The sequence below is a fragment of the Dendrobates tinctorius genome, unplaced genomic scaffold (genome assembly GCF_039654945.1).
Source record: "Dendrobates tinctorius isolate UK_male_01 unplaced genomic scaffold, ASM3965494v1 ptg000059l, whole genome shotgun sequence".
Lineage (NCBI taxonomy): Eukaryota > Metazoa > Chordata > Amphibia > Anura > Dendrobatidae > Dendrobates > Dendrobates tinctorius.
In genome coordinates, this window is record NW_027361727.1 from 19,240,492 (window position 1) to 19,307,566 (window position 67,075).

At 44.9% G+C, this 67,075-nt stretch overlaps 2 protein-coding genes and 1 non-coding gene across 3 annotated transcripts; 1 reads left to right on the forward strand and 2 right to left on the reverse strand.

Annotated features, from left to right (window-relative positions):
* Positions 1-10,555: 10,555 nt before the first annotated feature.
* CUNH11orf98 (chromosome unknown C11orf98 homolog) lies at positions 10,556-25,463 on the reverse strand. The gene is made up of 4 exons (XM_073578522.1): positions 25,309-25,463; positions 23,773-23,897; positions 22,926-23,023; positions 10,556-11,324 (listed from the first exon to the last, which is right to left on the reverse strand). The coding sequence occupies exons 1-4, from the start codon at positions 25,342-25,344 to the stop codon at positions 11,185-11,187; spliced, it is 399 nt and encodes a 132-aa protein (XP_073434623.1). The 5' UTR covers positions 25,345-25,463; the 3' UTR covers positions 10,556-11,184.
* A 122-nt stretch (positions 25,464-25,585) lies between these two features.
* On the forward strand, positions 25,586-25,719 carry LOC141092466 (small nucleolar RNA SNORA57). Its single transcript, XR_012232808.1, has one exon. It is a non-coding gene; the product is annotated as a small nucleolar RNA SNORA57 (small nucleolar RNA).
* A 9,029-nt stretch (positions 25,720-34,748) lies between these two features.
* Positions 34,749-35,184, reverse strand: LOC141092397 (histone H2B 1.1-like). The gene has a single exon (XM_073578521.1). It carries the CDS (start codon positions 35,149-35,151, stop codon positions 34,774-34,776), a length of 378 nt encoding a protein of 125 aa, XP_073434622.1. The 5' UTR covers positions 35,152-35,184; the 3' UTR covers positions 34,749-34,773.
* Positions 35,185-67,075: the final 31,891 nt, after the last annotated feature.

The following is a 67,075-nucleotide window of genomic DNA, read 5'->3' on the forward strand; positions in this document are numbered from 1 at the left end:
GCTGAAATGTCTATAAGCCTCAATACAGAACTGGAATGCCAACCATTACGATATTATAGGGCAGTTACTACAGATTTAGATGATTCCTGGTGCCTTTATACTGACACTACCCGGTTGGTTTCAATAGCAATAGCTTTCCTTAATGAATTTCAGTTTGAATTACCAAAAGGAGTTTATGTAGTCTGTGGAAGTAATGCATATAGATGGATTCCTAAAGGAGCTGAAGGTGCATGTACACTAGCTAAATTAGAGCCAGCCACCTGGGTATGGAATGAGAATGACTTTCCTTATAAAAATGTTCCTGGTCACATGATAGCGAAACGCAGTGCACCCTCACCCCAGCCACCTAAGCATCTAATGCATACCCCATGGTACCTTAAGACAGGGATGGTTCTTACTGGTCCTTTGGGAGTTATGTTCGGAACTTTAAGAAATGCTCAAATGATAGAAGAATTGGGTGATATTTTTGATAATGTGACAGAGTATCTATTTGATGCCATTAATGTAGAATCTGCTTATATGAGACAGCTCATTGTTATAACTAATCAACATTCTATGGTGCTTGACTATCTTACGGCATCTCAAGGGGGATTCTGTCAGGTAGTGGGACCCGCATGCTGTCACTATATCGATCCATCTGGATTGATGAGAGTTACTCATGATATAGAACAAGCCAGGCTGATCAAGGAAGGAATACGAAAGGTTAATGCCTTAGAAGATTTGCCCTTTCCTGAATGGCTCGCATGGTTAAATCCTTTAAATCTGTTTAAGGGAATAGGTGGATGGATATCAGGAATAATTCATTTTTTAATTCAAGCAGTTTTTGTGATATTGGTTATTGCTGTAATGATAAGACTATTTGTTTTGCTCATAAAGAAAATTCTTGGTTCTAATTGTAAATGTTTTCCAGGTAAAGGTAGTGCTAAAATTGAGGCCAATTCAGGAATCAATCAGACACAAGTGATGACAACCTTTATAACCACTGTTCAGCGTAGATGTATATTCTGCAACAAGCAAACGTCAGTGGACTTGGCTGATTGTATGCATTGTGGAAAACCACTGGTTTGAACAAAGATAAAGAGAAGAACTTCAGGAAGAACTACAACGATGAAGATTACATGCATTATGGACTTCAAATGATTAAATGATTAACAATTACTAATGAATAAAGATATAAAATATACATATATACTAATATATCAAAATGTATGTTATAATGTATTACAGTAATTAACACGTTACTCACAAATAGACATAACTTCCCTCAATAAAATCTGTATTCCTCTGAGATAGGGCAATAAGTGGAACAGAGGTAGGGAAAGAAGGTCTGATTTCCAGGTATAACCTGAATGGATACGCAGCAGGACTGGTATCCCATGATATACATAGGACAAGCCGTGTATTTTGTGAAGTAGGGTTATCTTGCAGGCCTTGGATAAAGGCAAGGATAGATAGAGGTAGGTAGACAGAATGATAAAAAGAGGGGAGTTGTCAAAGAAATGGTTAATCTTAGTTTCTATAGACCAGAAAAATAACTGAAAAACAACTTGTAACCCATGACACTATTTTAATTGTTATCATCTGTCTACGTGGTTAGAAAATTCTGCCAAGTGGTCAGTTCCAAAATTCTCTCTTTTCTTAGAATAATGTCTAAAATGTCAAGGCCAAGTATTTTGGCCTGTTAGTATTACCGGATGCAGTTCCATGAATTGTTAAATTGATATCAAGGAAGTGCCATATTCCCGTCATCCCCAATTAGACACATAATATATCATTTTGTCATATCTGTTATATAACTATTGTTTTTGCCAACCATCCACCATTTCGCAATTGTAACATAATATTACGGAAATTGTCTATATTTGTCTATCTCCTCTTTTGTGATCCTATAAAAGAAGTACCCATCTTAATAAAGGGGAGAGATTAACTTGAAAGACAAGCCTCCTGTGTCTTTTTTTTTACGTCTCCATTCCTAGGATCCTAGGTAAGAGAAGCTCTAAATGAGCTTTACCCGAGGTTGGTGATTAGAGAAAAAATCCCGGCGCTGACAGACTCCATCACTGCGACCCCACCACGCCATGCCAGCCCTTCGTCCAGACACCATAGCTGCAACAAGTCCCCCCTGGCTAAGCTGCGCAGGACTCCTCACCAGCTCCATCCTTCCTCCAGGCTCTCCACTTCAAAGTGAAAGCAATCTCACAATATCACAGGCAGTGAGTGAACACCATGAGCACACCTTTATAGGGTGTCACACCTGATCCATAACTAAGTGAACATTAACCTAAACCTAAGGTGCGATACCATTCCCCACCACCGGGCAACTTAGAATGAACAACACCACGTGATAATTCTAATGGCCACCGGGGGCAATCACGAGACACTTTGGAACCAAAGGAAAAAAAGTTCACTTAATGCATTTAATACCGCCAGATCCAACACTGGATCATGACATGTTCCCTCCATTTTCGAATTCTCTAGACTGGTCTGCAATCAGGTTGGGCGCTCAGCTCCCTCAAAGGCCAGATCTCGGTCTTAACAGTTTTATTCCAGTGCAGGATTGTTTCCAAACTGCAAGTGAGGCATTTCATTCAGGGAGTCTCCCATGTCGTCACCCCTATAGAATGTCGTTAGAGGCCTGGGACCTTAACTTGGTCCTGGGTGCTCTTCATGAGACGTCTTTCGAACCGTTGCAGGACGTCTCGCTCACAGTTCTGTCTTGGTAAGTCACATTTCTTGTCGCAGTGACGTCTATCAGGCAAGTTTCGGATCTAGCCACTCTGTCCTGTCTAGCTCTTTTCCTGATTTTCCACCAGAACAAGGTGGTCCTCAGACCGTCTCCGTTCTTTTTGCCCAAGGCAGTTTTGTCTTTCCACCTTAATGACATTGTCTTTCCCTCTTTTTGTCCAGCACTAGTACACTCCCTGACAGAAGTTATGTCGCTTATCCATGTTATGTAAATAAAAGCTTAGTTATAACCTGACGTTAAATTCTTCCATTGGTTGTATAAATTATTCTTTTGAAAGCTGAAACCCTCCGAAATGTGGTTTAGGTTAAGAAAATAAATTGCCACCAATGCAGAAATATTGATCATTTAATGGACACAGAATGGTCAGATTTTGGCAAGACAAAGGTTTTGTCGGCCACAGTAAGTAATGTGATATTCAAACACATAATTAACTTAAAATACAAATATGTGTTGCATAGCATTGGTGAATGAAGTTGTGGTGCTATTAGAGTCCTATGTAATATTTTGTGTGACTTCCATGAGCTTGAAGGACTGCATCCATGCGGTTCAACAATGATTCATACAATGTATTAATGAAGTCATCAGGAATAGCAAAGAATGCAATCTTACATGCCTCCCAGAGTTCATCTTGATTCTTTGGTTTTGTCTTCCAAGCTTCCTCTTTCATCCTACCCCAAACATGCTCAAAGATGTTCATGTCTGGTGACTGGGCTGGCCAGTCCTTGAGCACCTTGATCTTTTTTGCCTGGAGGAACTTTGTTGTAGAGATGGATGTATAAGATGGAGCACCATCCTGCTGCAGAATTTGACCCCTTTTATCATTTGGAATATAAGAGGTAGCTAATACTTCTTGATATTTTAGGCTATTGATATTGACTTCCACCTTGCAAATGTAGAACCACCAAATTTAACTGTTTTCTGGGTGTATTTTGGTTCCATACAGGCTCCAGTAGGTCTCTTGCAGTATTTGCGGCAGCTGTGTAATTCTACTGAAAATTCATCAGAGAAATCCACCTTCTGCCACTTTTCCAGCATCCATCTGTTTAGCAGGCTGTGGGACTTTGCAAATGCCACACGTTTTTTTATTTGCCTTTTGTTTAGTGCTGGCTTCTGGGTACTGATTCAACCATGGAGGCCATTTCGAGACAGAATCCTACAAACTGTTCTAGTTGACACAGGGACTTGGATCTGGTCTTCAGCCTCTTGATAATCCAGGCTTTGGTTGCAGGGTGGATTTTTGGCATGTTGTCAGAGCTCAAGTTGCAGCTCAAGTGAAGGTTTGGGGTGCTGGGTTTCTTTTTATACACACCCACTAATTAAACAATCATTTACTGAGCACAGGTGAGGATGTAAACTAGGATTGGGTGCATTATATGACCAGGCGACAAAACCTTTGTCTTGCCAAAATCTGGCCATTCTGTGTCCATTAAATGATCATTATTTCTGCATTGATGCCAATTTATTTTCTTAACCTAAACCACATTTCAGAGGGTTTCAGCTTTCAAAAGAATAATTTATACAACCAATGGATGAATTTACCGTCAGGTTACAAGCTTTTATTTACATTACATGGATAAGCGACATAACTTCTGTCAGGGAGTGTACATCGGGTGGAAGGAGCTCTTCACACCCTGGATGTAGTGAGGGCTCTCAGAAGGAACATCTTGAGGACGGCGCCCTTACTTAAGGTGGAAGCCATATTCGCGCTTCCTGAGGGTCAGGAAGGGTTTAAAAAAATTATCAAAAATTGATCCAAAAAAGGTATCCAACTGTTAAATCATATATATCCCTAAAAATGATCTTTATTGATTAAAAAAAACCATATGGAATGGTTCACACCAAAAAAAAAAAAAAAAAACATGCACAAACAAAAACAACCGTGTTCCAAAATTACCAATTAAAAATGGGTAAGCTAGAAGTCCCTCTTATGTCAAATAGGCTGTCTCCTTCCTGGCTGCGGAGGTTGCCCCCCCCCAGGGGGGAACGTTGTGGCGCCCCCGCTCCACGATGGCTGACCCTGGGAGCCCTATATTCCCTGCAGCCACTTGGGGAACCCTCCTACCCGATGTCCTAAAGAAACCCCTATCAATATACATAGACGATCCTATATCTAAGAGGACCCTAGACCCCAATTGAAAACCAAAAAGAACACAATAAGCAATTGGTGACGATTGACGTAATTTCACAGCGTGGTCAAAGGATAACAATACTCCAGGGGTTTGGGCCCTTGGTTTGCTAAAATAGACTGTAGTCTCTTACCATGCAGACTAAATTTCAAAAGTTGCTACAGAAATTAGATACTGCTTACACTGCCAATTAATAGTTGGCATAGATGAAAAAATGGTGCTCAGAAAACTATTCGAACCAACTCAGATGTGGTCACTGTAGGAAAAGCCTAATGTTGGTTAAATCAGTGTTTTCTAAGCATGCAGTGTATGTTCACACTCTTTCCAATAGCAACACAAAGACCAACAATGTCACATTTCAAATGAGACAAAAAATGCTGCATGATGTTGCCCAAAAGAAGTTATAACTCCATCATTAACCACGTGTATAAAATGGAAGCGGTTTCTAAGCATGCAGACTGTGTTAAAAAAAACCTGCTGCAATAGATACTGCTTTTAAATGCCAAATGTTAGTGACACAGATGAGTACCAATGCTAAACAAACTTAAAACTACAATCAGGTCTATAACGGACCCGAGATATAACACATTCATGGCAGGAAAAAAAAAAAGCGATCATGTAGCGATGCACCAGCGATTCTGACCGGGTCGTATCGTTGTCGGGATCGCTGGTGCATCGTTTCATGTGACGGGACCCTTACTCTCGCCTGATTCTCTCAGATCTTCCTCACTACCGTCGGAATTATTGCCATCGGGGGAAACCCCCAAGGTATCTGTAGGGCATCTACTGTGAACAGATTTTCTCTTGGATCTAGCGAGCAGAACTTGCTGGAACGCTCGAGGGTTTTGGGGGGGGGAAATCTCTTTAAATCTTCTTAGCGAGTCTGAACGAGCTCAGTGTGACCGGAGCGTAAGTGCGAATGGTGGTAAATGTGTGACTTGTGATTCAGTGACTTTGGGTTCAGGGAGTTTCCAATGGAGGAATTACTAAATTGCTATTTGTATTTTATTAATACTTCGCGTTTATTTTTATTCAACTTTTCTGTCTGGTGCAATCCCCATTAGGGATGTGCTCCACTATTTCCAATGCCATCCAGTGCACGTCTTGCCACATGTATGCAATCCTTGAACAGCCGGTTGAGGGAGCATACTGTTGTGCGAGATGTGAGCACATTGTGCATTTGAAAGCCCAGATACTGGATCTAAATGTGCAGCTGGCAACACTGAGATCCATAGACAATATGGAAAGGAGTCTTCTGCTCACTGAGCAGACACTCAATGTGATAGAATAAGGGGGGAGATGCTAGGTTGGAGTTGCAGGACAGTGAGGCAGCTAGCTTTGTGACAGTTAGAAGGTGGGGTAGAGGCCAGAGCGCCATGGAGGCTAGTCCTGATCTGTCACACCCCAATAAGTTTGCTAAGTTGGCAGATGAGGGGGGTGTCAGTACAGGGGTAGCACTGCTGCAACAAGGCATGCCCTCTGAAAGCCAGAGGAGTGTCTGCTCCAGTAAGGGGGAAATAGGAGAGCAGGGCAGGCCTGGCAGGATCTGGTAGTGGGGGACTCGATTATTAGGGGAACAGATAGCGATCATCGAACGGTGTGCTGCCTACCTGGCGCTCGAGTCCGACACGTTGCTGATCAGGTTGACAGATTACTGGGAGGAGCTGGTGAAGACCCAGTGATCACAGTGCACATTGGCACAAATGACAAAGTTAGAGGTAGGTGAAAGGTCCTTAATGATTTCAGGGAATTAGACTTCAAGGTTAAAGCAAGGACCTCCAAGATGGTATTTTCTGAAATACTGCCTGTACCACGTGCCACGCCAGAGAGGCAACGGGAGATTAGGGAGGTTAATAAGTGGCTCAGGAATTGGTGTAGGAAGGAGGGGTTTGGGCTCCTGGAGAACTGGGCCAACTTCTCAATTGGCTACAGGTTCTACGCTAGGGACGGGCTGCACCTCAATGGGGAGGGTGCAGCTGTGCTGGGGAGAAAATGGCTAGAAGATTGGAGGAGTGTTTAAACTAGGGACTGGGGGGAGGATATTCATTTTATAGGAGGGGAAGACAGTGCAGATAGAGACCTAGCACAAATAATGAAATTGGGGGTGGGGTTAGAACAGTTAATAATTTAACCCCTTAACTCCCGGAGCTTTTTTTTTCAATTTTTCGTTTTCGCTCCCCTTTTTTCCAGAGCCATAACTTTTTTATTTTTCCGTCAATATGGCCATCTGAGGGCTTATTTTTTGCGGGACGAGTTGTACTTTTGAACGAGATCATTGGTTTTACCACGTAGTGTACTCTAAAATGGAAAAAAATTCCAAGTGCGGTGAAATTGCAAAAAAGTGCAATCCCACACTGGTTTTTTGTTTGGCTTTTTTGCTAGGTTCACTAGATGCTAAAACTGACATACCATTATGATTCTCCAGGTCATTACAAGTTCATAGACACCAAACATGTCTATGTCCTCTTTTATCTAAGCGGTGAAAAAAATTCCAAACTTTGCTAAAAAAAAAAAAAAAAATTTGCACAATTTTCTGTGACCCGTAGCATCTCTATTTTGACGTGATCTGGGGCTGGGTGAGGGCTTATTTTTTGCATGCCGGGCTGCCGTTTTTAATGATACCACAGTTGTGCAGATACGTTCTTTTGATCGCCTGTTATTGCATTTTAATGCAATGTCGAGGTGATCAAAAAAAGGAATTCTGGCGTTTTGAATTATTTTTCTCTCTACGCCATTTAGCGATCAGGTTAATGCTTTTTCTCCTTCGTCTCATTGGGGGACACAGATACTGTGAGTGTATGCTTCTGCTGCTAGGAGGCTGACCCTAAGTGAAAAAGAGGCTAGCTCCTCCTCCGCAGTATACACCCTCGCCCCTATTGCGGGCGGAAATCAGTTTTTTGCTTAGTGTCCTATGGAGGCACACACAGTCTGGATCTCTCCAGAATATTTTTTTCTAGTTTACTATGAAGATGAGACAGGGGCGACGGATCCTATTGAAAGGGTCCGATCTCCCCAACCAACAACGGGCGAGCAAGCGTTGAGTATCGCCTCCGCGTATCCTTTCCCGCACCGAGGGACATATCTGGGACTTTTCCCCAGACATCTATTTTTTTCTTTGTTTGTTATTTTATGAAGATAAGACAGGGGCAGCGCATCCTATTGAAAGGATCCGATTTCCCCAAACCAGCAACGGGCGACCACGTGCGAGTGTCCCTCCACGTTTGCTCTCCCGCGACGTGGGACATTATGCCAGACTTAGCCCTGTCCACCCCTAGGTATTGAAACCATGGGCTTGCACAGAGGCACAAGACTAGTCTGTGCGGCCCCCACTGCTCCACCAACGCTAGACGGCGGTGTTGCAAGGTGGCGGACGGTCCCTCTCCTCACCCCCTGAAGGGGTTAGATGGAGCTAGGGTGCCTGCACCGTCCTATTTTTTATCAAAGACCCCCTCACATACCTGCACTCAGGAGGATCATCAGTGGAGAGGGTCGGGGAGGGCTCCTGCGAAGATCTCGCGGCGTCCACTAGCCATGCAAGAGAAGGGCTGGATCCGTCAGGACAGGAACGCTGTGCCGGTCAGTAGCGCCACTTTTGGTACCGCGCCCCCCCCCCAGTCGGGTAGGGGAAAAATTGAGGCCGCGGCTTCGGCCGGAGCTAGGCCGCGGCTGGAAGTTCCGCCCTCGGGGCCGCGTGCCACTTCCGGCAGCCCGCCCCACACTTGGCGGTGGTAAAAATCGAGGCCCCGGCTTCGGAGCACGGGCTAGGCCGCAAAGTGGGAGTACCGCCCCTAGAGCGATTTTACAGGCTGGTGTGCGCCACAGATGGCGCGCGATTTAAAGGAAGCATCCAGGTCGGGGGGGCGCAGGACTGGGGTAAGTGCTGCCTGAGAGGCCACGCTATAGGGAAAAACGAGGGGCTACCTCTTCCCCATATTCCCAGCAGCGGACAGATACTTGGCGTCCGACCGCTAGCACTCCAGCGATCCCAAGCTTTGGGGCTTTGAAGATCCCTGGGTGAATGGAGCGGTTGTGCATCATGCACACTGCCACTATATTCAATCTTTGTGGGAACGCCAGAGACAGGCAATCGCTGCACTTGGCTAATTTTCGGCACTCCCATTAGAATGAATGCATCGGCAGTGTTTATGACCAATTTCCGCTTCCTACAGGTGGGGGTTCTCAGTACTGATGGGGGCCACAGTGGTTGTAAAGTTATTCCCTATTTTTTATTAAAGAGGATAACTTTCAGACTCGAGAATACCACTTGTGCATTTTATGTGTAGTGCTGGAGGTTGGTTCTCTGTTTTGCTAGTAGTAAAGTGCTCTTCATAGCCTTTATATGTGCGGTGAGGTAGAGTATGGCCAACCGAGCACCAGCTCTGAGGGAGTGGATCCTCACTGCTATAAAAACGTTCTAAGAACTTTCAACTCTATATCACTTCATACGTGTGAATAATCAGGACTCTTCATCTCTTTTTCAGATGTCAATGTGTAAGGAATTTGCTGAATAAAAAAAAAAAAAAAAAACTGTAACAATTCTGGGGTGAAGCACTGAATCAAAGGGGTTGTCCACTACGGCACAACCCATGCTTTATTAATTCAAAGTCCCATAAAGAATAAAAACTGCTAATTAAAACTTTGGTGGCGGTGTAAAGAAGTGGAGGGGTAATGTCACCATTTAAATGAAGTAGTGTATAATAGCAAAGTAAAAAATGTATTATTAGTGTTTCTCTGCAGTGTGTATTATACACATATGCTTTACAGCACACAAATTAAGTACACTCTGCAGCGCACATATACACACACACACAAGACGCCTGCATGCACTATACACACACTCAGCTCTGCTGTATAGACAAACACACAGCTCTGCTACACACATTCAACTCAGCTGCATCAATACACACCCTCCTCTCAGCTACAACACACACACTGTATACATTACAGTATTTTGAAGTTACTTCTAGGCATGTGACTGATCACGACCAGAAAAGTCCTTCAACTACTCAGTATGTGCAGAATCCATGCATGAACGATGGTGGCTTCCACTGCTGCCCTGCATCGTTCCGATAGATCAGCATCTGGCTTGAGGAAAGAAGTTCTGTCAGTGATCGGGAGAGATGCTGTGTTAGGGTATGTGCACACGCTGCGGTTCTGCTGCGGTTTTGGCCCTGCAGAACTGCAGCAGTTCCGCAGACATGGTACTTTACCATGTTAGCCTATGGGTTTTCAAAACCACAGTGCTCACGCTGCGGTTTTTTTACCTGCGGAAAAGCTGCGGGTTTTTTTCCGCAGCATGTCAATTGTTTCTGCTGCGATTTCACACCTTTAACATAGTAGAGGTGTGAAACCGCAGGGCAAAACCGCAGCAAGACCGCAGGTCACTTTACCTGTGGTTTTACCTGCGTTTCCGCGGGAAAAAACCCGCAGCAGAATCCGCAGCGTGTGCACTCACCCTTAGCATTCGCCTTGATGACAGGAAGCTTCCTCTAATACAAAACGCACAGACTTTTTAGCAAGATCCTTTCTTGCTAAAAGAGTTTCTCTTAAAAGTTAAAAAAAAATTACAGTATATTGTTTTAGGATCAATTGTAATTTCTATACAGTGTTGGCATAACACAAATCGTATGGACTCTAAACTACAAAAAGCAAGTTTATGAGTCTTTTTTTTTTCAAAAATGAATCGTGTTCAATATTGTTTAATATTATGACCCATGTATATCAGACATGTATGAGTTACTGTCTTGGATACCTGGGATCAGAAAGTCTTTATCCAAGACACATGAAAACACTCCTAAAAAGGAGAATATTTAATAAAGTATAAAGTATAACGCTGAATTCACACATCTGTGTCTCCAACGGACAGGACAAAAATAGTAGGACATGGCTTCCAGCTCTTGAAGTATTGGACTTAGGCAAGTAGCGGAGTCAAATGTGGAAAAAAAAAAATCCATCCAATCTGGAGATGAGAGACTTGTGGATTTATACTAGTGATCCATTGTTTCCTAATGGTTTACCAGAAAACGTCTCTAACAGAGGCATATGTCCAGAATAAAAGGCATGCTCAACCCCTCCCCACGTTGAGTATGACTATAGATTTGGAATGGTCTCCAGCCATGAACCCTGGATACTATGTTTCCTCATATCCAAGAGAGGAACTGATGGGGAGAGCTGCGAGAGGTCTGAACCACGGCTCCCCCGGGGATTTATTACTATGGGCTAGAATGCTGTGTTCCTATAGTCCCTATACATTAGAACTATATAGTCACTTTAAACATGGGGGAGGAAGGTCGCCTTAAGGTTGATGAAAGCCTATTTGCCCTCGTTACTGGTATCTGGAGCAACCTCCTCCATTTCCACATCCGGCTGAGGCTTCTTGGATTTTCTTTTTGTTGGGCAAAGTCCAACTTCCATGTTACGGACAGGTTTTTGAGTCTTTGACATAGTTTCCACTAGGAAATAAAAATAAATGAGTATTATTAGCAACCAATGACTTAGCCTAAAGCCCATGTTCACACGTTGAGTTTTTTTGCAGCGTTTTATTTTTTTACTGATTTTCTTAATACAAATTTTATGCTGCATTTACAGTACAAGCAAAAGCTATGAGATTTCAGACATCTCATGCACACACATTGGTTTTATTTTCCTGATTTGGATAACTGCTGGGTTTTTGAAAACTGCAGCACGTCACTTCATTCAGCGTTTTCTTTCTGCGCATTTGCAGTGTTTTTTTTACCCATAAAAAACAATGGTCACATGCAAAAACGCAGCAAAAACATAGGTATCGGTTTTTGCTGTGTTTTTGGTGCAAAAACCTTAGGAAGATAAATCAGGCTTTTTTTTTTTAGTAATTAAACTGTATCAAAATCTACAAAAGAGAACAAAAACACAGCCATAAAAATGCAGCAAAACCTGCTTTGGGTAAGCAGCTTCTTTACTGCCGAGAGAGCAGCAAAAACGCAACGTGTGAACATAGCCTTAGGGGCCCGTCACACATAGCGACGCACCAGCGATATGACCTTGTCAGGATCGCTGGTCTGTCGCTACATGATAGCTGGTGAGCTGCCAAATAGGCAGCATCACCAGCGAGACGCGGGTAACAAGCGACACAACACAAAAGGTTACAGTAAGGATAGCTAGTTGGCAACAAACAAGCAGGGTGCTGAAAAAGTGTAGAATGTCAACAAAAAAAGGCCAAGAAAGCAGCCTTGGCGTCCTTGGATTTTTTGATGAGTGAGCTTACTCCAAATGGGTTTGGCATTCTACGATGGAAGGGGCGGCCTATCTAGGAGAAAGAGGCAGCTATTACTGTAGTTGAGAAGATCAGATTTTCCATTCTCATCATTTTATTGACCCCAGAAAACGAGAAACCTGTAAAAGACTTTCCTGACTTTGCCACAGCAAAGAGTCAGGCTCAAGCTTCATTTATCAAATGTCAGAAAAATGACTATTTGCATTATTGAGCAGCTGCAGAAGCAACAATTCAGACAGTAAAGGCCCAACAAGGAGACAGTGACTTACTGGACCCCTTAAGACAACGAAAAAGAGGGGTGTAAGGCAATGATTTCAATCAAAGAAGTCCCTGCACCTTTAGCCCTACCCACTCCGGGCAAGTCCCAAACATTACCCCTAACTTTCCCTACTGTCGGTCAAACTACAACGCCGTCACTAATAACACATATCACAATACACATCATAACATGACGCTTGTCTTTAAGTGGGAATGTGGGCAGTTTGTCCCTCTCCTTACAAGGGCATCAGTCAATGACTTGAATTTGGAAAGTCTTAAAAGCCATGTTCAATTTTGGTTCTGGTAGGTCAGCATGCCCATCCACTGCACTGTTCTTACAATATTTTTTAATGGCTGAAATAATGTAACTGAGAACCTATGCCCCTTTTTTCATGATCTGTAAGGATTTTGTTACACCCGGTCGTGGTTCTGGCCTTTCACCCGGTTCTGGCGCTGCCCCCAGTTCTGGTCCCTCACCAGCTCCTGCTTTCCACGCTGCCCCTGTACCTCAGCGAGGTCCCTGCCTGGATCCTTGTGCTCTGTCAGTCTCTCAGTGTCCTGCTGTTGCTTCTCTCTCCCCCACTTCCTGGCACGCTGCCAGCAGGCCTTCAGGGAGAGTGCTTAGGGAGCGCTTCCCTCTGGTTTCTTAAAGGGAAGGTGCCGCAATTTTATATAATTTGCAAAAAAAGAGTAAGTAACAAAACATGTTGTTTCAGCAAATGTTGAACTAACTAGGATTTATGGTTTGTTTGTAATAATGTTTTAATGTAGCCACTGGGCGCTGCCATCTTGATTTGCAGATCTGTGGAGGACTTATACAGTCTGCAAATATGGCCGTCCCTGGACATAGGAGACTGCAGTCGGTTCCCGACCCCACCATGCAGCCTCATTAGCAGTGAACTGGGCACGCCCCTGTGGGCTGCACCATTCACTGCTGTAGGTGTGGCTGGGCGCCATTTTACTGTAGCCCAGTGCTATCTGCTGAGCTCCACTTTCTGCACCGTGCTTCCTGCTCCAGCTCCACTGTCCTCCTGCTCTGTCTCCACCTCCTCACTCACAGCCCCAGTGATCTCCAGTAATCTGACACCTTCCTTTTTATGAGAGCTTTTATGGCTGTCTGAGGACAGTGACATATACAGACCATAGTGTAGTGTATAATTGGGGGGGGGGGGCTGGAAGTTTCACCAGTGTGGGCATATCTGTAATACTGTCTTGTGTGATACTGCCTGCTGAGCCGTGTATCTAATCCTCTCCTGTGTGATGCTGACTGCTGAGCCGTGTATCTAATCTTCTCCTGTGTGATACTGACTGCTGAGCCGTGTATCTAATCCTATCCTGTGTGATACTGCCTGCTGAGCCGTGTATCTAATCCTCTCCTGTGTGCTGCTGACTGCTGAGCCGTGTATCTAATCCTCTCCTGTGTGATACTGACTGCTGAGCCGTGTATCTAATCCTATCCTGTGTGATACTGTCTGCTGAGCCGTGTATCTAATCCTCCCCTGTGTGATACTGACTGCAGAGCTGTGTATCTAATCCTCTCTTGTGTGATACTGTCTGCTGAGCTGTGTATCTAATCCTATCCTGTGTGATACTGTCTGCTGAGCCGTGTATCTAATCCTATCCTGTGTGATACTGCCTGCTGAGCCGTGTATCTAATCCTCTCCTGTGTGATACTGACTGCTGAGCCGTGTATCTAATCCTATCCTGTGTGATACTGTCTGCTGAGCCGTGTATCTAATCCTATCCCGTGTGATACTGCTCTCCTGAAATACTCTGTGCTGCTGTCACCCTGCTGGTTTTATGTGTGATCTACATGGTGGTGTGAACTATATGGCGGCATTATGTGTGAAGTATATGGTGGTATTATGTGAGAACACTATGGCAGTATTATCTGCTAAAAGCATTCTAGGGTGGTTCTGGCTGAGCACCTGCACACGGGTCAGGGGTAATAGGTGCAGTCAGGGGAGGGCTGGTGAGGCAGCTGAAGAGAGGAGTCTCATTTTTATCTTTACTGTATGGCTACATTTCCCCCTAGCCTGCTTCCCAGCATCACCCCGGACTGCGCCTGTCGCCTCACTGTCACACATCACCAGGACAGGATCTGAGGAGGGGAATGTGGTCTTTGCATGCAAAGTCTGGATCAGAACAGGCCATCAGTCAGCAGTAATGTTTCCTGGATTTCTGTGGTGCTGTCACCCTGCTCCTCTGCCATATATCTCCCTCTGTGCCCCCCATAGACCAGCACACTGCTCTCCTGAAATGCTCTGTGCTGCTGTCACCCTGCTCCTCCCCCATATATCTCCCTCTGTGCCCCCCATAGACCAGCACACTGCTCTCCTGAAATACTCTGTGCTGCTGTCACCCTGCTCCTCCCCCATATATCTCTCTGTGCCCCCCATAGACCAGCACACTGCTCTCCTGAAATACTGTGTGGTGCGGTCACCCTGCTCCTCCACCATATATCTCCCTCTGTGCCCCCCATAGACCAGCACACTGCTCTCCTGAAATACTCTGTGCTGCTGTCACCCTGCTCCTCCACCATATATCTCCCTCTGTGCCCCCCATAGACCAGCACACTGCTCTCCTGAAATACTCTGTGGTGCTGTCACCCTGCTCCCAGAATCCTTCCTGACTGCCATCCTCAGTGACCGAAGACACCATTCCTCTCCTCAGGTCCTGTCCTGGCGATGTGTGAAAGCGAGGCGACAGGGGCCTGATATATGGTGGAAGGAGCAGAGTGACAGCAGCACAGAGTATTTCAGGAGAGCAGTGCGCTGGTCTATGGGGGGCACCCTGTTCGGTGCCAGGGATTGTACATAGTGTGCTGTGTTTTATACACATGGATGGACCGTCTTCTTGTCTGCTCCACAGAAATCCAGGAAACATTTCTGCTGATTGATGGCCTGTTCTGATCCAGACTTCACATGCAAAGACAGTCAGTAACTTTGCAGGCCCCATCAAAATGGCAGCTCACTGTGTTCCTAGATGTCATAGGTTTTTGTGCCAGATTTCAGTAGCTGCTCCCCCTAGTGTTAACAAGTGGAAATGCCAAACTTTTTAAAATTATTTTTCAGATTTTGCAAAATTAAAAACAAATGATAATATTTTTTAAGAAAATGTAAACATTAATTCTTTACATTTTTTCAATTGCTGAAAAAAAAATTTTTGGATGGCACCTTCCCTTTAAAGGGACAGCGCACATTTTTTGAAAATAGCAATTATCCAATGGCAGCGCACTGATTACTATTTCTGGCCTCTCCTCCATAGGGAGAGTGCCGGAGCAACGAGTATCTACTCTTGCTACATCCAGTTCAGTCTCTGTTCTGTCTGCGCTGCGTTAGCAATCCGTTGGCACTTGCTCATACTGTTTGTCTCCACTGAGTATTAGTGACCAGTGTTCAACTATCTCTGGCAACGTCAGTATCCATCTATTCAAGTGGCATCCCGTTCCGCCACTCGCCATCCGAACCAGAGGACTATGTCAAGGTTGCTAGAGCCAGCTTCCTATCATCTGCCCAGAACTTGACCTTCCTCACCAGTACCGGCTTCACCTCTCATACCCGGTGTCCGCCAGTCGGCATCATCAGATCTGTTACCCGTTTGTCCTGCTGGGACAGCTGCCACGTGTCCAGGGTCTAACCGGAGATAGCACCTGTCCCCCCCAGGTATTCCATTCTGGTCCTGTTCGAGGGACTTTACTACAGATACCTGGGGCTCACTAAGTCACGCCCCCCCGGACCGTGGTCCCGAGGTTCCACTCAAAAAAAAACAAATGTGAACTTCACCATCTGTGCCTCCGCTTCCATTCCTTACAGATTTATTTTTCAATCTGTTAGAAACCTTTTTCGGGCAAAAAAGTAATATATGTCTGTCCCAAAGCCCCCTTGCCTTTATTTTAATTTCTGTGGGTCCTTTACAGCTATCCTTGTGATTAGTTATTCCTAACCTCCCAAACTTCCTACCAGCTCTTCCTTTGTGTTTCTAGACTTTTCCCAAAAGGCAAAGCTGTATCTGTCCCTCCCTCCCTCTCACAAACACTCCACCTACAAAGCACCATCCTGAGACTCCCATACAGGCTCAAGATGGGTAAATCGCTGCACACAGTTTCTCCTTTCTAAAATTCCTCCCAATTCCCCGAGCATGTGATATCCTGACAGTCTCCTGCCATCAGTAATGTTACATGTGCGGACACTGGTCCCCACACAGGCACAGGGTAATGTAGGGGAGCAAGGAGTCATAAGCTGAACACATTCAGCCAGCGAGGAACAGCCAGTATGTAAAACGCATACAAGCAATCACAGGACCATCCGCTTGCAGCAGAAATACCGGAGAATGCTGAGAACATCGCAGTCACGATTTGGCAAATGTGCAACCCCTTTAATAAACCATGTGACTGCAAAACCTTTTAAAAGTAGAAGCCTTATTCCTAATGTGAACAGAGCCTAACAAGCATGTTGAGAAAAGTTAGAGAGAAGGCAAGACAGATTTTGCAGACAGCCTGGATTATTGAAAGCCACAAATACTGTATATACTCGTGTATAAGCCGACCTGTGTATAAGCCGACCTGTGTATAAGCCGACCCCCCTAATTTTGTCACAAAAAAACTGGGAAAACTTATTGACTCGCGTATAAGCCTAGGGTGCACAGTGCGTGGCCCCAGATAATGCTGCACAGTGAGTGGCCCCAGATAATGCTGCACAGTGAGTGGCCCCAGATAATGCTGCACAGTGCGTGGCCCCAGATAATGCTGCACAGTGCGTGGCCCCAGATAATGCTGCACAGTGCGTGGCCCCAGATAATGCTGCACAGTGAGTGGCCCCAGATAATGCTGCACAGTGAGTGGCCCCAGATAATGCTGCACAGTGCGTGGCCCCAGATAATGCTGCACAGTGCGTGGCCCCAGATAATGCTGCACAGTGCGTGGCCCCAGATAATGCTGCACAGTGCGTGGCCCCAGATAATGCTGCACAGTGCGTGGCCCCAGATAATGCTGCACAGTGCGTGGCCCCAGATAATGCTGCACAGTGCGTGGCCCCAGATAATGCTGCACAGTGCGTGGCCCCAGATAATGCTGCACAGTGAGTGGCCCCAGATAATGCTGCGCTGTGCGTGGCCCCAGATAATGCTGCACAGTGAGTGGCCCCAGATACTGCTGCACAGTGAGTGGCCCCAGATAATGCTGCACAGTGAGTGGCCCCAGATAATGCTGCACAGTGAGTGGCCCCAGATAATGCTGCACAGTGAGTGGCCCCAGATAATGCTGCACAGTGAGTGGCCCCAGATAATGCTGCACAGTGAGTGGCCCCAGATAATGCTGCACAGTGAGTGGCCCCAGATACTGCTGCACAGTGAGTGGCCCCAGATAATGCTGCACAGTGAGTGGCCCCAGATAATGCTGCACAGTGAGTGGCCCCAGATAATGCTGCACAGTGAGTGGCACCAGATAATGCTGCACAGTGAGTGGCCCCAGATAATTCTGCACAGTGAGTGGCCCCAGATAATGCTACACTGTGCGTGGCCCCAGATAATGCTACACTGTGCGTGGCCCCAGATAATGCTACACTGTGCGTGGCCCCAGATAATGCTACACAGTGCGTGGCCCCAGATAATGCTGCACAGTGAGTGGCCCCAGATAATGCTGCACAGTGAGTGGCCCCAGATAATGCTGCACAGTGAGTGGCCCCAGATAATGCTGCACAGTGAGTGGCCCCAGATAATGCTGCACAGTGCGTGGCCCCAGATAATGCTGCACAGTGAGTGGCCCCAGATAATGCTACACTGTGCGTGGCCCCAGATAATGCTACACTGTGCGTGGCCCCAGATAATGCTACACTGTGCGTGGCCCCAGATAATGCTACACTGTGCGTGGCCCCAGATAATGCAGCGCAGTGCGTGGCCCCAGATAATGCTACACAGTGAGTGGCCCTAGATAATGCTACACAGTGCGTGGCCCCAGATAATGCTGCACAGTGCGTGGCCCCAGATAATGCTACACTGTGCGTGGCCCCAGATAATGCTACACTGTGCGTGGCCCCAGATAATGCTACACTGTGCGTGGCCCCAGATAATGCTACACTGTGCGTGGCCCCAGATAATGCTACACTGTGCGTGGCCCCAGATAATGCTACACAGTGCGTGGCCCCAGATAATGCTACACAGTGCGTGGCCCCAGATAATGCTGCACAGTGCGTGGCCCCAGATAATGCTGCACAGTGCGTGGCCCCAGATAATGCTGCACAGTGAGTGGCCCCAGATAATGCTGCACAGTGAGTGGCCCCAGATAATGCTGCACAGTGCGTGGCCCCAGATAATGCTGCACAGTGCGTGGCCCCAGATAATGCTGCACAGTGAGTGGCCCCAGATAATGCTGCACAGTGCGTGGCCCCAGATAATGCTGCACAGTGCGTGGCCCCAGATAATGCTGCACAGTGAGTGGCCCCAGATAATGCTGCACAGTGCGTGGCCCCAGATAATGCTGCACAGTGCGTGGCCCCAGATAATGCTGCACAGTGCGTGGCCCCAGATAATGCTGCACAGTGAGTGGCCCCAGATAATGCTGCGCTGTGCGTGGCCCCAGATAATGCTGCACAGTGAGTGGCCCCAGATACTGCTGCACAGTGAGTGGCCCCAGATACTGCTGCACAGTGAGTGGCCCCAGATAATGCTGCACAGTGAGTGGCCCCAGATAATGCTGCACAGTGAGTGGCCCCAGATAATGCTGCACAGTGAGTGGCCCCAGATAATGCTGCACAGTGAGTGGCCCCAGATAATGCTGCACAGTGAGTGGCCCCAGATAATGCTGCACAGTGAGTGGCCCCAGATACTGCTGCACAGTGAGTGGCCCCAGATAATGCTGCACAGTGAGTGGCCCCAGATAATGCTGCACAGTGAGTGGCCCCAGATAATGCTGCACAGTGAGTGGCACCAGATAATGCTGCACAGTGAGTGGCCCCAGATAATTCTGCACAGTGAGTGGCCCCAGATAATGCTACACTGTGCGTGGCCCCAGATAATGCTACACTGTGCGTGGCCCCAGATAATGCTACACTGTGCGTGGCCCCAGATAATGCTACACAGTGCGTGGCCCCAGATAATGCTGCACAGTGAGTGGCCCCAGATAATGCTGCACAGTGAGTGGCCCCAGATAATGCTGCACAGTGAGTGGCCCCAGATAATGCTGCACAGTGAGTGGCCCCAGATAATGCTGCACAGTGCGTGGCCCCAGATAATGCTGCACAGTGAGTGGCCCCAGATAATGCTACACTGTGCGTGGCCCCAGATAATGCTACACTGTGCGTGGCCCCAGATAATGCTACACTGTGCGTGGCCCCAGATAATGCTACACTGTGCGTGGCCCCAGATAATGCAGCGCAGTGCGTGGCCCCAGATAATGCTACACAGTGAGTGGCCCTAGATAATGCTACACAGTGCGTGGCCCCAGATAATGCTGCACAGTGCGTGGCCCCAGATAATGCTACACTGTGCGTGGCCCCAGATAATGCTACACTGTGCGTGGCCCCAGATAATGCTACACTGTGCGTGGCCCCAGATAATGCTACACTGTGCGTGGCCCCAGATAATGCTACACTGTGCGTGGCCCCAGATAATGCTACACAGTGCGTGGCCCCAGATAATGCTACACAGTGCGTGGCCCCAGATAATGCTGCACAGTGCGTGGCCCCAGATAATGCTGCACAGTGCGTGGCCCCAGATAATGCTGCACAGTGAGTGGCCCCAGATAATGCTGCACAGTGAGTGGCCCCAGATAATGCTGCACAGTGCGTGGCCCCAGATAATGCTGCACAGTGCGTGGCCCCAGATAATGCTGCACAGTGCGTGGCCCCAGATAATGCTGCACAGTGCGTGGCCCCAGATAATGCTGCACAGTGCGTGGCCCCAGATAATGCTGCACAGTGCGTGGCCCCAGATAATGCTGCACAGTGCGTGGCCCCAGATAATGCTGCACAGTGCGTGGCCCCAGATAATGCTGCACAGTGCGTGGCCCCAGATAATGCTGCACAGTGCGTGGCCCCAGATAATGCTGCACAGTGCGTGGCCCCAGATAATGCTGCACAGTGCGTGGCCCCAGATAATGCTGCACAGTGCGTGGCCCCAGATAATGCTGCACAGTGAGTGGCCCCAGATAATGCTGCAAAGTGAGTGGCCCCAGATAATGCTGCACAGTGAGTGGCCCCAGATAATGCTGCACAGTGAGTGGCCCCAGATAATGCTGCACAGTGAGTGGCCCCAGATAATGCTGCACAGTGAGTGGCCCCAGATAATGCTGCACAGTGAGTGGCCCCAGATAATGCTGCACAGTGAGTGGCCCCAGATAATGCTGCACAGTGAGTGGCCCCAGATAATGCTGCACAGTGAGTGGCCCCAGATAATGCTGCACAGTGAGTGGCCCCAGATAATGCTGCACAGTGAGTGGCCCCAGATAATGCTGCACAGTGAGTGGCCCCAGATAATGCTGCACAGTGAGTGGCCCCAGATAATGCTGCACAGTGAGTGGCCCCAGATAATGCTGCACAGTGTGTGGCCCCAGATAATGCTGCACAGTGAGTGGCCCCAGATAATGCTGCACAGTGCGTGGCCCCAGATAATGCTGCATAGTGCGTGGCCCCAGATAATGCTGCACAGTGAGTGGCCCCAGATAATGCTACACAGTGAGTGGCCCTAGATAATGCTGCACAGTGCGTGGCCCCAGATAATGCTGCACAGTGCGTGGCCCCAGATAATGCTGCACAGTGCGTGGCCCCAGATAATGCTGCACAGTGAGTGGCCCCAGATAATGCTGCACAGTGAGTGGCCCCAGATAATGCTGCACAGTGAGTGGCCCCAGATAATGCTGCACAGTGAGTGGCCCCAGATAATGCTGCACAGTGAGTGGCCCCAGATAATGCTGCACAGTGTGTGGCCCCAGATAATGCTTCACAGTGAGTGGCCCCAGATAATGCTGCATAGTGCGTGGCCCCAGATAATGCTGCACAGTGCGTGGCCCCAGATAATGCTGCACAGTGAGTGGCCCCAGATAATGCTACACAGTGAGTGGCCCCAGATAATGCTACACAGTGCGTGGCCCCAGATAATGCTGCACAGTGCGTGGCCCCAGATAATGCTACACTGTGCGAGGGCCCAGATAATGCTTCACAGTGAGTGGCCCCAGATAATGCTGCATAGTGCGTGGCCCCAGATAATGCTGCACAGTGCGTGGCCCCAGATAATGCTGCACAGTGAGTGGCCCCAGATAATGCTGCACAGTGAGTGGCCCCAGATAATGCTGCACAGTGAGTGGCCCCAGATAATGCTGCACAGTGAGTGGCCCCAGATAATGCTGCACAGTGAGTGGCCCCAGATAATGCTGCACAGTGAGTGGCCCCAGATAATGCTGCACAGTGAGTGGCCCCAGATAATGCTGCACAGTGAGTGGCCCCAGATAATGCTGCACAGTGAGTGGCCCCAGATAATGCTGCACAGTGAGTGGCCCCAGATAATGCTGCACAGTGAGTGGCCCCAGATAATGCTGCACAGTGAGTGGCCCCAGATAATGCTGCACAGTGAGTGGCCCCAGATAATGCTGCACAGTGAGTGGCCCCAGATAATGCTTCACAGTGAGTGGCCCCAGATAATGCTGCATAGTGCGTGGCCCCAGATAATGCTGCACAGTGCGTGGCCCCAGATAATGCTGCACAGTGAGTGGCCCCAGATAATGCTACACAGTGAGTGGCCCTAGATAATGCTGCACAGTGAGTGGCCCCAGATAATGCTGCACAGTGAGTGGCCCCAGATAATGCTGCACAGTGAGTGGCCCCAGATAATGCTGCACAGTGAGTGGCCCCAGATAATGCTGCACAGTGAGTGGCCCCAGATAATGCTACACAGTGAGTGGCCCCAGATAATGCTGCACAGTGAGTGGCCCCAGATAATGCTGCACAGTGAGTGGCCCCAGATAATGCTGCACAGTGAGTGGCCCCAGATAATGCTGCACAGTGAGTGGCCCCAGATAATGCTGCACAGTGAGTGGCCCCAGATAATGCTGCACAGTGAGTGGCCCCAGATAATGCTGCACAGTGAGTGGCCCCAGATAATGCTGCACAGTGAGTGGCCCCATCATGTTGCTGCTGCTGCCTCAGTTACAAAAAAAAACAAGCAAAAAAAAACTGTATACTCGCCTCCTGCTGCTCATCAGCTTTGTTGGCTCTGGCACAGGACTCTGCAGTTCCATGTTCTCGGCGCTGCTGTGCTCTTCCTGCTTCAGTGATCATGCGGTACCGCTCATTAAAATCATAAATATGCGCATATTCATGAGTTTAATGAGCGGTACCATATGACCGCTGAAGCAGGAAGAGCACAGCAGCGCCGAGAACATGGAGCAAGCAGGGGGGCTGCAGAGGGTGAGTATGATCTCTGACACCCCTGGTATATGACTCGTTTATAAGCCGAGAGGGGGACTTTCAACCTCAAAAAATGGGCTGAAAATCTCGGCTTATACACGAGTATATACGGTATGAAGTGTAATTCGTATTATTTCATGCATTACCATCCATGACCTCTTTTTCCTTCTCTAGATGTCGTATCTGCTTAATCAATTTTCTTTTCTTCTTCCCAGAAAGTGTGATGTTTGCTCTAGCGCTAGAACTAGGAAGACAAAAAAAAACAACAGAATTTATATGTAACATATCAAATTATAAGTCGTACAGGACACATGACCGTACAATCTAAATCCATGCTGTCATAACCAGGAGCCAGGAAAGAATTTCACTTAGGAAATGTATGGATGAAATAACGCAACATTGTGTGAATAAGAGATTTAACCTTTCGCATCATATACAAGGGCAATTGGAACAATTCAGCGTCAGTCCGCAGCCTGATGCTCCATTCACAGAATAAATGCTGTAGTAGGCAGCAGCCTGGGCTCTGCTGATAGATGGACGAGGTTTTGGCCCCATCCATTGCCCGTAACTTATGACTGGCCGGAAGTCACAAGCTCTCAATGCCCTCTATGAAAGCCAGAACGAAGCTCTCACAGACTTGTATTGAAAAGTGACCTCTGGCGCGCTCCATGAAACACTAGAGCTGCCGGCGGCGGGTCAATTTTCGCCAGAGACCGACGAGAGAGAGAGGCTGGAAAAGGATGAAGGCGGCCGCAGGTGAGTAAAAGACACGGGGCAAGGGAATTACATGTAAAGCACCACTCCAGCAGTGCAAGAAAAGAAAAACGCTGGAGTGGCGCTTTAAGCAAAAGGGTTTTTATTCAATGACCGCAAATCAGTATTTGGAAAATTGAAAAGAACTGTAACACCAAGTTCCCAAGAAAATTTCTGAACTGCTCGTTTAGACAGTAATAATGTTACAACCCATACAATTCCAATTTTTCTGCAACTCACCTTCTCTTCCTTAAGTGATGAACGGTTATTAACTCTTTGTCTACCACAGCTCCAACTATTTTATGCTTCTTCCGTTTCTCCCGGGTAATTAAACGACGACGTTTCAAGATACTTTTTTGCAAGTCCTGTTGTAGAAAAGCATAGTGAATATTACGCCTGGTACCAAATGTTAAAGGGCTTGTGCTCAGTGGTTAGCACTGTTGATCTGCAGCGTCCTGGATTCAAATCCCACCAAGGTCAACATCTGCAAGGAGTTTGTATGTTCTCCCCGTGTTTGCGTGGGTTTCCTTCGGGTACTCCGGTTTTCTCCCACACTGCAGAGACATACTGATAGGGAATTTAGATTGTGAGCCCCAATGGGGACAGCGATGATAATGTCTGTAAAGCGCTGTGGAATATGATGGTGCTATGTAACTAAGGCATAATAAAATATATATACAAAATCACATCCTGGCGCGACGATGCTCTTCTGTAATAATCGCTGCATCTCCCACCAGTCTGATGGCATTGACCTCTGACAGGAACGCCACATCAGCACTTCAGAATTCGCAGGACGCCACTGCCTGATGATGGGAGATTGGGGAGGATTTAGTGCCAAGGTCATCGCCAGTCCAGGGTCCATTATTAGGGGTTGTTCTGTAGAAGACCACCCCTTTTATAATATGGCAAAAAAAAAAGAAAAGAAAAACGAGGCAGCCTCCCGTTCCTCTACTCCATGTTCCCCAATCCCCTGTACCTCAAAAGGTTTCCATATTCCGGTCGTTTGGCTCTTTATGGACTTCGACTGAGCTCCCAATCTACTCCTTTCATTCTAGAGATCAGTCCCTTTTTTGGGGAACATAACATGTTATTGTTTAACCTGCATCATACAGGCAGCAAAGTTTTGTAAGGCCGGGATCACACATGCGAGAAACACGGCCGAGTCTCACATGTCCATCCCCGGCAGTCAGGAGCGGGGCGTTCAGCTGCATGCACTTCTATGCAGTCGCACACTCCGCTCCCGGGCATGGACATGGGACACTCGGCCGTGTTTCTCGCATGTGTGATCCCGGCCTCATAAAAACACTCGTTTTTGTAACCCGCCATATTCTGAGTCATAACTTTATTTTCTTTTTTCATCGCTAAAACCGCTGTCGGAAGAATTTTTTTTTTCTCTCCAGACATTTTCATAGGTACAAAGGTTTTTGAACACTTCTCGATCCAGTTTTGAGGAAGCGGGAGGAACAATGAGCAGAATCCTGCCATTCTGTGCAGACTTCCTAAATCTACTGCGCAGATTACATCGTGTCATAATAACTAGAGAATTGTAACGATGGGGTTATAAAAATTTACAGAATAAAACTTAATGTGAATTTAAAAAAAAAAAAAAGTGGGTGACTAGATCTAGGAAAGCAACAACAATTGCATTAAAGCAAACTAGATCTTGATTGGTTGCTATAAAGGCAACGCCTCCATTTCCCCTCCCCCCATGATTCTGTTTGGGAAACCGTCCCCTCCTAAAGCCTTGCTGTGTAAGAAATACCGAGAGGTTCATACCGTTTTCGGCCGGTTGATCTTTCCTCCCGGAGCCATGCTGCTGTCAGTCACGTGTGTTGTGCGCTCCGCCTTCCTTGACGAACAACTTCCGGTTTCTCCTGCGTTCCAAGACTCAGTTTTGATAGCCAATCACTAGTCAGTAAGTGGGCGTGTCGGGCGTGGTGCGGACGGAGGGGTATATAAGCGCGGTCCGTGCGCGGTTTTTTCTCTTCGTGCTGTGTCAGGTGAGAGGGCCGCTTGTGCGGAGGGGATGCGGGCAGGGTTAGGCCGTTGTGTGCCTCCATTTCTTGGCATGCAGGGTGTTGGCTGTACCCCTGTGTGTTATGTGCGGAGGTAGATGATTTCCGGTGCTATGTCTTCGGTGCCAGCTCCTCTCCTGGGCTGGTTCTATCCTCAATCACTGGGACACGTTGTGTAGAGGCTCAGCACTGATGCATTCTGGGTAGTGCAGATGGCGCTCCAGCCTATTTCCAGTTTTATGTTGTGTAAATGACTTTATGCCTAGCTCTGTAAGTCCTAATGTGCTTGTGTTGACATTTGCTGCCTGGGTCTGATACATGCAGGTACTGACATTGTCCTCAGCTCTTACTACAAGATTTTACCTTGAGTTGGGTATTCCCATCTCAAGATCCTATCCAGTGTTTAGTGGGTGTAATATTAGCAAAAGTCCTCCAATTAGAAAATCTAGTATAGTTCTTCTGATTCACAAGGTGTTTCCTCATGTGTTGCAATTGCAGGACCTTAGGTATCCATGGGCTATGTCCACTGATCTAGTAAGTTAGCCAGAGCTCAGAAACCTAGGGCCTGCACATTAGGCAAGACATAGCGAATCAGAAGAACTATACTACATTTCTTATTGAAGGTATTTGCTAATATTACACCTACATATTGGGATAGGATCTTGGCGATGGGAGTATCCCTTTAAGCCTGCATCAGGCACAGCTCACACCTGGTTTCTGCTTCAAGGTGGCAGGGGATCTTGTGGGACACCAATGATCAAAAAATGGCCCTGGACATTCAAGCACGATCAGCGATATCGCAGCGGGGGGCAGGTCGCCGCTGTGTCACACGTAGCGAGGTCACTGTTGGGTCACAACCTGTGATGTTTCAACAGTCTCGCTATGTGTGAAGTACCCTTTATTCCAAGAAGTCCAGTTTCTTAGTCATGGACAACCCCTCTAATAGTATCACTGCTTGATTTCACATGTGCTGTCTGTAATTTTTTTAACCAGTCCTTTATATATTTTTTTTTTTTTTCTTTTTAAACTTTCAGATCACCTATGTGGTTAAGACTGAAAATACTGACCTGCATGCAGAATCTTTGCTGAAGACTGAGGATCTGGGGCTTGTACATGTGACCTGGAAGGTATGGTGAATGGACTCCTCCACCAGTATTGCTGCAGAAAGGGAACGGATATATGATGCATCCACTGCCTTTTAGGGCTTATCTACAACATTCTATAATGCTGTAGACAAGCCCCTGGTCTGACCTGCAAGATAATAAAAATAAGTTTTATTATACTCACCTGGGGGGGGATCCGGTCAAATGGAAGTCTTGGGTCCGGCGCCTCCCATCTTGCGACACTGCCCTCCTGCTTCTTCGTCACTCCCTGGTGCCCCTATGCAGGCGTCCTTCTCTGCCCTGTTGAGGGTAGAGCAAAGTACTGCAGTACGCAGGAGCCGGGAAAGGTCAGAGGTGCCTACGCACTGCAGTACTTTGCTCTCCCCTCAACAGAGTAGAGAAGGACGCCTGCATAGGAGCGAGATGCTGGGAGCGAGGAAGCAAGCAGAAGGACGGCGTCACAAGAAGATGGGAGGTGCCGGACCCGTGACACCCATTGGACCGGACCACCTCTCCCCCGGGTGAGTGTAATAAAACTTATTTTTCTTATCTTTCAGGTCAGACCAGGGGGCATCATAGAATACTGTAGATGAGACCTGAAAGTAACTGCTGACAGATTCCCTTTAATGGTGTATTCCAATCATAGACCTTCATGATCTTCTGTAAATATCTGACAACCGTCTGTTCCATCTCTAGGACCCGTGCATCCTGCACATGATGTCGTCTTGCACTTTGAAGAGAATTGGCTGTGTGTGCAGAGCTCTGCTTTTATGGGAGCTTCTATAATAGCTGTGCACATTGCATAGGAGAGATGGCGCCTTCTGTTAACACGCCCATCAGACACATGTCATCTGTTTGCGTTTGGAGCACCCCTTTATTGTTACAAGAAAATTGGTGCTGCAAGCCCTTGGTATTATGTAATGTCTTGTATCTTTCTGGGAGCCTGCTCCAATATAGAAGGCTTGGCAAAGGATACATGGGGCCGATTATGGCCCAATATTGTGCATCAGTCCATGAGTTAAAAGTTGGCTTGGTGCTTGTTCCAGGCCAATGAGGACTGATGGGAACAGAACTATTGTTGCTGTCATTCTGTCCCTTACAATAGTGAGTACTGGGTATTAATGTCTGCTCTGCCTTCTCCACTGTATTCATAATAATCTTTATATAGCGCCAACATATTCTGCAGCACTTTACAGTTTAACAGTCTCAAAATACAAGTCATAAGTAACAACTTTAACAATACAATAATTAAAGTAAAATAAGCCACCCCTGCTCGTGAGAGCTTACAATCTGCAATGAGGTGGGAGAGATACAGAGTACAGGTGTGTATTTACAATGAAGGTCCAGCAATCTTGAGGGATGGATGGAGATAGTGAATGGGCTACACACGCACACTTACACAGAGAATCACTGTGATTAGGGAATGTGATAGGCTGCTCTGAACAAATGTGTTTTGAGCAAGCGCCTGAAACTATGCAATTTGTGGATAGTCTTAATTTCTTGGGGTAGAGCATTCCAAAGGATTGGCGCAGCGTGGAAGATGTCTTGGAGTGGGAGGTACAGATTAGTGGAGAGGTTAGTCGCAAGTCGTTTAAAATGCCTTTACAAACTGGTCTTCAATAAAGCTTATTTAAAGAAAAAGGGTCTGCTTTTTGTTTTTCCTTCTTGGGATAACTTTCAATTGTTATGACTTTTTTATCTTCATATTGCATGTGGTGATTACTAGTATGACAGAGGCTAAATGGGGCTGATTTTGGTCCAATATCATGCACCATTTTAAAAGTTGGTGCTTGTTCTCTTCAGTCCTCCTTGGCCTGTAAAAACTATTGATGCAATCATTCTGTCAGAACAGCAGAAACTCCTAACCTGTGGCTCACATAATACATGTGGCTTGTGGGCCCTGGTGTGTGGCTCACTGCTTCAACTGTGATGGTGCAGTATAAATCAGACAGCCAGGAGCAGGACTAAGTGCAGGAAGAGGGGCCATGAAGAGTATCACACATCGTGATCTCGCTAGCGAGATTGCTGATTTTGTGATGGGGATCAGCGACCGGCCCCCCCGCCGGGTATCGCTGATCGTGCAGCATCGTCCTGGGCCATTTTTTTTCAATCGTTGCTCTCCTGCTGGCCAGTGTGCATCGCTGCATGTGGCAGCGGGAGCTAACGATGCTGCCAACGATCCGTGAGGCTCTAAGCAGGTGCTGGGAGCTGGTCTCTAAGGTAAATATCTGGTTACTAAGCGGCGTGCGTCACTTAGTTACCCGATGTGTACCTTAGAAACCTGCGTGCTGCCAGGACGCAGGTTTCTAAGGTACACATCGGGTAACTAAATGACGCGCGCCGCTTAGTAACCCAATGATTACCTTAGAGACCAGCGTCCTTGCTGGTGAAGCTGCCTGTTTGACAGCTCACCAGCGATCCTGACAAGGTGACATGATTGTCGGGATCGCTGGTGCATCTTTGTGTGACGGGGCCTTAAAGCTTCCTCCTGGTTGGTGCCACCTCCTGACCTGTGCACTGCAGGGAGGAGCTGGCCTGTTGAGTAGGGCTTCCTCTATTGCTGATCAGGTAAGTTCTGGTAGCAGCCTGTGCAAACAAACTCTGCAGCAATAAGCTGTTCTGTCCATGACTTCTAATGCTGTGGAGGAGCAGTCTCGCTGCCTGTTTAGGGCTGTTACTAGAAGTCACTTGATAAGCAATGGACTCCAGATTCCCCTCTCCTCATCACTTCTGGTGGAGGAATGTGTATATCCCTCCTGTGTCTGTACATGGTATATATGTGCATGCAGAGCTGCTAATCCGATAAGTATGAATACACATCAGCCCCTTAATAAATGTCCCACTTTCAGTAAAGCTATCCCAAAAGATGCATAAAATAGTCATCAGGTTCTCACCACCACCAGGGTCCAGCAGTAACTTCCTGGTGTTGACTAAATAAGTAATATTATACCAAAAGAAAAGCTTTACATACGGACATATGTTAAGTAATAATCTTTATTGAAAAATACAATAAAAAAAGGTAGTTGCCACAAGTACAGAAAGAGGGTGGGTATGTCCAGGACTATTGACCTCATACACATAAAAATGTGTGTATACCTAAGAGTATAGTTTTATCCTATTATGCACAAACAGAATCAAATATATGGTGCACTAATCTCATTTAACATTCCAAATTATACTGACAGAAATTTTTCTTAGTGCAAATGAGAGCACATATATAGTAAGACAAAAAAATCCAATTTATATAAAGGCAAAATTGCTATCAATATAATGTGCAAAATGTGCTCCCAGTCACAAAAAACTAATATACCAAGATCCAGTGACATAATGTCAGCCATGATGACATAACACAAAAATCATTAAATAAAGATAGGTATACAAATGGTATAATTACCTTGAGGATCCAGCCCGGGGGACCCACCACACCCGATGTGCATCTCACTATTTGCACCCCTGGACAAAGCATTTCATAGTGAAACACCCATTGGGTGTGGTGGGTCCCCCGGGCTGGATCCTCAAGGTAATTATGCAATTTGTATACCTATGTTTATTTAATGATTTTTGTGTTATGTCATCATGGCTGACATGTCACTGGATCTTGGTTTATAATTTGCTTTGTGTGACGGAGCACATATTTATAGCAATTTTGCCTTTAAATAAATTGATTTACCTCCCGCTCGTCATCAATAATTTTTCTCAGATGTGGTAAAAACTGTTGTGTGACTCTACCTTTTGGGTTGAGTTCAGACATCCATAATTAAGGATACAGCTGGACTGTCCTATATTTGGGGTGCTATCTTACTGGAGGGTAAGGGTATCTCCCCACTTCTGCTTTATCTGCCTTCAGATACTGCTGAATATAACAATGGAGAAGGAAGCCATCCGCTCCTCCACCATTCAGTCTAGGTAGACTGGAGATCTGGCTTGGAGCCCAAGATGAGAAAAGTGCAGTATGACTGACAGCTGGCCCTGTACTGATGCCCTGTTGAGATGGCTGTCAGTCAGTGTTGGGACCCGTTTACATCCGCTGCTCATGCTAAGCTGAAGCTGCACCCCCTTTGAAAGCCTGAGAATGCCGGCAGAATAAAGTTCATTTCCTCGTGGTAGCTGGGCTTTCAGTACAGCGGAGACACGACGTTAGAACGCTATTAACCTGTAGAATAACCCCATATATCTGCAGGTTATTAGCGGTTTCCACACAATGTGTTCTCTAAAGCGGGGTTCCCCAACTCCAGTCCTCAAGGTCCACCAACAGAGATCATGTTTTCAGGATATCACAGGTGAAGCAATTATCACCTGAGCAATACTAAGGAAATCCTGAACACATGATCTGTTGGTGGGCCTTGAGGACTGGAGTTGGGGAAACCTGCTCTAAAGTACATTCAAACAAACTTATTTTGGGACTGTAGACAGTCAAATCAATCAAATTTATTATCGCCAAGTACATATTACATATATACAAGGAATTCTTTGTGGCAAAGAGGCAACATAATATATAACAACAGATACAACAAGTAACATCTAACAAGACAGATACAGTATATAGTCTACACATGACGATTTAATTGTTGAACAGAGAGTGGATAGAAGCTGTTCATATGGCGGTTGGTGCTGCATTTGGGGACTCTGAAGCGACGTCCTGAAGGGAGTAGTTGGAATGAGGAGTGTCCCGGGTGAGAGGGATCGGATGAAATTTTCAATGCATGGGATCGAATACTCTTATCATAAAGATCCTGGATTTTAGGCAGGGGGGAACCTATAATTCTCTCTGCTGTTCTGAAAGTCCTTTGTAAGCGGAGTTTGTCATGCGCAGTGGCTCCCCCATACCAGACTATCAGAGAGGAACAAATCACAGATCTGATGACAGCATTAAAGAATAAGATCAGCAGATTCTTAGACAAACCATATCTTTTCAGCTGACGCAGGAAGAACATCCTCTGTTGTGCTTTTCTTATAACAGCATCCACGTTTTTCCCCCATTTAAGATCATGAGAGATGATAACACCAAGGAATTTGGTCTCTGTGACCCTAAGAACCACTTCGTCATGGATGTAGATTGGAAGTATCTCATGTTGATCTTTCCTAAAATCCACAACCATCTCAGCAGTTTTTTTAGTGTTGAGTACAAGATTATTGGCTTTACACCAGTCACATATTCTTTCCACCTCACTCCGATACAAGTCTTCAGCATTTCCCCTGATGAGACCAATCAGTGTCATATCATCGGCAAATTTCAAGATTTTTACTGAGTCTGCTGAAGAGATGCAATCATTCGTATAGAGAGAAAACAGTAACTGGGACAAAACACACCCCTGAGGTGCCCCGATGTTTGTGACCAAGGTGTCCGAAGTGAATGGTCCAACTTTTACACTCTGTATCCTGGCTGTCAGGAAGTTAAAAATCCACAAGCATAAGTTGAGAGGGACTCCAAGAGCTACCATTTTCTTATGAAGTAAATTCGGATCAATGGTATTGAACGCTGAGCTAAAGTCCATGAAAAGAATCCGGACATATGAGTGCCGTTCATCTGTATGATCCAAAATGTACTTCAGTGCCAGATTGACAGTGTCGTTTGCCGAACGATTCTCCTTATAGGCAAACTGAAGCGGGTCCCATAGCTTCTGCGTTAATTTTATCAGATGGGACATCATAATTCTTTCGAAGACTTTCATAGCTACAGATGTGAGTGCTACTGGTCTATAGTCGTTCAACTCTGAGGATCCCACTTTCTTGGGGACAGGGATAATTGTGGAATTTTTCCAACACTGAGGTACAACGCACTCTTTCAGTGACACATTGTATATATTTGTCAGTATAGGGGCAAGCTGGGTAGCACATACTTTCAGACACATTGGAGATACACCATCAGGGCCAGGTGCCTTTTTGACCTTAAGTCCCTTCAGGATGCGTATCGCCTCTGCCTCGGAGATCACTACTTGGGTGTTGCACAATGAATGATCTTTATATGAACAGACTGAGGAGCTTAGAGATGAATAGCCACTGTGTGTAGAGCTTGCCTCAAATCTGCAGTAGAATTCATTTAACTCTGCTGCCAGACTTCTGCTGGGGTTCACTATAGTGGGGTGGCTTTTATAATTGGTGACCTCTCTTAATCCTCTCCATGCAGATCTAGTATCTTTTGATGAGAACCTTTCCTCCAGAATCTTTGCATACTCGTGTTTGGCTAACTTGATCTCTTTTGATAGCGAGTTCCTAAGTTTCTTGAATTCAGTAATATCGCCTGCTTTATAAGCCTCCTCTTTTCTCTTACGGATCAACCTGACTTTATTTGTAAACCACGGCTTGTTGTTTCCCCGAAAGTGGACAGATTTGGATGGAATAAACGTGTCTTCACAAAAACGGATATATGAGGACACTGCATCAACCCATTCATCCAGACCCGAGCATGTTTCCTGGAATACCTCCCAGTCCGTGCATTCAAAGCATGCTTGCAGTTGCAATTTTGCCTCCTCAGACCATGTCTTTGTATAAACTGTAGGTTTGGATGTTTTCAACCTTTGCCTGTAGGCCGGAATTAAATGAATTAGACAATGATCTGAAAAGCCCACTGCTGCTCTCCTCACTGCCCTGTAGGCCCCTTTTAAGACAGTATAGCAGTGATCAAGCGTATTGTTCTCTCTCGTGAAGCAGTTTATATGTTGAGTAAATTTGGGGAGATCCAGGTTGAGTTTTCCTTTGTTAAAGTCCCCCATTACGATCACAAATGCTTCAGGAGATCCTTTCTCCCATTCTGATATTTTGCAAGCTAATTCACCAATAGCAGCTTTAACAGATGCTTGAGGGGGAATATATACTGCAACCAGAACCATAGATGAAAACTCTCTTGGAGCGTAAAATGGTCTACAATTGAGTGCAAGGAACTCTAGATCTGGAGAGCAACCTTTTCCCAGTATGTTAACATCACAGCACCAGCTAGTGTTGATGTAGAGACATACCCCACCCCCCCTTTGTTTACCTGAAGCTACACAATCACGGTCAGCTCTGTAGATAACAAAACCAGGTAGATCCAGACTACAATCAGGGATGGTGTCATTCAACCAGGTCTCAGTAAAACAAAGAGCAGCTGAATTGGCCATATCAGATCTCATGTTACAAAGTAAGTTCAGATCCTCCATTTTGTTAGATAAGGAACGGACATTAGCCAAGTGGAGTGAAGGAAGAGCTGTTCTGAACCCTCTCCTCCGAAGGCTTGCCAGGATGCCTCCTCTCCTACCTCTCTTGCAGTACACCTCCACAGGTTTCACAGAAGTAATGGATTTTATGTACTCAATTGTTGAATTAGCAATCATGCTCCAAGAAGGGGAGTCCATGAGAAATTGCGGATGATTCCAGAATAATAAATCGTCCCTTGAAATCATAAGAGTAGGTTTACAGAGTGCAGTGGCCATGACTACACTCAGCTTGTAGCTATAAAGACTGAACAGTCACAGCTTAGCAGAGTTAAATGTACAACTTTCCATAAAGGGTGCTCCCAGCACTGCTGGGGGGGAGGGCATGGGTGCAACAAGACAGGGACATCAGGGGACACGCCAACAGTCAGTCCAAACCTGCCCAGCTCACCCTTTCAGCTCCACCTAGATCACAAGATCTCCAGAACATCTCCAGCACCGCACACTCCACCAGCTTTCCTATCCCGGGATCATCTGCATGCTGGAAATGGGTACAAGGCAGGTAGCCAGCAGCTTCACTCTCTCCCAGCTGAAACCAGGCACGGAGCTCCACGAGGACAGAAAGACACCAGTCCCAGCTGGTCGCAGTCTCCACACTACTCCCAGCTCTGCCGAATCCTGTAGCCCTACAGCTCCATGTGGACCACAAGATCTCCAGAACAACTCCAGCACCGCACACTCCACCAGGTTTCCTATCCTGGGATCATCTGCATGCTGGAAATGGGTACAAGGCAGGCAGCCAGCAGCTTCACTCTCTCCCAGCTGAATCCAGGCACGGAGCTCCACGAGGACAGAAAGACACCGGTCCCAGCTGATCGCAGTCTCCACACTACTCCCAGCTCTGCCGAATCCTGTAGCTACGCAATGGTGAGTGAACCAAAGGGAGAATTAACAATTAAACGGGGTAATGGCGGAGCAGGCGAGGAGCAGATCTCACTTGGCACTGGTGTACTTGGTGACGGCCTTGGTGCCCTCGGACACGGCGTGCTTGGCCAGCTCTCCGGGCAGCAGCAGGCGCACAGCGGTCTGGATCTCCCGGGAGGTGATGGTGGAGCGCTTGTTGTAGTGAGCCAGGCGGGAGGCTTCCCCTGCGATGCGCTCGAAGATGTCATTGACGAAGGAGTTCATGATGCCCATGGCCTTGGAGGAGATGCCGGTGTCGGGGTGGACCTGCTTCAGCACCTTGTACACGTAGATGGCGTAGCTCTCCTTCCTGCTCTTCCTCCGCTTCTTGCCGTCCTTCTTCTGAGTCTTGGTCACGGCTTTCTTGGAGCCCTTCTTGGGAGCTGGAGCAGACTTGGGATCAGCCATAACAAAAGTAAAGCAGTCTCCTTCGTCACAAAGCAGAACAATAATGATCAGCCTATGTGCTGGGGAAATCACTGCATGCTGTCATCTTGCCCAATTTATAGGGCAGATAATTTCTGCACCCATCCTCTATGTGGACAGACACAGGGCGCTGCGCACAAAGCAAATTTCGAAGTTACGTAACGTGTACAGTTTTAACAATGGCTACATGAATATAGCATAAAAAAAAAAATTGTAGATAAACTTGCCCTCTGATCCACAATAACCCACTAACAACCAGTTATAACCCTTTAAGAGCTAGTTCTCTGTTAGGCCTCTTTCACACATCAGGTTTTCGCCGTCAGGCGCGATCCGGCGCTTTTGACAGAAACCGGATCCGGCGAAATGCAATGCCGGATCCGGCTTCCCCCCCCATTGACTTGCATTTGCGCCGGATGGCCATGCGTTTCATCCGGTTTTCGCCGGATCCGGCAATGTGTCGCGATCCGGCGTCTGGAAAAAAAACGTCTAATGTAACGTTTTTTGTCTCCGGCGAAAAAGCCGGACACGCCGGATCCGGCGCGTCCGGCTTTTTCACACAATGAAAGCCTATGAGCGCCGCAATGCGCCGGATCCGGTGGCCGGATCCGTTTTTTTTGGTCTGAGCATGCTCAGTAGCTCTGCCCACAAGACATATATAAAAGCAAGACAGTGGGACCCACAGCCACACCCAACATGCCACCCAAGCCAAGAACCAGGAGAAGGCAGCAGACATCTGCAGCACCATCAGCACCACCACCACCCCAAATGGAGCAGCAAATGGAACATGCTGAGGAGGGGAGTCCAGAAGCAGATGAGAGACGGTAATTATCAAATCCCCCATTCCTCCAAACTAGGGCCATGGAATATCAAGATATTCATTGGCCCTTTGTTTCTCTTTATTCAACAGCCGCCAAAGAGATGCAGCAGCAGCAGAAATGGCATCACTGGCAGCAGCAACAGCAGCAGCAATACCCACAGCCATGGAGTGTGGCCATCAACAGGACAGCACATCTTCTTCTGGGAGCCCTCCCTCGCATCGTCAGCGTTTGACGGTAAGTTTTTATTTCCAAAATCCATCATCTCTGTAATATATGTCTATTCATTGCCTTTTATTTCAAAACAGGAATCACAAGATGAAGAGGAGCTCCCAGAAGAAGGAAGGGGTGGACAGACACCTGGAGTGGGCTCACAATTGGTAAGTTTTTGGCATCAAACGCAGAAACACAACATCACACTACACACAACACATAGAAAACAATGTTCTGCAGACCACACACAGCAAACAAATGCCTACATCCAAAGACATAACATTTTTTGTTTTCTTCTCTAGTATTCCCAATCTGGTGCTCGGCCAAGAGGTCCTCGCAGTGCCTCCCAGGGTCGTCGGCGACAGCAACGCGGCGGTCACCAGCGTGTAAGTATAAATATTTTTGCTTTGTTTTTTTGCACTTTTTATTTCACTTCTTTTGTGGAGGCTAATTATGTTATTTTTGTCTTTTTCTTTAACAGCCTTCACAGCGTGCTCCCGACTCTGACGGTGAGGATGGAGGGATTGATGTGGACCGCCTCATCGATCTCGTCAGAGAAAGGTAGCCGCTCTGGAATATGGCTGACCGCCGCCACGCTGACCTGATAGTTACCCGACGACTCTGGGAGGAAATCTGTTCTCTCCTTGTGGGCCGCTGGGAGGACCTCGAAGCTCGGGCCCAGATTAAAGAGCGTAAGTATATACAGTACCGGTTGCTTGATGTAAACCAGTGTTTCCCGAACTCCAGTCCTCGTGGTCCCCACGGATCATGTGTTCAGGATTTCTATTTACTATGGAAATCCTGAAAACATGACCCCTGGGGACCATGAGGACTGGAGTTTGTGAAACACTGATGTTGTATACTAACCACTCCTTTCTCGTTTCAGGGAACAGAATTGTGAATCGGTGGCGGTCTGTGAGGGATCGTTTCAAGAAGGAGTTCAATAAAGAGATGCGGGCCCCGAGTGGATCTGGAGGACGCAGGAGCAAGTACAAGTACGCACAAGCCCTGTCGTTCCTCCGGGAAACAATGCTCACCAGAAGGTAAATATTACACACCACATGTGAAAAGAATGTTAGAGGTAACTTTTTTTTTTTTTCAGCCAGGGCCATACCATGTCAGTATTTTAATTGTTTTTTTTTTCTCTTTATTACACAGCACGGTGAGCAGCACTCGGGAGCCTGCACGATTGGACCCTTCTGAGGCGATCCCTGAGGAGACCGGCACCGAGGGACACTTCGACCGCCCCGGTACATCTGCACCTTCCCAGCCTTCCCACACATTTGACCCATCTGTCCCATCCACCAGCACAGGAGCATCGTGGCCGCCTACATTACATGAAGCTGCTGGTGAGGAGATCGCTTTCCCTTTACCCCACCCTTCTGCCCCTGCCACCTCTAGTACACCTGCGGGTACTGGGCGGCAGCGGCAGAGGGGTCAGGAAAAGAGTTATGCGAAAGAGTTCTTGCATCTGAATGCATCTTTCCAGAACTGTCTAAAAGTCTTGTCAGAGCAAATCTCCGCAGGCTTTCAGCAGATCAACTCCAGCATTCTGGAGGTGAAGACACTTCTGCAAACCATGCATTCAGAAGCAAGATCTTCGCCAAACCACACCTTTTTCAGGTCTGTTGTGGAGCGCATGGAAACGCTATCTCCTACCCAGCAGATGCATGTAATGCATTCGTGCCACGGTGCTCTACAGCAGGTTACCTCCCAACCTCCACCTCCCACCACTGTAGTTCCTCCACCTGCACCCCCTCCAGCCACTTTCCATCCTCCCCCTCCTATTACATCTGCACCCCCTCCAGCCACTTTCCATCCTCCCCCTCCTATTACATACCAGCAACCTCACCAGTACCAGCAACCTCCCCAGTACCAGACATCTCCCCACTTCCAGCAACCTGCCCCGTACCAAACTCCTTCCCCGTACCAAACTCCTTCCCCATACAACTTTCCATCAACATCATCTGCTCCTACAGTCCCTGCCCAACCCTCCACTCCACCGCCCACCACCTCTTCTGCCTCCCACATGTCCACCCATTCTGTAGCTTTTTCCACACCATCACCTCTAACTGTTCCTTCCCCACCACGATCCCAGTCCTCTCTCCACACACCCAGTGTCGAAGTGTCCCGCAGCCCCTCCAGCAGTATTTCCACCCCACAGTACACAGATTTGTAATGTGTGTTTTTTGTAATAAAAATGCCCATTGGGTTTAAAACCTTTATTAAAAAAGTTTTTTGCACTTTAACATTTTACAAAAAAAAAAAATTTAAATAAAAGTTAAATTATCGTTTCACAATGGTTGTCTGTCATTTCTTTCTGCGGCGAACTATGTCTTAAAAAAAGGTTAAATACAGGGTATTTCAAAGGTAAAAAGGTATTCAAAACCAGGTATATAACTGTGGGTAAATTTTAGCTTTTTGCCACAGTTGTGTTCCTGGTTGTGTTTGAAGCAAAGTATTTCACCTAAAAAGTTGTGTTTATTGTTGGTGATTTCCTAACAATGTACACAACTTTTGTTAAAAGGTGAAATACTTTGCATAAAACACAACCAGGTACACACCTGTGGCCTAAAGGTAAAAATAGTAAGACCATGACAAGATAGCCAACTTTAGTTGGCAAAGGTATATACTGTTGGTCCAGAAGGTACACAAGTTTGGTTAGGGCACAAATCTTTCACACTCTGTCATCCCAGTGTACTCTGCCTTGAGGTGACAAAGTATAGTGCAAAATTGTCCCTCATTACTGAAACCGTCACAGAACTTCTAGTGGTAATATTTCCAATGACAACATCTTCGCCAGTAACTTGCTCTTCTCTCCAACCTGCACTTTCTTCTCTACAACCTGTCAAAGAAGGGCTGTAGGAACATGCTATATCTAGTTTTCCAGTAGCCAATCCCGTTCGGAAGGCCACAAGGGTAAATTTTAAAAACCGGATCCGGCGTAATCCGTCGAAAAACGGATAGAAAAACGGATGAACCGGATGAGACGGATCCGGTTTTGTCTGTCAAGAACAAGACGGATCTGGCAGAAAACCGGATCCGGCACTTCAGGTTTTACAAAACATTTGCTGGATCCGGCATTCCGGCATGACGCCGGATCGCGCCTGATGCCGAAAACCTGATGTGTGAAAGTAGCCTTAATGGTCACAATATGGCTACTATGATTTCTTTGCACAGATTATGGCTCACGACCAACTCTCAGAGCGCAGTGTGGCGCTCAAGGTACAGGTTGGGGACAATCGGCAGCACATCCTGTTTACAGCAGTGCAATATGTTGCTGACTGGCGGTGATGGTGTGGTTTTTTTTTTTTTTTGTTTTTTGTTTTTTTTACAGGGGCCAATAGTTATTGATTATAGTCGGAGATGAGTGTCTTTGAATATTCATGCGGATTCTATCATGCTAACCCTTCATCAGGCACACCTGATCTGACCGGCACATCTCACCTAGTTTCACTTCTCTCCTTTTCCTGTTTGCAGGAAGTCTCACCCTTCCCAGGACCTTCCTACCTTTAGATGCTCCTTGAAACCTTCCCACACAGTTTTACTGCAGATCTGACCGATGTGGCTTCTCAGGCTAGTTGCGCCCAAACTCGTCTCACTTTTGAAGGTCTGTACTTTTTTATTCATTATCAATGTTTAGCTTGTTTTATGAATGAATAAAGTGCAAAGTTTGTGGCTATTTCATAAAAATAAGCAGGGTTTTCTTAGAAATAAGAGGGTGGCCTGGCCTCTCGGGCACATTGTGCTCTAACCACGTACTCTCTCTCGCTTCAGATTCTCTGCTGAAATGGAGTTGAAAATCACTGATTTCTCTAACCCCCTTCATGTTGAAGTGAAGAATCTGCTGATGGATGATGAGGGAGACCCCACACTGACTGAAGATTTAGGGGAAGAGAGTGACATTGAATCTCAAGATGAGGTGGAAGAATGTCAAGGCGATTCAGGAACGGAGCAAGATGGTGAGGAGACTGATGAAGATGAACAAGATCCAGGAAACTCCTATTATTTGGGAAAAGATAAAAAGACCAAGTGGAACAAGAAGCCACCTGAGAAAAATCAAAGTAGGGAATCTGACATTCTCACTCCCCTTCCTGAAGTTATAGGAAGAGCTAAGAATGCTAGGACTGCAGTTGAATGTTGGAATAATTTATTCACCGATGACATTCTGGACATTATTGTTAGATGCACAAACCAATATATTGACGCCATCAAGGGCAAATTTTCCGGAGAGGGAGACATCAGACCCACCGATGAAATTGAACTTCGGGCTTTCATTGGCTTGCTGTACCTAGCAGGAGCATACAGAAGGAATTGTCAAAATTTGGAGGAACTTTGGGGGATAGAAGGTGATGGCATTGCAAAATTTAGCCTTGTGATGAATCTCAAACGATTCATGACCCTGCTACGTTGCCTTCGTTTTGACGACCGAACTACCCGGTCCCAACGAAAAGAATCTGACCGGCTTGCTGCAGTTCGTGACGTGTTTGAAAAATTTGTCGTTAATTGTCAAAATAGCTATCTCCCTGGAGAGAACGTCACCATTGACGAAATGCTTCCAGGTTTTCGTGGTAGATGTGCTTTTCGGCAACACATGCCATCAAAACCAAATAAATACGGTATCAAACTTTTTGCCCTTGTTGACGCCAGGATGATTTATACAGTGAATATGGAAATTTATGCTGGAAAACAGCCAACAGGTCCTTTCTGTGTCAGCAACAAGCCAAGGGAAGTAGTGAAGAGACTGGCCGAGCCGTTATTTGGATCTGGTCGCAATATTACAGCTGATAATTGGTTTTCTGACTTTGATCTCATCGATGGATTGAGAACGCAGAAGCTGTCGTATGTTGGAACTGTCAGAAAAAATAATAAACAGTTGCCACCAAGTTTTGTTAATGTAAAAGGGAAAAAACAACACAGGAGTGTGTTTGGATTCAACGATGGGAAGGTATTGGTTTCATACATCCCGCGCGAGAAGAAAAACGTGATTCTTGTGTCTTCGCTTCATGATGATGACGCCATTGATCTTGGCTCCGGAGTACAAAAGAAACCGGAGATGATCACTTTTTATAATTTAACCAAAAGCAGCGTTGATACTGCAGATCAAATGTGCGCCACTTACAGCGTTGGGCGAAACACCAAGCGCTGGCCAATGGTCATCTTCTTTACGATGTTGAATGTGGGTGGTATCAATTCTCAAGTGATTTACCTTGGCAATCAACTGCAACCACTGCGTAGAAGAATATACCTGAAAACATTGGCTAACGAACTGGTGAGTGGAGAGCTATGCCGAAGAACTACTGGAATCCACCCTAGCCTGGAAGCCCGGATAAAAAGATATCTCTCCAAAGACGATGTAGAAAAATCACTTCCCAAAAGACGTAGATGCACCACCTGCACTGAGGAAACGGGTCACAGAAGGATGTCAAATTATGAATGCCACAAATGTCACAATGCGTCCTGCCTGTCCCATGTAAATATGATTTGCGAACCTTGCTGTTCTCTCTGTCAATGTGTTTCTTCTGCTGAACTCTTAACGTCTCTGTGAAAATAACTTCAGTAGCGTTTAAGTGCTTTACATTTAGAGGTTTTCCCACAAACTAAAGTTCATTTTAATCAATAGATCTTGGAATAATAATAACTTCCACAATTGGATGTGTTAAAATAAAATGTTCCTATGCTGAGATAATCTTATAAATGTGCCCCTGCTGTGTACTGTGTAATGGCCGTGTCTGGCCGTACAGGAACCAGGTCTGATCATACCACAGGCCACCTTTTGCACAGTTTGATGGAATGCTGCCTCTTTTTCTCATATATACAGCATTTTTAATATTATAAGGCACACCGGACCATAAGACGCAGACCAAATTTTCAGAAGCAAAATAGGGAAAAAATTAATGCCTCAAATGAGGGTCCGTCTTACAGTCCAATTTCAGCTTACTGGGGGGGGGGGTTGGGTGTGATTGGGAACGCTGGTGGAGCGGGGTCACGGGCGGTGTTCAGTGGTCTGGCGATGATCTGACTTATCCCCGGCAGGTTCGGTGGTGCGTAGGCTCCGCTGACATTTTGTGAAAGCCCAGAGCCCCCACACATCCATCCCAGGCTGGTGCGCGGCAGTTTCGAAGATGCTCGGTGGTGCGGGGGGCTTCACCGACATTTTGTGAAAGCCCGGAGCCCCCGCACTTCCATTGCTACAATGCGATGGCCTTCAGGAAATTGGCCGCTGGAGGCGGCACATGCGCAGAATGAGATCTCGTCTCCCATGATCTCAATCTGCACATGCGCCACCTTCAGCTGCCATTTTCCTGGTGGTCAACATATTACAGCAATGGAAGTGCGGTGGCTCCAGGCTTTCACAAAATGTTGGTAGAGCCTCCGCACCACCAAGCATCTGCGAAACTGCCACGTACCAGCCTGGGATAAGATTCCTGGCAAGTACATCCGAACTATAAGACGTACCCCCATTTTCCTCCAAAAATTTTTGGAAAAAAAAGTGTGTCTTATAGACCGAAAAATACGGTAATACTAGCAAACTGGACAAAAACAATGTGGCAAAGTCGTAAAGCCCTGTGAACCTTCTAGCTATTATTATATCCAGCACCTCGTGTGATTAGCGACCCAGGTACTTGCCAACTTTATCTTTCAGCCATAAGAAATGTGTGTACAAGCTAACACATGATATTTCTTTTGCTTAATACACCTATAAATTCAGATCTACAGCGACCAGACATATATGTGTGACCGTGTGTATCTATATATCATTTTTTTAATGTTTAATAGACCTATAAATTAATATATTCAGACTAGACGTGTGTGATTTTATTTTCTCAATATACCTTTTAATTCAGATATACATAGACAAGATACCGTATTTTTCGCTTTGTAATACGCACTTTTTTCCCCCAAAATTTGGGTGGGAAATGGGGGTGCGTCTTAGGCTGGTTTCACACTTGCTTTTTTTTGCAGCTCGTTTTCCCACAAAAAAACGCATACAACTGCTGCGTTTTTTTTCAAGCATTTTTATGAGCATGCATGAAAAAAACGCAGCGTTTGTATGCGTTTTTAGTGCGTTTTTACCGCGTTTGCGTTTTTTCCAACATTAGGTGGCCCCTCACACTAACCCAAACCATGACTTTACTAACCCTGACCCTAACCCTTAACCAAACCATACTTAACCCTAACTAAACCTAACCCTGACCCTATCCCTTAACCAAACCATACTTAACCCTAACCCTTAACCAAACCATACTTAACCCTAACCTAAACCCTAACTAACCCTAAACCCCCTTAACTAACTCTAACCCAAACCCCTAAATTCCATGGTTAACAAAAAAAAACGCATGTGCAAAAAAAACGCATACATAAGCATGCCAATGCGCACATATGCGCACCCATAGACTATAATGGGTGTCTTGCTGTAAAAAAACGCATTGCGAGCGCATGCGTTTTTTTGAGGCAAGTCGGACGCACCAAAAAATGCAACAGGTTGCATTTTGTGCGCCCGAGCGCATACCGCAAAAACGCATGCACGGTAAAACGCGTACAAACGCATGTGTATGCGCACATAAGCGCATCCCATGCAAAGTATAGGAAAAAAACGCATGCGCTATTTAGCGCTAAAATACCGCGAAAAAAACGCAAATGTGAAACCAGCCTTACAAGGCGAACATGCCTTACTATAGACCGTGATCAGGGGGTTGCTGGCCGATGCTGCGGATGTCTCCGGTGCCCAGCAGTGCTGTGTGTGTCTGGCGCTGCCCTGGGGTTCTGCCGACATTTTGCGACAGACCAGAGCCCCGGCATTTCCACGCTTGCCTGTGTGTGGTGGTTCTGGTAAAAAATGGCCGCCGGCGCATGCGCAGATGTGATCTCGGGACAAAGATCTCGAGAGATGAGATTTCGGCGCTGAGATCTCGTCTCTCGAGATCTTGGTCCAGCGATCACATCTGCGCATGCGCCGGCGGTCATTTTTTACCGGAACCACCACACACAGGGAAGCGCGGAATTGCCGGGGCTCTGGTCTGTCGCAAAATGTCAGCAGAGCCCAGAGCCAGCTTCAGACACACACGCAGCATCGGCCAGCAACCGCCGGGCACCCGGAGAAACCCGGCAGCAGCACAAGACCCCAGCAGCAGCGGCGCACATCGGAGCCCCCCAACCCTGAATGCAGCATCACCCCACTCCTGCCTCCTCCAGCAGCGACCCTGGGACCCTGCTATACTGCAGCCACCAATCCATGTAAGCAATGAGATGCAAGGATTATAAGAGGCACCACCATTTTATTAAAAATATTTTTTTCTTATTTTTCTTCAAAATTTGTGGTGCGTCTTATAATCCGGAGCATCTTATAAAGCGAAAAATACGGTACATACTATTAAGCATTAAAAAAATATATATGGACAAAAGACACATGGTGTTAATTACCATATATTTTTTGGGATTATAAGATGCACTTTTTCCTCCCAAAATTGGTGGGAAAATGGGTGTTCGTCTTATAATCCGAATATACCTTTCTGGCTGCAGTAAAGCAGGGTCCCAGGTTCGCTGCTGCAGGAATCTGGCGGAGACAGATGTGGGGCAGTGTTACAAGCCCCGGGCTGAGAGGAAGGGGGAGTTCGGAGAAGCAATGTTGTGGGTGTTCGGTGGTGCGGGGGCTCCGGCGACATTTTGTGAAATCCCGGAGTCCCCCTTCACTTCCATGGTTTCAATGCGGTGGACTTCAGGAAAATGGCGGTGCATGCGCAGCTTGAGATTTTGGCACCGATATCTCAATATATGAAATTATATATTCACTGCTTCTCCGTTGATCGGGTCCCCCGGGACTGAAACTACGTTGGAGGCATAGCCCACAATGATATAAATTGGAGAATTTGGTAATCTTGACCTCTTTTCCAGGCAGTGAACCCAGAAGCAGATTGTACATGTCTATAGGCATACATTGTATATATAACAATGTTTTTCTACGGTCCTTGTACACTGAGGTGAAAAAATATATATATATTTTGTTCCTATAAAAGTAGTAAATATAAAATCTTTTTTTTTTTTCTGTGAGTCACCCCAGGTTTCGAACTCATAAACTTAACATTATAAGCAGGAGACTAAACTACTGAGCTCTGAGGATGTGATATGGAGAATTTTGTCTACTTGATCTACAGGGAGGGCCATGTATATGGATACACCTACCGTATATACTTGAGTATAAGTCGACCCCCCTAATTTTGCCACAAAAAACTGGGAAAACTTATTGACTCGAGTATAAGCCTAGGTTGGAAAATGCAGCAGCTACTGGTGAATTTAAAAAATAAAAATAGTAACCAATAAAGGTAAAATTAATTGAGACATCAGTAGGTTAAATGTTTTTGAATATCCATATTGAATCAGGAGCCTCATATAATGCTCCATACAGTCCAAGATGGCCCCATAAGATGCTCCATACAAAATACACCCCATATAATGCTGCACAAAGGTTAATAATAGCCCCATAAGATGCTCCATAGAATAATATGCCCCATATGCTGCTCCATAAAGGTTATGGCCCCATATGCTGCTCCATAAAGGTTATGGCCCCATAAGATGTTTCATAGATTATGCCCCCATAAGATGCTCCATAGATTATGCCCCCATATGCTGCCCCCAATAAGATGCTCCATAGATTATGCCCCCATATGCTGCCCCAATAAGATGCTCCATAGATTATGCACCATATGCTGCCCCCATAAGATGCTCCATAGATTATGCCCCCATAAGATGCTCCATAGATTATGCCCCCATATGCTGTCCCCATAAGATGCTCCATAGATTATTCCCCCATATGCTGCCCCCATAAGATGCTCCATAGATTATGCCCCCATGTGCTGCCGCTGCTGCATTTAAAAATAAAAAAAATGACATACCTCCGTCGCTGGGGGCCAGGTGCCGGTGTCACTGCTGGCACCTGAGAGATTCACCTGTCCTGCGTCCATGGCTGCTGCTGTCTGGCACGCCATCTGTCTGTGATGTTCAGACTGTAGGGGGCATGGCGCGCACTAACCATGTCACTGTGCCCTCTGCTGTCTGAACGTCACTGACAGATGACGTGCCAGACGGCAACAAGCAGCCATGGATGCAGGACAGGTGAGTATCGCTATACTTACCCGTCCTGGCGCTGTCTCTTTAGCCCCCAGCTTCTCCGTGATCTCCCTGCCTTCAGTGGCCACGTGGTACCACTCATTAAAACTCATGAATATGCGCATATTCATGAGTTTAGTGAGCGGTAGGTACCACGTGACCGCTGAAGGAAGGGAGATTGCGGAGAAGCTGGGGGCTGCAGAGACAGCGCCAGGATGGGTAAGGATGACCTGACAACCACGCTCCCCCCTTCCCCTCCGACCCCCTGGTGTATATGACTCGAATATAAGCCGAGAGGGGGACTTTCAGCCCAAAAAATGGGCTGAAAATCTCGGCTTTTATTCGAGTATATATGGTAAATTAAATGGGAATGGTTGGTGATATCAACTTCCTGTTTGAGGCACATTAGTATATGGGAGGAGGAAAACTTTTCAAGATGGGTGGTGACCATGGTGGCCATTTTGAAGTCAGCCATTTTGCATCCAACTTTATTTTTTCCAAAGGGAAGAGGGTCATGTGACACATCAAACGTGTTAAGAATTTCACGAGAAAAACAATGGTGTGCTTGGTTTTAACGTATCTTTATTCTTTCATGAGTTATTTACAAGTCTCTGACCACTTATAAAATGTGTTCAAAGTGCTGTCCATTGTGTTGTATTGTCAATGCAATCCTCTTCTTCCACTCTTGACACACTGATAGCAACACCGCAGAAGAAATGGTAGTCCAAGAGGGTCAGATTCCTTGAAGGAATGCTCGGACCTGACACCCATAATGTGGCGGTGCACCATCTTGCTGGAAAAACTTGAGGAACGTGCTGTTATGAATGGGTCACCGAGGAGGAGAGCAGGCCCAGGCTAAGCCACAGAAAAACCAGAGAGGTTGGTAACTAAGCGGATTGCAGACCCCTGATCCTATCCACACAACTAGCAGTAGCCGTGGAGCATACCTACAATGATTCTATAGCAAGAAAGGGGAAACCTAAACTGCCCCAGAGCAGACCCCAAAGGAATAGATAGCCCCCAAACATATATTGTCGATGAGACAAGATGAAAACACAAACGCAGGCAGGAAAATAGACTGAGCAAATGATGGGGCCTACACTGACTAGACAGGAAAGGAAAGACACTGCAATCATGCCAAAAACCCTGCAAAATGTCCAACACGTCTGATGCACAAAAACACTGAAGTCGCACGACTTCGTCCCCCACTATATCATCTCTCTGGTATATTCTGAAAGCAGAGCAAAAAGAGACCAATCTAACGGGACAAAACAAACTGACACAAGCAGTAACATATGGGCGGTGATTCAGCACAGCCCCAGGCTGAGCTGGCTGACCCGCAAAAAAGCAGAGATAGACAAAACCAGATCAAATGCAAACAGAATAGCAAATGAACCACTTAGCTGAACATGCAGGAGACATCAGACCTCAGGAGGCACAGGAAGAAAATCAGCAGGGATAGAGGGAGTCATGTTGTGAGTTCATTTTCCCCTTCACCGTCGATGTCTGATGAACTCCCTCTTCTGGTGAAGGAAGGTAGTGAGGCCGATTACCAAACACCTGATCTGGTAGATGATGACTGGGTAACAGGAACTTCTGACTGGATATAAGGCAGCCGACGCCCTTCTGAGTCGCTGGTGATTTCTCTGCTGGATTCTTGGAGACCAGTCTGATTCCTGCTTCCCAAAGATAAGTTTTTGCTCTGCTATTGAACTTATTAGTTTTGTTTTGTTTACCTTGTTTTTGGAGTTCTGCCATCCCCGGTCGGGGGTGTGCTGAGTTCCATTTTTGTCTCTGATCAGTTTGTCTCTGCTCTGTCTTCAGAATTTACCTGAGTGCTGATATAGTCATTTTGAAGTCCTAGCGACTTCAGGGCCTGTTTTTCCTATCAGTCGGTTGGGACTTTTTTTGGTAGGGTTTTTTACGGATTGCAGACAGCAGCTTTTCTATCCTGTCCTTTTTAGTTAGCTTGGGCCCCATCGTTTGCTCAACCTATCTTTCTATCTGTGTTAGTGTTTTCATCTTGCTTCACCGTCATTATATGTTGGTGGCTGCCTATTGCTTTGGGGTCTGCTCTGGGGCAGTTTAGATTTCCCCTTTCTTTAGGCCTATTTAGTTCTCCGGCTGTGATCGAGGGGTCTAGGGCATCGTAGGAACCCCCCACGGCTACTGTTAGTTGTTGTGGATAGGATCAGGGGTCTGCAATCCGATAGCTACCAACCTCTCCGGTTTTCTGGACTTAGCTTGTATTTTTGTTTTTTCATCCTTCGGTGACTCATTCATAACAGAGTCGGCTGTCTTATATCCCAATCTGAAACCCCAGATCTCCAATCATCATCCTCATTATCAAGTGGCAAGCCTCTGTCAATCAGATCAGCTCCATTACCTCCAGTAACCACCAGAGGGAGCCCAGAAAGAGAACTCGTAACCCCTCTGTCAATCTGACAAGCTCCACTACCTTCAGTAATAGCCAGAGGGAGGCCAGAAAGCGAATTCACAACAATGTGCCATCTTCATTGCATAAAGAGGGCAACACATCATCATGGAGCAATTTCAGATAGCCAGTGGCAGTGAGGTTTCCATTGATGAAGAATGGCCCCACTATCTTTTTACCCCATATACCACACCATAGCATCAAATATGGGTGTCAAGTCCGAGCATTCCTACATGAACAGTTTCCTGGAAAGTGGATTGGTCATCGTGGGCCAGATGAATGACCACTAAGGTCTCCCGATCTGACCCCCTTAGACTTTAATCTTTGGGTCATCTGCAGGCAATTGTCTATGCTGTAGAGATACAAGATGCGCAGCATCTGAAACTATGGATACTGGAAACCTGTGCTAGCATTTCTTCTGCTATATATAAATAGGAACAAATTAACATATATCAAGTTGCTGTATAATAGCCGACTTTAGCGCTAGTTCGCTGAAAAAACAAAAAATACTCGTATATATAGTTTTTCATGTTAGTAGGTGTAAAACACTTACACGAAGGCCACCTTAAATACTGATGTATGGGTATAAACAGGTGGCTCCAAACAGGAATACTAACATGAAAATACAAACGATGTGTAAAAAAGAAGAAAAAACAATAAGACCATGAAGCCTTCAGGTCTATTGCACACTTTAGTGTAGACCAAATAAAAGTGCACATCAAGTGCCCATATCTGTCCGAAGATTATATAAGAGCAAGGAATGGGACAAAGCTCCATCTGATGGTACCCAAATAATTTGGCCTGCCCAAGGAAAATGCTTGAAAGGCGCTTTGTACTAATGATGTATATGTCCGACATAAAGTACCCAGATAGTTCGGTCCACCAAGGTAAGCATTTTAGACTAAAGATGTATATGTCCAACTGGGCGACAACAAATGATAAAGAAAAAATAGATGAAGCATAATATGGGATAACCAAATCCAATAAAATAGAAGATCACATCATTGCAAATATTTTAATTGAAAAAAATAGATAAATAACATGGTGCTGTGAATAGTAAGTCCCAAAGCTCAAAATATGGGAACACCCCTAGAGTACACAGAATCAAATACAGATTATCTCAGAGAATCCACACTAAAAAGGATCTTGTGTGAACAGAAATATTCAAACAACCCAAAAATAGAAAATTGAATTGTTCCCACCAAATTGAAAAATGACATGGTGCTGTAAATAATACAGGAGGTCCCAAGATTGAAAAATATGGACGCCCCTAGAAAGCACAGAATCTGACAGATTGGTTCAAAAAATCCACCATTAGATAATGTCCACAATAAAAGAAGCTGATCAGTAAGACAAAGCGAGATCTCATGTAGACAAAGATGCTCAAAAGACAGTCCAGGAGTGAAGAGTTTCAAGGGTTCCTAGCAAAATGGATAAAGAGGAGACCTAAAAAGAGGAAAATTGAATTAACCATAAAAGCCTGAAAAAAGTAATTCCTCAAATAGACCCTCCGGAGCTGAGCTTTTTAAATTATAAATCCATCGTGACTCTCTACGAAGGAGTTCTTTGGTAGGGTTCCCCCCACGGATACTGCCCAATACTTGGTCAACGACCAAGACACGTAGATTGTGGTATCTACTGGCATAATGATCCAGAAAGTGGTTCGGTACTGATGTAACGGGCTTACCCTTTTCTCGATCTGTCTTGGCTTTGTTGATGTTAGAAATGTGCTACTGCAGTCTACGTCTCAATTCCTGGCTCGTCTGGCCTACATAAATCTTCGGACACGATCAGATCAAGACATAAACAACATTTCTAGATTTGCAATTGGAGTATTGGTATAACTTGATCACGCCTGGAAACACAGAAAGGATGACAGTGTGAGAAGCAACCATAAAGGGACATATGGTACAATTGCCACAGGGGTATGAACCTTTCAAAAGATGACCAGAGCCAATTTTAACCGTAGGTCTTTTGAAATGGCTAACGGTGAGATAGTCCTTAAGATTTTTGGCTCTCCTGGAAACTATTTTTGGTCTCTCAGACAGGAAGGGTTTCAACTTGGGCTCATTGAGTAGAATCCCCCAATATTTTCCAACACACTGGATCTCGCTCCATTGGTTGTTGTATGGTGTAATCAAATTAGATACCGCCCGAACCTTAGGTTGTAAAAGAGATGGTCTATCATTACTTAGTGAGTTCTGAAAGGCTTTTGAAATAACCTTTTGTGGATAGCCCCTGTCGGTAAAACGGCGAGACAGCTCCCTAGACTCCTTCCGGAAGTCTTGGTCGTTACTGCAGTTACGTCTTACCCGCAGGAACTGTCCCTTTGGTATGTTGTTCCTTAAATGGCGAGGGTGAAAGCTTGAAAAATGGAGCAAACTGTTCGTCGCAGTGGTTTTTCGAAAGAGTTTGGTCTGTATCCCTGTGCCAATCTTCATAATTTTCAAATCCAAAAAGTCAACTGATTCATCCGAAAGGTAGGCTGTTAAAGAGATGTTCAAAGAATTATTATTTAGATGATCCACAAAGGACTGACACTCAATTCTAGAACCGGACCAAAACACCAGAATATCGTCAATGTATCTAAACCAATGAAAAATGTTGTTCCGAAATGCCGCCAGGGGGCGCACCTGTGTCTCCTCCCACCAACCTAAAAATCGGTTAGCATAAGAGGGTGCACAGCGCGCCCCCATGGCGGTGCCAGAGACCTGTTTGTAAAACACCCTGTCAAATGTAAAATAACTATTGGAAAGCACAAACTGCAATAAGTTCAATAGAAAAGAATGGTGTCGACGATCACCTGAAAATTGTTGATTTAGAAAATATGATACTGCTTCGATTCCCAGTGTATGTCCAATACAGGTATATAAGGATTCCACATCCATGGTCACAAGGATGGTATCCTGTGGTACCGTAATATCCTGAAGTTGCCGAATCAAATGAGAAGTGTCCTGCACAAAGGAATCCAGGGAAGTGATGAGTGGCTGTAAGAAATGGTCCAAATAAATACACGAACGTTCGAAAAGACTGCCAATGCCAGCCACAATAGGTCTGCCCAGTGGCTCAGAGATAGATTTGTGCACTTTTCGGAGGAGATATAGGGTAGGAACCATAGAATGATACGTGGTTAAAAATGTGTGCTCTTTTTTGCTCAGGATATCATTCTGTTTGGCAGACAAAAGAAGCCGATCAAGTTTCAACTTGAACACAGTGGTAGGATCAGATGGTAAGACCTGGTAACAAGACACGTTGTTAAGCTGACGTTTGGCTTCCCTTAAATAGATATCAATGGGCAATAGAACTATATTCCCCCCTTATCAGCTTCCTTTATGATAAAGGAGGAATTGTTTTTAAGTTTTTTAACAGCTAGCCTCTCCTTGTGCCCCAAGTTCTCACCTTGTTTGCTGTTCGTATGAAGCTTGGAGATCTCTTTGCTGACCACATTATAGAAAATCTGAATGGTAGGGAATAAAGCAAAAGACGGTGTAGCTTGCATAGGTAAGTGCCACAATTTATCAGAAGCTTTTTTAGGATTCTCGTTTTCCTGTAATAAGTCAAGAAGATCAATAAAGGCCTGTCTCTCATCCAGTGGCAGTGTATCTAATAACGAAGGTTGATGGTAAAGCATCTAAAATGCAAGCTGCCTACAGAGTAAGCACAGGTCCTTAGTCAAAATGAATTTATCCAAAGCACACATGGGTGCAAAGGAAAGGCCCCTTGATAAAACGGAAATTTCGACATCTGATAAGACATAGCTAGATAGATTGATAATTTGTAAGTTACCTTTCTCTGCTGTATTGGCCACAGCACCCACCTCATCCGAAGTGTGATCTGTATTCATCATATCCATAGGGACCATTATCTCTGTCTGCGCTGTCTCAGCTGTCTTTTGTACGTTGGTGACCAAGCTTGATGTCGACGTCCTTTCTTCCTGGAGTTGGAAATGTTTTCGCCGACCCCTCCTGGAATGCTTTCTTGATCGCTTGTGCCTGACGATAAAAAATCCGCTCATAGATGATTCTCCAGTCCCCGACTCTGTATTTGGTATCTGAGTCTTTTGATTTTTATCTCTCTGATATTTATGAGATTTGTTGGATCTCTGATTTCCGTGATGAGTCCACTTGAAAACTTGTTTACTGTCAAAATCACCCTTGTCCCGCAAAAACTTTTTCTTCTTTTTTTGAATTATTTCTCTTTCAAAATTATCAATAATTTCTTTTAAACGTAGTTGAAAAGGTTTAACAAGACTGGCATCATCAAAAGAAGTCAGTTGGGACTCTTTCTCCTTAATGTCACCATACTTGATTTGGGGAACTCTTATTTAGGGGCTTTCTGATTAATATATATTTTTTACTAAATTTTTGCCCCCTTTCTATCTACATGGTGCTGTGAATAGCGTTTTTTCTTGTATTTTCAGACCTCAATTATAAATGGAACAGATGGAGAGAAATGAGTCTAAGCTAATATACAAGAATACTAAATTTTCTTTATTAATAAAAAAGTTGCCATGTACAGACATTGGTACTAGCAACATTAAATAACAGACATGAGCAGAACAAAGTAGAGATGGGTCGAGGATCAATCCTCAATATAGTGACCTATACATCCTAGAACGTAACAAATACCCTACCTATGGTAGAAACACATATAGGACGGGAAATATATCAATAGAATATATCAGTTGTCTGTATGCAGGAAAAATAAAGTATAAAGAGTATAAATCACCCTAGTCATAAACCGCATATTCAGAACAGACCTGATAGAAGAAAAGTAACTAGATACAAAAGTACAATTGATTACCCGTCATAATGTGGTTCCCAGGGGCAGGGAAAAAGCCCCTAACGCACGTTTCGGTGTAGATGTCCTTCTTCAGGGGGCATGGCTTTAATGAACCCACATTCCCATTTAAATACCCACTACATATGCTATTTAACCAATCAGCGCATAGGTAGCAAATGACGCTGCTGTGTCATCATAGGTAGACGTCTCCCATATCTATGTTGGCCAATGAAATTAAGTAAACATCGGCATGTCCTCCAATAATATACTAAAACATCATTAGCCATTTCCCGGGAGGTCAGGAAGCGGAGGAACAATACCTCCTATTGCCAGCTTAGTGCCGCAACGTCACTTCCGCCCACAATGGGGCGGGAGGACGTCATTACCATCCGGGAAAGCGGGTCATATGCGGCGACTAGCGCCTATTAAAAAACAGGGAGGCGATAAACTCCTGTTGCCAGCTTAATGTCATAACGTCACTTCCGCCCATGAAGGGGCGGGTGGATGCAGTGTTAGAAAAGGGAAATAAAGTGTCCTCCAATGGCAGACCGACGCGTCACTACCGCCCGGGGAAACCAAGTCACGTGGGACGGCCGGCGCCTGGCCGTAACCAGGCAACATGGCAACAAACACGGGTAGCAAGTGCGCGCCGGAAATGCCCTGGGGATCTAGTGCATATACACTGAGTCATATAGAATCAGGTAATAAAAAGAAAAGAAAGAAGGCAAAGTACAGCGGGCACAAGGAGTGATCGACATATATATCGATATAATCATGATAAAAAGTCTCTATATATAGTGTAATAAACAATGGACTACATAGGTATAAATTGTTATAAATACAATTCTATAACAGTCAGTACATAGATCAGACTAGAAATTAATCAAATCTGATAATATACTGTATCATCCTTAAGTTAGGTATTCATATACATAAGTCTATATGCAAAATAGATCCAGACAAAATAGACATCTAGTAGGCTTAGGCTATACAATATATTAAACAAAGGGTATGATCAATGAAACATACAATAATACATTATGTAGGTGGCACTAGTTCATAATGCTCAAACTAAGTCCAGTTTATCCCTCTGTCAGGCGCAATATAGATTCTCCTCAGTTCATGCGCAATGTGCCTGACAAGCACAGGTCAGAAAACCACCTATAGTAGCTACATATTTCAATTTCAGGACTATAGAAGTAGTCAGTGACCTTCATAGGAATGTATTAAAAGAGATTACACCAAATCAGATGCAAAAAAATACATTTATTAACCATAAACTTATTAAAACTAAAAGTACCACTTTTCGGTTGTACCGCCAAATAGGCTCCAGTTATCTTTACTTAACTATTGCTTAAATATAAAATTATGGAAAAAAACTTAAAGGATATTGCACTTAGATGTTACTTAATTATTTTCTACTCATCTTCAGTGGTTTCAATTGCAGCAGAAGCAGCACAGGTACACTTAGAAAAGCAAGGCTGGCAGACGAAAGTTGCATGGGAAAGGCAGATTGATTCTTTACATATTTTGCAGTCATATTTAGAAAGCCTTCTGAAACCAGATACAAATGAGCAGGTAGTACAACTGCGTCTTTTAGAAGGTGGTAGAGTCGGTGTTTGTTCTGGAACGTTCTTGGGATGTCCTTTGTATTTTTATCTTTGCCCAAATAATAAGCTAGATCTGTGTCTGTTTCCTCTGTATCAGTGTCATCACCATCCTGCTCTGTTCCAGAATCAGTGTTACATTCTGCTACCTCATCTTCAGATGAAATGTCACTAGATTCCTCTAAATCCTCAGTTACTGCTGGTTCTTCCTCATCATCTTCTAACAAAAAAATCTTCATTTCTTCTAAATGAAGGGGTTTAGATGAATCATACTGTTTTCTGGCCATTGCAGCAGAAAATCTGAAGCAAGAGAGAAAGAGTATGTGTTAGGGCGCAATGTGCCTTAGAAGCCACCCTCCTTTTGTCTAAGAAAACAGTACTTATGTACACTAACTTAGCATTAATCCTTCATAAAACAAGCTAAATACACAATCGTGATGAATAAAAAAAGAAAATACTAACCTTTCAATTTGTGTTGAAATCAGGCGCAATGTGCCTGAGAAGCCAAAGTGTTGATATCTGCTCACTAGAAGGTCTGCTGAGTCACTGTGATATCAGGTTTCACAGAGCCTGTAGAGTCAGGAGATAACTAGGAGGGGTGGGGTTTTCTGATAAGTGGGCAAGGAGAGAGAAGTGAAACTAATTACTGTGTGCCTGTCAGATCTATTGCGCCTGACAGAGGGTTAAAGAGTATGTATAGAGGCTATTCAAAGTTGCCAAATCTTGATAAGATGTCCACAGACTCTTGATAGCAGCAGATAGTAGCTTGTTAAGGGACCATCAATGGGAGGGGATAAGCTGGGGATATGTCACTAGAAAGAATACACAACAAATGAGACACATATAAACACCAACATTAAATTAAAAACCAATTAAAATTAAGGCAAGGCAATTTACGGATAGATAGAAACATTATAGGGGAACACGAGATTGAGGCACAGATGGTTTATAGAAACGAGGCAAAGCCCTGTGACTCATTTAGACCCTGTGGACACATGGTTCCAAGGATAGTAATCCATCTGCATTCTTTCTGTGCTAACAAGCGCTGTATATCTCCACCTCGTATTCCACTATGAACGTGTTGGATACCCCTAACCAAAAATGATTTTGGGTTGCATTGGTGGAATGCTTTATAATGTTTTGGTATGGTCTTAAGAGTCGAGAGGTCTGTGGCGGTAGCTGCCGCCATAATGTCCCGTACATGTTCCCGTGTACGAGTTCGAAGTTGACGTGAAGTTAGGCCGATATAGATTTTGTTACATCCACAAGTAGCATAGTATATCACATGTGTCGTGCTACAGGTAATATATTGTCTAATTGAAAATTGTTGATGACCATCAGACGACGTAAAGTTATTGGTACGTATAATGTTTTTGCAGGACATACAATTTCCACAAGGAAAACATCCCTGGGGTGGGCCTTTGGAGTTGAAGATACTTTTTATTCGTGGGGCGTAATGACTATGTACCAGTATATCAGATAGATTATTACCTCTCCTAGCTGTCATGGAGGGCCTTTCTGGTAAAACAGTTGCTAAGGATGGATCAATTTTGAGAATATTCCAGTGCCGTTGTAGACACTCCCTCATAGTTGACCATTCATTGTTATATGTCGAAATAAATCTGATATGACTATCAGTTTGTTTACTTTTCCTGTTCTTTGAATGCAGGAGGGAGGTCCGATGACTCCTCTTGGCCCTCTCATAGCCGAACTAAAGGCCCTTTTACATTTAGCGATGCACCAGCGATCCAACCAGCGATCCGACCCGGTCAGGATCGCTGGTGCATCGCTAAATGATCGCTAGTGAGCTTTCACACAGAAAGATCTCACAGCGATGCAGCAGCGACGCAGCGCACGATACTTACCATTCACACACAGCGATCCTGCGTCCTCCCGCCCGCGTCCAGCGTCGCTCGTCGTCACAGCAGGAAGTCTCAGCAGGAAGTGCCCGACGAGAAATGGAGCCAGACATTCTCGCGCGATCAGCGATGGACAGCGGGGGAGCCGGTCGTTGGTGAGTATCACACATAGCGATATCGCTAGCAATATCGCTATAACGTCACAAAACCAGTGACGTTTTAGCGATATTGCTAGCGATATCGCTTAGTGTAAAACCCCCTTTAATATTCCTATTACTATAGCCCCTCATCTGAAATCTAGATTTGAGGTCCATAGCCTGATTTTCAAATCTTTGGTCCGACGAGCAGACCCTCCTTAGTCTGAGAAATTGTCCTGTAGGAATGGCCCTGATGGTGGCCTCTGGGTGGCAGGAACTGGCATGGAGTAGTGAATTTACTGACGTAGATTTACGATATATATCTGTTTGTAGTTGAAGATGTTCATCAACTAAGATCTTAATATCAAGAAAATCTACCTCGGTCTTACTGACCGTATAGGTTAATTTAATATTAAGATTATTATAATTTAATTTCTCCATAAACTCATGCAGATGTTGTTCACTCCCCTGCCAAATGATGAATACATCGTCTATATATCTTAGCCAGCACTGCACATGGTCAGCGGCCTGGGCCCCCTCCCCCCCAAAGACCTCCCTCTCCCAGAATCCCAGAAAGAGGTTGGCGAAGGAGGGCGCACAGGCCGCACCCATTGCAGTGCCGCATCTCTGTAAATAAAAAGATTCCTTGAAAACAAAGAAATTACGAGTCAGAATGTATTCAAGTAACTCTAGGATCAAATCACAGAGGGAACCATCAAGGCCACTACTAGATAAAAAGAAGCGACAAGCTTCAAGGCCATCCTGATGGCGAATGCATGTATAAAGTGCCTCGATATCAGCAGTCACCAGAATCATATCATGTTCCAACGTCATGCCATCGATCCTAGCTAGGACGTCCATTGTGTCTCGGGCATAGGAGGGCAATGCCCCAACCAGGGGCTTGAGGTAGTAATCGATGAATTTGCATATGGGTTCACATAGCCCCCCTATGCCCGACACAATAGGGCGTCCCGGTGGGTCGGTGGCATTTTTATGAATTTTTGGAACGAAATATATCGTTGGTATTTTTGGAAATTTAGTTAGTAAGCCATCTAATATCTTTTTAGGAATAATGCCTTTATCAAAGGCTTGATTTAGAATGATTTCTAGTTCTGCTGAAAAGGCCTTTAGAGGACTATGATCAAGTTTGAGGTAGGTGTTTTTATCTTTAAGCTGTCTGTATGCCTCCTTCTCATACATATCCTGCGGCCAAATCACTATGTTTCCCCCCTTGTCTGCTGGTTTGATTATTATGTCATCTAATGAACGTAATTCTCTCAAGGCCCCACGTTGTGCATTCGTGAGATTGTCTTTTTTACGCCTATGAGAGATTTTCTTGAAATCTTCTGCAACCAGTCTAGTAAAAATGTCCACTGAGGGACATAAAGACAAGGGGGGAAACCTAGTAGAACGTGGGCAGGACGAGTGAGGAAACATACCTTCAGGCAGCATATCTTGTTCTTTAAGTAGTTCTTCTAAGGCCTGTAAGGCTTCTTCCTCCACATCCATTAATTGTTTTTGATCAATGTTTCCTTTTGTGTGTAGCTTCTTAAGGACCAATTTTCTTGAGAATAGGTATAAGTCCTTTATTGCTGTGAAAGAGTCATAAAGGTTAGTGGGAGAAAATGTGAGGCCCTTAGATAATACCTCAAGTTGAGCTATAGTGAGAACATGTTCAGATAAATTAATTACCTCCAAATTAGTCTTTCTATCCCTCTTATCTTGTTTGTTCGGAAATGTAAATTTCCTTTTTGTTGCCTGCATATCTCTTGTAGGAAGTGAGGCAACAGAATGAGGTTTAACTGGCATGGATTTGGAGGATTCCTCACTAGAAGCATAAGATGTATAGGAGGTAGATCTCTTTCTGGGTGGATTTCGGGCCCGACGTGATCTCCTACTCCATCTATACATAGTGTTAGATTGTTTGTCACTAGTATCCCGTTGGAATTTTGAGGTTTTATTGGCATAAATTTCTTTCTCCCACTTTTGAAATTCCTTGTCGATCTCCTGGTTTATTGTCTCCAAATCACCAGCGGAGATTTCCTGTTTGAGGTTCTTTTGGATACCCTCTATCTCTTGATCCAGAGCATCAATTATTTCCTGATTTTGAGCCGCCAAGAGTTCCATAAAGCCCTTCGAACAATTGTTCGCCAGGTCCTCCCATTTACTTCGAAACACTACATCCTCCACCTCAAATGAAGGGAACACTTGGACACGCAGACCTCGGTACTAGACCTCTCTAAATATATTTGATTAAAAAAGCTCGATTCCACCAAATGCGTGTACGTTTATTTAGGAGGCTCTTAAGTCTCCTAATCATATCCTTTGTGTCCTTACCACCACTTGTTACTGATACTGTGGGTTGGTCACTAAAGACCTCATTAATACATGTCAACCACGTCTGCTCACGCGTCTTAAAGTCCATTGAATTTTTGGAGAGAGTAGCTGTGAGAAACACAGAAAATACAGATAATATAAAAAATCTCCAATTCATCATACCTCATTAGTGGTGGAACAATACCACCATGTTCAAGCATGAACATATAAGCAACGACTCTGAATATAATTGGAACAGATGGAGAGAAATGAGTCTAAGCTAATATACAAGAATACTAAATTTTCTTTATTAATAAAAAAGTTGCCATGTACAGACATTGGTACTAGCAACATTAAATAACAGACATGAGCAGAACAAAGTAGAGATGGGTCGAGGATCAATCCTCAATATAGTGACCTATACATCCTAGAACGTAACAAATACCCTACCTATGGTAGAAACACATATAGGACGGGAAATATATCAATAGAATATATCAGTTGTCTGTATGCAGGAAAAATAAAGTATAAAGAGTATAAATCACCCTAGTCATAAACCGCATATTCAGAACAGACCTGATAGAAGAAAAGTAACTAGATACAAAAGTACAATTGATTACCCGTCATAATGTGGTTCCCAGGGGCAGGGAAAAAGACCCCAACGCACGTTTTGGTGTAGATGTCCTTCTTCAGGGGGCATGGCTTTAATGAACCCACATTCCCATTTAAATACCCACTACATATGCTATTTAGCCAATCAGCGCATAGGTAGCAAATGACGCTGCTGTGTCATCATAGGTAGACGTCTCCCATATCTATGTTGGCCAATGAAATTAAGTAAACATCGGCATGTCCTCCAATAATATACTAAAACGTCATTAGCCATTTCCCGGGAGGTCAGGAAGCGGAGGAACAATACCTCCTATTGCCAGCTTAGTGCCGCAACGTCACTTCCGCCCACAATGGGGCGGGAGGACGTCATTACCATCCGGGAAAGCGGGTCATATGCGGCGACTAGCGCCTATTAAAAAACAGGGAGGCGATAAACTCCTGTTGCCAGCTTAATGTCATAACGTCACTTCCGCCCATGAAGGGGCGGGTGGACGCAGTGTTAGAAAAGGGAAATAAAGTGTCCTCCAATGGCAGACCGACGCGTCACTACCGCCCGGGGAAACCAAGTCACGTGGGACGGCCGGCGCCTGGCCGTAACCAGGCAACATGGCAACAAACACGGGTAGCAAGTGCGCGCCGGAAATGCCCTGGGGATCTAGTGCATATACACTGAGTCATATAGAATCAGGTAATAAAAAGAAAAGAAAAAAGGCAAAGTACAGCGGGCACAAGGAGTGATCGACATATATATCGATATAATCATGATAAAAAGTCTCTATATATAGTGTAATAAACAATGGACTACATAGGTATAAATTGTTATAAATACAATTCTATAACAGTCAGTACATAGATCAGACTAGAAATTAATCAAATCTGATAATATACTGTATCATCCTTAAGTTAGGTATTCATATACATAAGTCTATATGCAAAATAGATCCAGACAAAATAGACATCTAGTAGGCTTAGGCTATACAATATATAAAACAAAGGGTATGATCAATGAAACATACAATAATACATTATGTAGGTGGCACTAGTTCATAATGCTCAAACTAAGTCCAGTTTATAGAGTATGTATAGAGGCTATTCAAAGTTGCCAAATCTTGATAAGATGTCCACAGACTCTTGATAGCAGCAGATAGTAGCTTGTTAAGGGACCATCAATGGGAGGGGATAAGCTGGGGATATGTCACTAGAAAGAATACACAACAAATGAGACACATATAAACACCAACATTAAATTAAAAACCAATTAAAATTAAGGCAAGGCAATTTACGGATAGATAGAAACATTATAGGGGAACACGAGATTGAGGCACAGATGGTTTATAGAAACGAGGCAAAGCCCTGTGACTCATTTAGACCCTGTGGACACATGGTTCCAAGGATAGTAATCCATCTGCATTCTTTCTGTGCTAACAAGCGCTGTATATCTCCACCTCGTATTCCACTATGAATGTGTTGGATACCCCTAACCAAAAATGATTTTGGGTTGCATTGGTGGAATGCTTTATAATGTTTTGGTATGGTCTTAAGAGTCGAGAGGTCTGTGGCGGTAGCTGCCGCCATAATGTCCCGTACATGTTCCCGTGTACGAGTTCGAAGTTGACGTGAAGTTAGGCCGATATAGATTTTGTTACATCCACAAGTAGCATAGTATATCACATGTGTCGTGCTACAGGTAATATATTGTCTAATTGAAAATTGTTGATGACCATCAGACGACGTAAAGTTATTGGTACGTATAATGTTTTTGCAGGACATACAATTTCCACAAGGAAAACATCCCTGGGGTGGGCCTTTGGAGTTGAAGATACTTTTTATTCGTGGGGCGTAATGACTATGTACCAGTATATCAGATAGATTATTACCTCTCCTAGCTGTCATGGAGGGCCTTTCTGGTAAAACAGTTGCTAAGGATGGATCAATTTTGAGAATATTCCAGTGCCGTTGTAGACACTCCCTCATAGTTGACCATTCATTGTTATATGTCGAAATAAATCTGATATGACTATCAGTTTGTTTACTTTTCCTGTTCTTTGAATGCAGGAGGGAGGTCCGATGACTCCTCTTGGCCCTCTCATAGCCGAACTTAATATTCCTATTACTATAGCCCCTCATCTGAAATCTAGATTTGAGGTCCATAGCCTGATTTTCAAATCTTTGGTCCGACGAGCAGACCCTCCTTAGTCTGAGAAATTGTCCTGTAGGAATGGCCCTGATGGTGGCCTCTGGGTGGCAGGAACTGGCATGGAGTAGTGAATTTACTGACGTAGATTTACGATATATATCTGTTTGTAGTTGAAGATGTTCATCAACTAAGATCTTAATATCAAGAAAATCTACCTCGGTCTTACTGACCGTATAGGTTAATTTAATATTAAGATTATTATAATTTAATTTCTCCATAAACTCATGCAGATGTTGTTCACTCCCCTGCCAAATGATGAATACATCGTCTATATATCTTAGCCAGCACTGCACATGGTCAGCGGCCTGGGCCCCCTCCCCCCCAAGACCTCCCTCTCCCAGAATCCCAGAAAGAGGTTGGCGAAGGAGGGCGCACAGGCCGCACCCATTGCAGTGCCGCATCTCTGTAAATAAAAAGATTCCTTGAAAACACATTTTCTCCCACTAACCTTTATGACTCTTTCACAGCAATAAAGGACTTATACCTATTCTCAAGAAAATTGGTCCTTAAGAAGCTACACACAAAAGGAAACATTGATCAAAAACAATTAATGGATGTGGAGGAAGAAGCCTTACAGGCCTTAGAAGAACTACTTAAAGAACAAGATATGCTGCCTGAAGGTATGTTTCCTAACTCGTCCTGCCCACGTTCTACTAGGTTTCCCCCCTTGTCTTTATGTCCCTCAGTGGACATTTTTACTAGACTGGTTGCAGAAGATTTCAAGAAAATCTCTCATAGGCGTAAAAAAGACAATCTCACGAATGCACAACGTGGGGCCTTGAGAGAATTACGTTCGTTAGATGACATAATAATCAAACCAGCAGACAAGGGGGGAAACATGGTGATTTGGCCGCAGGATATGTATGAGAAGGAGGCATACAGACAGCTTAAAGATAAAAACACCTACCTCAAACTTGATCATAGTCCTCTAAAGGCCTTTTCAGCAGAACTAGAAATCATTCTAAATCAAGCCTTTGATAAAGGCATTATTCCTAAAAAGATATTAGATGGCTTACTAACTAAGTTTCCAAAAATACCAACGATATATTTCGTTCCAAAAATTCATAAAAATGCCACCGACCCACCGGGACGCCCTATTGTGTCGGGCATAGGGGGGCTATGTGAACCCATATGCAAATTCATCGATTACTACCTCAAGCCCCTGGTTGGGGCATTGCCCTCCTATGCCCGAGACACAATGGACGTCCTAGCTAGGATCGATGGCATGACGTTGGAACATGATATGATTCTGGTGACTGCTGATATCGAGGCACTTTATACATGCATTCGCCATCAGGATGGCCTTGAAGCTTGTCGCTTCTTTTTATCTAGTAGTGGCCTTGATGGTTCCCTCTGTGATTTGATCCTAGAGTTACTTGAATACATTCTGACTCGTAATTTCTTTGTTTTCAAGGAATCTTTTTATTTACAGAGATGCGGCACTGCAATGGGTGCGGCCTGTGCGCCCTCCTTCGCCAACCTCTTTCTGGGATTCTGGGAGAGGGAGGTCTTGGGGGGGAGGGGGCCCAGGCCACTGACCATGTGCAGTGCTGGCTAAGATATATAGACGATGTATTCATCATTTGGCAGGGGAGTGAACAACATCTGCATGAGTTTATGGAGAAATTAAATTATAATAATCTTAATATTAAATTAACCTATACGGTCAGTAAGACCGAGGTAGATTTTCTTGATATTAAGATCTTAGTTGATGAACATCTTCAACTACAAACAGATATATATCGTAAATCTACGTCAGTAAATTCACTACTCCATGCCAGTTCCTGCCACCCAGAGGCCACCATCAGGGCCATTCCTACAGGACAATTTCTCAGACTAAGGAGGGTCTGCTCGTCGGACCAAAGATTTGAAAATCAGGCTATGGACCTCAAATCTAGATTTCAGATGAGGGGCTATAGTAATAGGAATATTAAGTTCGGCTATGAGAGGGCCAAGAGGAGTCATCGGACCTCCCTCCTGCATTCAAAGAACAGGAAAAGTAAACAAACTGATAGTCATATCAGATTTATTTCGACATATAACAATGAATGGTCAACTATGAGGGAGTGTCTACAACGGCACTGGAATATTCTCAAAATTGATCCATCCTTAGCAACTGTTTTACCAGAAAGGCCCTCCATGACAGCTAGGAGAGGTAATAATCTATCTGATATACTGGTACATAGTCATTACGCCCCACGAATAAAAAGTATCTTCAACTCCAAAGGCCCACCCCAGGGATGTTTTCCTTGTGGAAATTGTATGTCCTGCAAAAACATTATACGTACCAATAACTTTACGTCGTCTGATGGTCATCAACAATTTTCAATTAGACAATATATTACCTGTAGCACGACACATGTGATATACTATGCTACTTGTGGATGTAACAAAATCTATATCGGCCTAACTTCACGTCAACTTCGAACTCGTACACGGGAACATGTACGGGACATTATGGCGGCAGCTACCGCCACAGACCTCTCGACTCTTAAGACCATACCAAAACATTATAAAGCATTCCACCAATGCAACCCAAAATCATTTTTGGTTAGGGGTATCCAACACGTTCATAGTGGAATACGAGGTGGAGATATACAGCGCTTGTTAGCACAGAAAGAATGCAGATGGATTACTATCCTTGGAACCATGTGTCCACAGGGTCTAAATGAGTCACAGGGCTTTGCCTCGTTTCTATAAACCATCTGTGCCTCAATCTCGTGTTCCCCTATAATGTTTCTATCTATCCGTAAATTGCCTTGCCTTAATTTTAATTGGTTTTTAATTTAATGTTGGTGTTTATATGTGTCTCATTTGTTGTGTATTCTTTCTAGTGACATATCCCCAGCTTATCCCCTCCCATTGATGGTCCCTTAACAAGCTACTATCTGCTGCTATCAAGAGTCTGTGGACATCTTATCAAGATTTGGCAACTTTGAATAGCCTCTATACATACTCTATAAACTGGACTTAGTTTGAGCATTATGAACTAGTGCCACCTACATAATGTATTATTGTATGTTTCATTGATCATACCCTTTGTTTAATATATTGTATAGCCTAAGCCTACTAGATGTCTATTTTGTCTGGATCTATTTTGCATATAGACTTATGTATATGAATATCTAACTTAAGGATGATACAGTATATTATTAGATTTGATTAATTTCTAGTCTGATCTATGTACTGACTGTTATAGAATTGTATTTATAACAATTTATACCTATGTAGTCCATTGTTTATTACACTATATATAGAGACTTTTTATCATGATTATATCGATATATATGTCGATCACTCCTTGTGCCCGCTGTACTTTGCCTTCTTTTTTTTCTTTTTATTACCTGATTCTATATGACTCAGTGTATATGCACTAGATCCCCAGGGCATTTCCGGCGTGCACTTGCTACCCGTGTTTGTTGCCATGTTGCCTGGTTACGGCCAGGCGCCGGCCGTCCCACGTGACTTGGTTTCCCCGGGCGGTAGTGACGCGTCGGTCTGCCATTGGAGGACACTTTATTTCCCTTTTCTAACACTGCGTCCACCCGCCCCTTCATGGGCGGAAGTGACGTTATGACATTAAGCTGGCAACAGGAGTTTATCGCCTCCCTGTTTTTTAATAGGCGCTAGTCGCCGCATATGACCCGCTTTCCCGGATGGTAATGACGTCCTCCCGCCCCATTGTGGGCGGAAGTGACGTTGCGGCACTAAGCTGGCAATAGGAGGTATTGTTCCTCCGCTTCCTGACCTCCCGGGAAATGGCTAATGACGTTTTAGTATATTATTGGAGGACATGCCGATGTTTACTTAATTTCATTGGCCAACATAGATATGGGAGACGTCTACCTATGATGACACAGCAGCGTCATTTGCTACCTATGCGCTGATTGGCTAAATAGCATATGTAGTGGGTATTTAAATGGGAATGTGGGTTCATTAAAGCCATGCACCCTGAAGAAGGACATCTACACCGAAACGTGCGTTGGGGTCTTTTTCCCTGCCCCTGGGAACCACATTATGACGGGTAATCAATTGTACTTTTGTATCTAGTTACTTTTCTTCTATCAGGTCTGTTCTGAATATGCGGTTTATGACTAGGGTGATTTATACTCTTTATACTTTATTTTTCCTGCATACAGACAACTGATATATTCTATTGATATATTTCCCGTCCTATATGTGTTTCTACCATAGGTAGGGTATTTGTTACGTTCTAGGATGTATAGGTCACTATATTGAGGATTGATCCTCGACCCATCTCTACTTTGTTCTGCTCATGTCTGTTATTTAATGTTGCTAGTACCAATGTCTGTACATGGCAACTTTTTTATTAATAAAGAAAATTTAGTATTCTTGTATATTAGCTTAGACTCATTTCTCTCCATCTGTTCCAATTATATTCAGAGTCGTTGCTTATATGTTCATGCTTGAACATGGTGGTATTGTTCCACCACTAATGAGGTATGATGAATTGGAGATTTTTTATATTATCTCAATTATAAATGGTTATCTCATACATCACATTAACTGTTTTTGTATTCGAGTTAGACTGTTATATATGAATACTGTGATATGGGGATAATAGTTGTGGGAGTGTCGCTATATCATTATTGTATGATTGTGACATGATTGCCTCTTTGCGCTTTTTAAGTGTTTTTATGTTTTTGTGCTGTTACGTGTACATGTCTTGAATAAAGAATTTATCTATTTTTCTAATAATTTTCTGGAGTTCCCGCTTTTTGGATGTACTTCTTTCCCCTCTGTTCCACATGCCGTGCGTCTATAGACGCTTTTGAACTGTGTGGTTTTGGCGCTTTTTTTTTTTTT

Excerpts from the sequence above, each read along its gene's own strand:
- CUNH11orf98 (XM_073578522.1), bottom strand. The coding sequence starts at position 25,344 with ATGGCTCCGGGAGGAAAGATCAACCGGCCGAAAACG. Across the intron at positions 23,024-23,772 it reads CATCACTTAAGGAAGAGAAG|TTCTAGCGCTAGAGCAAACA; the intron begins GTGAGTTGCAGA and ends TTGTCTTCCTAG. Across the intron at positions 11,325-22,925 it reads GGAAAAAGAGGTCATGGATG|TGGAAACTATGTCAAAGACT; the intron begins GTAATGCATGAA and ends TTTATTTCCTAG.
- LOC141092397 (XM_073578521.1), bottom strand. The coding sequence starts at position 35,151 with ATGGCTGATCCCAAGTCTGCTCCAGCTCCCAAGAAGGGCTCCAAGAAA.